This window comes from Ochotona princeps, chromosome 3 (genome assembly GCF_030435755.1).
Source record: "Ochotona princeps isolate mOchPri1 chromosome 3, mOchPri1.hap1, whole genome shotgun sequence".
Lineage (NCBI taxonomy): Eukaryota > Metazoa > Chordata > Mammalia > Lagomorpha > Ochotonidae > Ochotona > Ochotona princeps.
In genome coordinates, this window is record NC_080834.1 from 25,697,872 (window position 1) to 25,767,311 (window position 69,440).

The window sequence follows — 69,440 nt, forward strand, 5'->3', positions numbered from 1 at the left end:
GGGACTTGGGAGCTGCCTGAGGCAGGAAGACGCCCCCAGGCTGAGGCTCAGAGGGCTCTGGGCAGACTCTTGCCTAAGGCCCTGTGAGATGACGGCTGGGCCCACTGAGATGGCCCCTGGGACAGGGCCAGGCAGAGTGGCAGGACCCTGGTGTTTGGGTCCCAGCAGCACGTGCCGCAGGCAGCTCCACCGGGAGGCTGGGTCTGGGCCCCACAGCAGGGAGCAGGACACCGTCCTGTGTCCCAGCCCAGGTGTCTCTGGTCATTCCCAGGGTCGGGGAGGCAGGGCGGTTGGGGAATGGAACAGCGGTGTGCCGGACCATCAGGGTATCAGTCACCCGCAACCCTGAGGTGGGGGACGTGAGCTGGCTACCGCGTGAGCTCCTGTGCTGCTTGCAAAAATCTGGAGTGGCAGTTGTCACAAGTGGCTTGCTGGACAGGACCCCATGTCGCCTAGGGGCCACCTTGGCTCCCTACCAGGAGAGCCCGTCATGGTGGCCCTGGTACTGCTGTCATGGAGGTGCCGCCCGCAGGGCCCTGGCCTTACCATGGAGCGAGCGTCCCGTTTGGGGGTCCCTGTGACCTTTTGCTTGTCCTTGTCCCAGGGCTGTGCCATCCGTGTGTACCCACCGTGGCCCTGCCAGCTTCTGCCTCAGTCAGCCACTGCGTACATGTTGCTGTGGACAGCGCCATGGAACTACCCGGGCACAGTGCTGCCCGGCCTCCGTGGGTGCCCACTCCCCTTTCAGTTGTCCAAGGGTCGAGCAAGGCAACACAAGGACCCCTAGGGCACACAAGGCTGTGTCCTCCCCATGTCAGTGCTGGGCTGCCACGGGCTCCCATGCAGGGCAGCTGCACCCTCAGCTGGCACCAGGGGCGGCTCCATGACCTTCATGACTTTAGGGCACAGTGAAGGACAGTGGCTTGGTCTGAAGGTGAGTGACCGAGGGCTAAGGATGACAATGGGTGGACAGACACGACGCCTGTCGCTGGCAGCTGGGCGTGCACCATGGCCTGTCCCACACAGAGCCAGGCCATTGCTGGGCAGGTCCCCCATGGTGGACGCAGCTGCCTGGGTACTAGTCTGACCAGCGTGTCTTCTGGGCTCACACTTGCCTGCTCCACCTGCTCACCCACGTCCTCCTGGCAGGTGAGGCCATGTCCTGTCTGATCAGCCTCATACCTCCAGGCCGGTCACCTCCAAACCCCAGACGAGAGGGGTGGACACACACGGCCTGAGCAGTGTCACCCACAGGGCACTGCCCCTGAGCACCAGCTGTGCTCCCAGCTTTGGAGAAAGGCAATGGAATCACACTGGGGCCGGAGCTTGCCGGCGCTTGCTGGCGACCAGCCTGGGTCCACCTGGACAGCCTGGGTCCACCTGGACAGCCCGCAGCATCCCCAGCCACTCCCCCGGCCCCGCGCTGCGCAAACTGAATCTGTGCTGTCCTGGCTGCTGCCTGGCGGAGAGGAGAGATGGAGAGAGAACTAGGGAGGAGACGGCTCCGAGCCCCTCTGCATGCCCAGTGAACAACGTTGGGCAGGGCCTAGCAGGCATGGCTACCACGGTCTGCTGTGGTCCCACAGCCAAGCCTGGAAGGGGACAGGGCCTGCGATGCCCAGTCTCCACTCAGGGCTGAGGGAACCCCGATCTCCCCATAGCTCCTCTGGGCTGAGACTGAAGGGTGGGCAGGTGAGTCGGCTCCCCACTCCCCGTTCCCAGGCATTCAGCAGAGCTGGGGAGAAGCTCAGAGCAGGACAAGAAGAGAAGGGCTGGGCCAGGGTGGGGGAGGATCTGGGAGTGCCATGTGTTTGGCACGGACACGCTGGGGAGGCTGTGCTGGGTGTGCGAGCTGCTTCGTGGGGCGTGTAGTGGGCACGCAAGCTGTGTCCATGGTGCTCAAGGCTCCCCCTTGGCCATGAGGGAGCGCTCTGCTGGCACCCCTGCCCCAGGCATGGTGCCACGGGCCAGCGGCCTCCGCCCTCCCTGCACGGGACTGGGTGGGCAGACGGCATTCATGTCTGTGTCTCAGGTTTCCCACTGGACAGTGGACGTGAACTGCTTCCTGGTCCGTGGACAGCTGTGGTCATGGTGGGGTCCAGGTGCAGCTGAACCGTGTTCAAACCCACATGCCCTCAGACAGACACAGCACCCACGCAGCCTGCATTGTCACCGTGGCAATTGCATGGAGGTGGACACACCCCAAACACGCATGTCCACAGGCAGAGCCCAGGGGCACACCCTGGACACCTGTGCTCATAGGCGAAGCCCAGGACATACCCTGGACATGTGTGTTCACAGGCAGAGCCCAGAAACACACCCTGGACACACATGTCCACCAGTGTTGCCCAGGGACACACCACACCCTGGACATGCATGTACACAGGCAGAGCCCAGGACACACCCTGGACACACGTGTCCACCAGCAATACCTGGGACACACCCTGCACACACGTGTCCACCAGCGATACCTGGGACACACCCTGGACACAAGTGTCCACCAGCGATACCTGGGACACACCCTGGACATAAGTGTCCACCAGTGGTGCCCGGGGACGCACCCTGGACACACAGAGCAATACCTGGGACACACCCCGGACAGCGTGTTCACAGGCGGAGCCCAGGACACACTCCAGACATGCGTCTGTCTCGCTCTCTCTCCCTCTATCTCTGCCTCTCCCCATCTCCGTCTCTCCTCTCTGCCCAGGGAGGCCAGGACGGGGGAGGACAGGCCCATTTGCTCAGTTGGGTATTTTGGCTGCCTCATAAGTCCCTCCTTGTGCCCCCCAGGGCTGTGACCCCACAGAAGGCCTCAGTGTTGCTCTCACTGGTGCCCCTCAGGCCACAGAGTGCCCACCCTCAGGAAATCCTCCTGCGGCCAGGAGGCCAGAATCGGAAACAGGAGCTCCCAGCCCTGGTGACTCACAAGCTGGCCCAGCCACGCATTTCCAGGGACAGAGCCAGGCTCTAGTGACAAGGACCTCTGGGGCACGGGGGTGCCAGTTCCTGGCCAGTTCCTGGGGTGGCCCCACAGGGTCAGAGCAGGGCCAAGGTGTCCTCTGCCAGGACCTTCATGAGCCCTCCATGTCTGGGGACAGAGAGGCCCCAGGACCCACAAAACAAACCTGCTGGGGTCCCTTCTCCATCAGGGGCCTCTCGGGGGTGCTCAGGCCTGCTCCGGGGGCTTGCAAGGGACAAGGTTGGAACTGTAGCCCCCAGGTTACCACAGCTCCGCTCAGCTCCGTCCCCAGAGCCTCCCCACCCCGACCCTGCCCCATCACTGCAGGGCGGAAACTTCCTCCACTCTGATCCAACTTCAGAGCCCATCCCCCTGGGAGCCCGGGGCCAGCGGCCGGAGCAGAGCTCTTCCGCCCTCTTGTGGCTGGTGGCCTCTGCTGTCCGGGAGCCAGCTCCAGCTGGGCACAGGCCCTGGGGGACAGCCTGTCTGCAGACCCTCTACTCTGATGGAGACTCCCCACGTTTGCCCAGGCTGTGCCTGAAATTCCCCCTCCTTCCCCACTCTCTATACACCCCAGTGAAGGAAGGAGGGCACCCAGACTGAGAGGCCAGCGTGGACCCAGAGAAGAGCCACAGTGCTGCGAGCACCCACTGCGGGCAGGGGAAGGTCCCCTGGGGCCTGAGCCAGGCCATGTCTGCAGGGGAGCTCATGTGTCCTGAGCTGGAGCCAGAGCGTGGGTGCTGTGCTGGCACTGCCGGGTCCCCGGGCCCTCCTGGGAGTGGTGGTCAGGGGAGGGTCCAAGTGGGGCCACCGCAGCCAGAGGCAGAGACTGGGCCCGCGCTGGCCCCCGGGGTGTCCACGGTGCCTTTGCTGAGCTTAGGGTACTCCGTGGCCCCTTCTGTTCATATTTATTTGAGAGAGACACAGAGAGATTGTCCAAGCCCTGGTTCTCTCTCCAACCGGCCACAGCGGTGCCCAGTGTTACCAGAACAGCCTGGTGGGTTCTTTCCTCTGCTTAGTGTAGAAATAGGGTGGAAATCACAGACCTCAAAAACAGAAAAATCCGGGAATCTGTTGCAGTCAGAAAGGTTTATTGGCGAAGGGTCCAGGTGAGCAGGGAAGGGGAAGTACCTCCCGGGAGGAAGGGGGGAGGTGGGGAGAGACACCAAAGGTTCCAGCCAGGGTCTTGGGATTTTAAACCTGACCCCTCCTTGTTGGGCGGGAACCTACAGGTAAGATGTTCCCCATTGGTGGTCTCTTAATCAGTTAGAACGGTGGGCGATGCTGGTGCCGCCCACCTGAAGGTGTGGCCAAGACCTCAGCAGGCCTGGATGGTCTCACTCAGAGCTGAGCCACCCGCAGCCAGGAGCCAGTAGCTCTTCCGGGTCCCCCACGTGGGTGCAGGGTCCCAAGGCTTTGGGCCGACCTCCACTGCTTTCCCAGGCCACAGGCTGGATGGGAAGTGGAGCGGCCAGGACACGAACCAGTGTCCAACAGGGATGACACCGCACTGCCCCTCCACCCGGGGAGGCTGTCTTTAAAACCGGGGTGCTGAGCAGAAGGTCCTCGGATCTTCTTAGGGGAGCACCTGTCCACTGCGTGGCCATGTGGACCGTCTGTGACCGCCACGGGTGGATTTTCCCCGTAGAGAGGGACCCCATGTGCATGTCCAGCCGTGGGCTCCTGGCCGGGAGGGGGTGGCCACGGAGTTCTGGACCCCACGGCCCTGGGCCCTCAGCAGGCCGGGCCGGCTCCCGCGGAGGCTGACCACGGCCATGGTCCCCCTCCCGTGCTGCGAGCCGTGGGCACCCTGTCCTCACGCGCGGTGTCCAGGGCCGCGCGGGTGTGGGGTCCTCGCCTCAGCCCCGTCCAGCACGTCCGGGGAGCACGTGCGCCCTCCGCACCCTCTGCAGGACCCGGGCCCAGGTCACCGCCTCGGGCGCGTTGCCCTGGAGACAGCCGACGCGCGCTTCCGGGGCGGGCCGCGGCGACGGGAAGTGCGTGGCCGCCGGGGCCATGGCGGCGCTGGGTGTGTTGTGGCTGCTACTCGGGGCGGCGTGGACGCCGCGCGGCGCGGCTTCGGGCGAGGAGTTCTGGCCCGGCCAGTCGGCGGCCGATCTCCTGTCGGGGGCAGCGGCACGCAGGCGGTGAGCGCGCGGCGTCCGCCGGGGGTGGGCACGGGGAGGGACCCCAGGGAAAGCGGTTGGAGCCATGGGGCTGTGCGGGTCCGTGGGTGCGGGAGGGCTGTGTGCCGCTGTACTGGGCCAGGGAGGCACCCCTGCAGACCCCGAGGACCTGAGCACCCGCTGGGCCCGGGGAGAGCCTGCGCCCCGGAGAGCCTGTGCCCCGGGAGAGCCTGCGCCCCGGGAGAGCCTGCGCCCCTGGAGTGCCTGTGCCCCGGGAGAGCCTGCGCCCCTGGAGAGCCTGCGCCCCGGGAGAGCCTGCGCCCCTGGAGAGCCTGCGCCCCTGGAGAGCCTGCGCCCCGGGAGAGCCTGCGCCCCGGGAGAGCCTGCGCCCCTGGAGTGCCTGCGCCCCGGGAGAGCCTGCGCCCCTGGAGAGCCTGCGCCCCGGGAGAGCCTGCGCCCCGGGAGAGCCTGCGCCCCGGAGAGCCTGCGCCCCTGGAGTGCCTGTGCCCCGGGAGAGGATGTGAGTGCCCGGAGCGTCCTGCCTGGGGCTGCCCGCTGAGCACACGCCCCCCTCCCCCCAGGTACCTGCTGTATGATGTCAACCCTCCGGAGGGCTTCAACCTGCGCCGTGACGTGTACATCCGCGTGGCCTCGCTGCTCAAGACACTGCTCAAGAGCGAGGATTGGGTGCTGGTCCTGCCACCGTGGGGCCGCCTCTACCACTGGCAGAGCCCGGACATCCGCCAGGTCCGCATCCCCTGGGCCGAGTTCTTCGACGTGCCCAGCCTCAACAGGAACATCCCAGTCATCGAGTACGAGCAGTTCATCGCAGGTGGGCGAGCTGCGCCTGGAGCCCAGGGTCAGCCCTCCCGCCACGGAGCTAGTGGGGGACCCTGAGACATCGCTGTGGCTCCAGACCAGGCTTCCGGTTTCCTGCCTGGGTCTGGCCCTCCTTGGTGTGCCAGGGACTGACCAGGCCTGACCAGGCCTCTTGCCTGGGAGCACGGGAGCTTATTCTTTGAGCTGGCTGGGGGGTGTGCCCTCACCCCCTCCTGAGTCAGCAGCCGCTGGGTAGCTCTGAGCACGCCCTGCAGTGTGGCTGGCTGCCCTGGATGCTGAGAGCAGGTGGCCGTGCCAGGAGTCTCCCCAGTTAGTCATGCCATGCATCTGTCCTGTGGGCCCTGCCCAGGCCACCTCTGACCACCTGCGTGTGGGCAGAGAAGGGGGTCGGGACGGCAGACCCTGCTCTTGGCTGCTGCTCCAGTAGGGGCAGAACCTGAGCTCCCAGGCCATGGCAGTGTTGGGGAAGGGCGGGGTATTGCGGGAGCGGTCAGGAGGGAGGGACAGCAGACAGACCCTGCCCGCAGCGGGGCCAGGCCAGGAGGACTGCGGCGGGGCCTGGAGGGGTCCCCCAGCTCTGCCCACTGCTCCGCTCTGGGCACGAGGCCACCCCCTGCGCCTGTGGCCCCCGCGCCATCGCGTGTCTCCTGTGTCTTTCAGAGTCTGGCGGGCCCTTCATTGACCAGGTGTACGTGCTGCAGGGCTACGCCGAGGGCTGGAAGGAGGGCGCGTGGGAGGAGAAGGTGGACCCGCGGCCTTGCCTCGACCCGCTGCTGTACTCGCAGGACAAGCACGAGTACTACAGGTGTGCGTGTGCCGGGGGACGTGGCTCCCGTGGCCTTCCCCAGGAGCTGTCCTGCGGTGGCCGCCCAGGCCACTCCCCGTGAGGAGCGCAGCCAGGCGGCCCCGGTGGAAATGGCCATCTGAAGCCAGACTGGCCGGGGGAGCACTCCTGGAATGGCCACTCTCAGCAGTGTTGTGTGTAGAGCCCCAAGGTCCGCTGTCATCCAAATGTTCAGAGACACATGGTCATGAGTCCCCACGTGGTGCCCAGGGCCTCCTGTGCCACGGGACCCCCCATGTGGTGTCGTGGGTCATGGGACCCCACGTGGTGCTGGGTCATGGGTCCTCACATGGTGCCCTGGGCCTCCTGGGCCATGGGACCCCACGTGGTACCCTAGATCTCGGGTCCCAACGTGGTGCTCTGGGCCTCCTGAGGCTGACCCACAGAGGTGTGGAGCTCCACCCGAGCCTCCCACAGGGGTGACCCAGACGCCTCACCAGGCAGTTCTTGACAGGAACTAGATGGGATGTGCTGGGATGACGGTAGCCCAGGAGGCTGTCCAGCCTGCTGCTGCTCTGCCGGCCCCAGATGTGTGGCTGTGGCTGCGTGCTCCGTGGTGCAGCTCTCCCTGAGCTGAGCGTAGGGCCGGGACACGTGTGCGTCCTCTGTCGCCAGTGCAGATGGACCAAGGGGGCTGCTGTGGGCTTTATTTTGCAGAGGCTGGTTCTGGGGTTATGAGGAAACCAGGGGCTTGAACGTCTCGTGCCTGTCAGTCCAGGGCTCCGCCTCGATCATGGCGCCGGTGCTGCTGCGGAACACTTCTGCCCGGTGAGTGCCCAGGCCAGGTGCCCTCCCTCGGACCTCAGGCTCGGCTCCCACGTGTCTACAGTGGGAGGAGGCTGCCTGCTAGGGAAAAGCCCAGCCCAGGGCCTCTCTGAGCAGTGAGAGGGGGAGCGGGAGGGCTCTCTGACCCTGGGGCCGGGGTGGCCATGTTCAGGCGGGATTCCTGCCTGTCTGGGCCTGTGTCTGGCTGCAGCGCACAGCAGGTCCACCCCGGCCCTCTCCCAGCCCTGTACATGCTGTGTTGGGGCCTGCCAGTCTCCCTGCTGGGGGTGGGGTGGGGAGTCCAGCAGGAGGACACGTTGGAGGGCGTACTCCTGGCACGTTGGAGGGTGGGGTTCCTGGGACCTGCTGGGATTGTTGGAGTCTTTTTTTTTTTAATTAAAAAATTTTTTTTTTACATTTTATTTTTATTATTATCATTTTATGACACAGTTCCACAGGCTCCTGGCATGTCCCTTATCCCCTCCCCAACTCCCCCACCTAGTTCCTCTAGATCGTTACTAACATACAGTTCCACAGGCTCCTGGCATGTCCCTTATCCCCTCCCCAACTCCCCCCACCTAGTTCCTCTATATCGTTACTAAAATACAGTTCCACAGGCTCCTGGCATGTCCCTTATCCCCTCCCCAATTCCCCCCACCTAGTTCCTCTATATCGTTCCTAAAATACAGTTCCATAGGCTCCTGGCATGTCCCTTATCCCCTCCCCAATTCCCCCCACCTAGTTCCTCTATATCGTTACTAAAATACAGTTCTTCATACACAGTCATATGTCCATCATTGCGGGCATGGACAGTGGCAGAGAGTCCAGCATCCTATTGTCAAGATATAGTAAACAGTTTCATTGTAAGTCCATCTTTGTCTGGAAGCAGAAATGCATATTACATTGTGTCCTCACATCTGGATGCTAGTCTCCATTTCACAGCTACTGTACATCCCCTTACATGAAAAGTCATGATACAAAATCAACAGTAGAAAGAAAAATAGAAATTTACAATGCCATAAGTTAAATGACATGTTACTAGATATGACAGTCTCCATTACACAGCTACTATACATCCCCTTAAATGAAGAGCCACAAAACAAAATCAACATCCGGGAGAAAAAAGAAATTAACAAAACCAGGAAGTTAAATAACATGCTACTAAATGACTAATGTGTAGCTGAAGAAATGAAAATCAAGAACCTTCTTGAAGAAAATGATGCCACTGTATGATCTACGAGTCACTGAATGATTTAATCAGGAGACAGTGTTTTGAAGAGATGAAACCAACAGAAAACAACAAAACCCATGCGATAGAGTTTCCGCTGATCTTTGTTGAAGTGTGTCTCTTCTAGACAATAAACAGATGGGTTTTGTTTTTAATCCAGTCTACTAATCTATGACGTTTGATTGAGCTTAAACCATTTACATTCAGAGTTTAGTATGTATGGACGGTACTTTGGTCCTGTCATTTTAGGAATGGGTTGTTCATTGGTTTAGTCTTCTGTTGTCATTTTACTGGAATGTTCTTCCCATTTGCCTTTGGTTTTGGTAGGTGCTATTCCTCTTCTCTGTCAAGAGAACATCTTGAAGTATCATTTGTAGGGCAGGTTTGGAAGAGGCAAATTCTTGTAACTTTTCTTTACTGTGGAAGAATTTTATTTCCTTTTCAAAGACAAAAGAAAGCTTTGCTGGATATGTTATCCTAGGCCGACAATTTTTTTCTTTTAGAATCTGGAATATGTCACTCCATTCTCTTCTTGCCTGTAGAGTTTCCTGTGAGAGATCTCCTGTGAGCTTAATTGGCATTCCTTTATATGTCAGTTGATTTTTTTCACGTGCACATTTAAGGATCTTTTCCTTATGTTCAATTGAAGAGAGCTTGATAATCATATGTCGTGGTGAAGATCGCTTTTGGTCAAGCCTGTTGGGAGTTCTGTGCCCCTCCTGGATGTTGTTTCCCAATTCTTTCTCCAGAATAGGGAAATTTTCCTTTATTATTTCATTAAATACATTTGCAAACTAAGCTTCTCTTTCTGCACCTTCTGGGACTCCCATAACTCTTGTATTTGGCCTCTTAATAGTGTCTTTCAATTCTTGAATACTGTTTTTGGCCTGATCCAGCTCTGCTTCCAGCTTTTTGTTTGCTTCCCCCTGATGACAGGAAATACCTTCCAATTCTGAGATTCTTTCTTCTGCTTGCTTCATTCTATTTTGGAGACTCTCCACTGTACTTTTAATTTGCTCTACTGTGTTCTTAATTTCTGATATATCAGCCTTGATTTGCTTTATTGCTTCCTTAAATTCTTTGAACTCTTGCATGAGCTTCTCACTGTTGATCAGAATCTTTAAAATGAGTTTTCTGAATTCTGTGTCCCCCATTTTCTCGATGTCTTCCTCAGTTAACTCTGTGATTGGCATAGGGTTTTGCTCCTTTGCAGGGGAGTTTTCAGTAATATTCATTGTGCCTTTGTCTCTTTTGCTCTTGATCATTGTACTTCTGGTTGGCAAAGTCTTCTCCTTGGGGCAGGTTTCTAAGCTTTGTCACCCACAGGTCTACAATGCAATTTTACTTATTGCAGTTGGTACACAACTTTTCCTTGCAGCCACTTGTGCCACAACCTCCAGCGAGTTCCAGGTTTGGGTTCTTTTTTAAAAGATTTATTATTATTGGAAAGTCAGATATACAGAGAGGAGGAGAGACAGAGAGGAAGATCTTCCATCCGATGATTCACTCCCCAAGTGAGCCGCAACGGGCTGGTGCGTGCCGATCCGAAGCCGGGAACCTGGAACCTCTTCCGGGTCTCCCACGCGGGTGCAGGGTCCCAATGCATTGGGCCGTCCTCGACTGCTTTCCCAGGCCACAAGCAGAGAGCTGGATGGGAAGTGGAGCTGCGGGGATTAGAACTGGCGCCCATATGGGATCCCGGGGCTTTCAAGGCGAGGACTTTAGCCGCTAGGCCACGCTGCCGGGCCCCCAGGTTTGGGTTCTTATGTTAGATTTCCAGTGTGGTCTCCACAGCCCCAGCTCCTGGCTCACCACTCTTCACCTCCTGTGATACCGTGCTGAGGCTGCACCGTTGTCTCTGCAACCTTTCTCCCACTTCCAATTGAAGCAGGTCCCAGGATTAGGGAGACACCAGGTGTCCTATTTAGCTAGGTTGTTGGCGGCGCTAATCTTGCTGGAACCTGTTGGACATTAGGTCTGGGTGCCACACGGACCTATTTTGATCCATACGATGCCACAGTCAGTATTATTTTCCTGTGGGACCAGTGCAGTCACGGAACTCAGTGAGTTCTTGCAAGCTCAGCACATGCACAGTTCACTGTTGTCCCCTGCAGTCCCATAGCTATTGCCACAGTGTACAAAATGGCACCTGCCGTACCACCACTACAGTTCTTGATCTGCTGGCCATTGTCTCTGAGGGCTACCCAGACCTGTCTTGGGTGGAACCTGTAGAATGCCACATTGCTGCAGTTCACTGAGTCAGAAAGGAGTTCACTCCCAGCTCAGTATATGCTCAGTCCTTTCCCTTGCCTTTGCCTCCTTATGCAAAATGGCGCCCAGTTCAGCTCTAGGGGGCTGACCAGGCTGTGAAGTCCACCCTGTTCTCGCACTGCCCTTCTGGGATCTGCTGCTCTGTCTCTGCTCCTGGTCAAGTCAAACAGACCAGCAGGACGGACAGGTCTTTGTCTGGGTTCACCTCCCAAGCTCCCAGTGAAAGTCCCTTCCCGCCTGGTTGCTGGTGGAGTTCCGGCTGCTGGTGGAGTTGAGTTCGCAGTTAGCTGAATGCTGCTGGGGTATCAGTCACTGCAACACCACCCCGTTGTGCCCGCTGCTTTCCTGTGTCTGTCAGTCTCCAGGTACCCCTCTGCTGTTGTTCTGTCTTTTCCTATTTCCTGGAATGTGTCCTCTCTGCTTCATCCTGATTAAATGTTTTTCCGTCTGTTTAAACGTGTCCTTACGCTATTCCGCCATCTTGATTCTCAACTGTTGGATTCTGAGGTCATCAGCCCTTTTGGTCCCTTCCTCTGAGTCCCCCATGTCCCAGTGACAGACATGAGGGTGTCCTCCAGGTCGAGACACCCCAGGACCCAGCCTATCCCAACATGGCCTTGCTGCCACTGCTGTGACTGTGCAGTCACCCGGATTCCCTTCCTCCCGTGGGCCCATGGGAACGGCAGTGACCCCATCCCAGCATTGACCCTGCCCACCCAGGGAGACTCTCAGGCTTCAGGGAACCCCCGTCCTTGTCTAGGCGTGAGGTCTCACCTTGCTGCTAGGCCTCCACGGCGTCCATGTGTCTGTGACCATGGTGGCTGGGCCTCCACAGTGTCCGTGTGTCTGTGACCGTGGCTCTGTCTTCCACAGCGTCGGTGTGTCTGTGACCGTGGCTGGGCCTCCACGGTGTCCGTGTGTCTGTGACCATGGCTGGGCCTCCACAGTGTCCGTGTGTCTGGGACCATGGTGGCTGGGCCTCCACAGTGTCCGTGTGTCTGTGACCATGGTGGCTGGGCCTCCACGGCGTCCGTGTGTCTGTGACTGTGGCTCTGTCTTCCACAGTATCCGTGTGTCTGTGACCGTGGCTGGGCCTCCACGGCGTCCGTGTGTCTGACCGTGGCTGGGCCTCCACGGTGTTCGTGTGTCTGTGACCGTGGCTGGGCCTCCACAGTGTCCGTGTGTCTGTGACTATGGTGGCTGGGCCTCCACGGCATCCGTGTGTCTGACCATGGCTGGGCCTCCACGGCGTCTGTGTGTCTGTGACCATGGTGGCTGGGCCTCCACGGTGTCCGTGTGTCTGACCGTGGCTGGGCCTCCACGGCGTCCGTGTGTCTGTGACCATGGTGGCTGGGCCTCCACGGCGTCTGTGTGTCTGTGACCATGGTGGCTGGGCCTCCACGGTGTCCGTGTGTCTGTGACCATGGTGGCTGGGCCTCTACAGCGTCCGTGTGTCTGTGACCATTGTGGCTGTGTCTTCCACAGCGTCCGTGTGTCTGTGACCGTGGCTGGGCCTCCACGGCGTCGGCGTGTCTGTGACCATGGTGGCTGGGCCTCCACGGCGTCCGTGTGTCTGTGACCATGGCTGGGCCTCCACGGCGTCCGTGTGTCTGTGACCATGGTGGCTGGGCCTCCACGGCGTCCGTGTGTCTGTGACCGTGGCTGGGCCTCCACGGCGTCGGTGTGTCTGTGACCGTGGCTGGGCCTCCACGGCGTCCGTGTGTCTGTGACTGTGGCTGGGCCTCCACGGCGTCGGTGTGTCTGTGAGTGTAGCAGGCTCCATTTGCTAATCCTGTTCCATGTCCTGCTCTTTGCTGTTTCTCCCTGGGGTAGGGCAGATTGTGTGACTCTCGGAGCCTCCATAACTTGCCCTGGGCACCTGCTGGGTTCTGGGCGTCTCCCCAGGCCAAGGCCCCCCCCACTTTTGCTCCTAGAGAGACAGCTGTTTCTGTTTGGCTTTAAGCATCGACCGCGGCTTGCTTTCTGCTTCCTGTCCCAGGTCGGTGATGTTGGACAGAGCTGAAAACCTGCTGCATGACCACTACGGAGGGAAGGAGTACTGGGACGTGAGTGCCGTGGGGCCCGAGATGGACCGTGGGCCACCTGGGTCTCAGAGGCTGGCTGATGCCCTCACAGCACACAGCTCCTGGCTGGGGTATCAGCATGGGCATGGGCTGGTCAGCCCCGCCTCATCTACCTCCCCACTGTGTGGGAGCTTGCCCTGGGGCTCTCACTGGTGGCGCTGGGGCGCTCGCTGGTGGCCCTGGGCTCTGAGATGGTGGCCCTGGGCTCTGAGATGGTGGCCCTGGGCTCTCGCTGGTGGCCCTGGGGCTCTCACTGGTGGCGCTGGGGCGCTCGCTGGTGGCCCTGGGCTCTGAGATGGTGGCCCTGGGCTCTGAGATGGTGGCCCTGGGCTCTCGCTGGTGGCCCTGGGCTCTCGCTGGTGGCCCTGGGCTCTCGCTGGTGGCCCTGGGCTCTCGCTCGTGGCCCTGGGGCTCTCACTGGTGGCGCTGGGGCGCTCGCTGGTGGCCCTGGGCTCTGAGATGGTGGCCCTGGGCTCTGAGATGGTGGCCCTGGGCTCTCGCTGGTGGCCCTGGGCTCTCGCTGGTGGCCCTGGGCTCTCGCTGGTGGCCCTGGGCTCTCGCTCGTGGCCCTGGGCGCTCGCTGGTGGCCCTGGGCTCTCGCTGGTGGCCCTGGGCTCTGAGATGGTGTACTTGTTCCTTCTGCCCTGGGGGAAGCCTGAGTGACCAGAAGCCCCTGGTGCCAGGAATGGAGGCGGTCACAGGACCAGCGGCCCCCCACACCCGTGCAGAGGTGGGGCTTGCGTTGTGGGTCCGCAGTGAGAACGCAGGGAAGTGCCCAACTAGCGTGGTCAGGTGTGACCCGCGTGGTGCTGGCCGGGGGCACATTGTCCAGCGGCCCGCAGGGACCCAGCCTGGGCTCTGCGACCTTCCCAGGCAGCTTCACCCAGCCACCTTTCTCAGCCTGGGTCGAGGTGACCAGGTCAGCCATCAGCTGTGCTGTCCCCGCAGACCCGGCGTAGCATGGTGTTTGCCAAGCACCTGCGGGCGGTGGCTGACGAGTTCAGGAGCAGACACCTCAACTCCACTGATGACGCGGACAGGACGCCCTTCCAGGAGGACTGGACCAAGATGAAGGTAGGCGGCCTGAAGCCGGCAGGGCCGGAGCTGGACGGGCCTCTGGTCGGCACCCCCAGCCTGCTTTCCTCTGACGCGTGCCGTGTGGCCCCGTCCCTCCATGCTCATCCTCATGAGCTTCACGGAGGACAGATGTGTCCCTGCCTGTCCCCACTGGCCACCTGGGGCTGTTGGGGAAAGGCACTGCCCAGGCTGTAGTGCAGCTGCGTGCTCGGCTCCTGCCCGGAGGAAGGAGTGAGCAGTGTGCCTCCCACGCAGCCGGTGTTTCACTCACTGTGGTTCTCGGATCCCACACCTGCAGGGTCGTGCGCCCTGTGCCTGGGACGCCCCCACGCCAGGGCTCCTGTGGCGTCCTTCACCCTGGCCGCATGGCTCCCGCAGGACCGGGCGCCCTTGGCCCCAGCCTGGCCACTGACCCCGCAGGCTCCTCTTGCAGGTCACGCTGGGCTCGTCCCTCGGGGGCCCATACCTGGGCGTCCACCTCAGGAGGAAGGACTTCATCTGGGGGCACAGGGAGGACGTGCCCAGCTTGGAAGGGGCCGCAAGGAAGATCCGCAGCCTCATGAAGACGCACCGGCTGGACAGGGTGTTCGTGGCCACGGACGCCATCAGAGCTGGTGCGGAGCTCGCCCTGCCTGCGGCTCTCCTCCAGCCCCAGGCCGTTGTCGGGGCAGAGCAGTGTGGCCGGCTGCCAGCCAGCGCCTGTGGGGTGGGCAGGGGTGCCTGAACCACCCCGTCTAGCGGGCTCTCTTGCCTTGCAGAGTACGAGGAATTGAAGAGGCTGGTGCCCGAGGTGGTGCGGTTCGAGCCCACCTGGGAGGAGCTGGAGCTCTACAAGGATGGTGGGGTGGCCATCATCGACCAGTGGGTCTGCTCGCACGCCAGGTACTGCCCGCCACGGGCCCTGGGCACTGGTGCTCGGAGTGGGCGGGGTGCCCATCACTGACCAGTGGGTCTGCTCGCACGCCAGGTACTGCCCGCCACGGGCCCTGGGCACTGGTGCTCAGAGTGGGCGGGGTGCCCATCACTAACCAGTGGGTCTGCTCGCACGCCAGGTACTGCACGCCACGGGCCCTGGGCACTGGTGCTCAGAGTGGGCGGGGTGCCCATCACTGACCAGTGGGTCTGCTCGCACGCCGGAGTCGGTAGGATGTGTGCAGGGACCACTCCCTGGCCTTGGCCTCCGTCAGAGTCCCATGCCAGGAGTTGGCTTCACGCTTGGGTCTCAGGCCAGCGTCCTCTGTGGAGAGGTAGTGCCTTGCCCAGCCACTTGCTGCTGTCCCGGGCAGTCCTCCCAGGTGTGTCCCCAGAGCCGGCTTCTGGGAGAAGCCAGAATTGGGGCACGCAGTCCCCAGCCCAGCCTGGCACTGGGGCCCCTGCGGCCTCACCCCACAGCCCTGCTCCAGCCCGCACCTGCTCTGGCCCCGGCTCTTGGACTGGGCCCTGGGTGTCCTCAGGAGCGAGACCAGCACGCAGCACTGGCAGTGGGATGGCAGTAGCCCTGGTGGTCAGGGTCCTGCAGGGCACAATGGGGAGGCCCCGGGGACCTGAGGACGCTGGGCCAGTGCGGGAGAGTGCCCGCTGCCCCGGGTAACCCGCACCTCTGTGTGCCTCAGGTTTTTTATCGGCACCTCGGTCTCCACGTTTTCTTTCCGGATTCACGAAGAGAGAGAGATCCTGGGCTTGGACCCCAGGACGACCTACAACAGGTTCTGCGGCGACGAGGAGAAGGTGTGCGAGCAGCCCACCCACTGGCCGATCACGTACTGAGCCACCGGCCCTGGTCAGCGCGGGACAGGCCCTGCTGGCCCCTCGCCCGCGAGGCTCAGCCAGGGGTGTTGGGGTGTCACAGGCGCATTGCCAGCAGCCGCCATGTCCCCCCAAGTGGGTGGGCGTGGGCCTTGTGTGCCGAGGCCTCACGGGGCACGGCAGAGTGGACGGGAGAGTGTCCAGTGCCGGGCCTGGGTGAGCCTGCCTGCCCTGGAGCCGGGTGAGCCTTTGCCACCCAGCGCCCGGGAGACTCGGGAGCAGACGCTGTGGGTCTACAGGTTCACGCGTGGTTTTCCGTGTCTCGCCGTCCCCGTGGGAGCCTCGCCTCTAAGCAGCTCCTGGCGGTGCCCGCACTGGGCAGGTGCTTGGGGTCAGGGTGCCCTTCTGACCCCGCCGTGTGGCAGTGACCTGTGGCCGTGTGGGTGCTTCGGGGCTCTGCCCACCCGCCAGGGTGACCCGCCCGCTGTCACTTGGTGACAAGGGACACGTCGCTCAAAGCTGTGCTGGTAAATAACGATGTATTTATTCTGCCTCTATTTGTATATCCTAACAGTAAATTTTCTACAAAGCCAGAACGCGTGCTTTTCCTCTGCGTGGCCAGCAGGGGAGGCGAGGCAGCTGCCAGGGTGGCCTAGTTCCTGGGGCAGGTGGACCGTGGCCTCTGGGTCACGTTGCCACGAGGCCCGCGGGCCGGATGTGACCCCGAAGCCTCTCACGGGGCCCCAGGACGCGCACTGAGAAAGCAGGAGGGACACGGGCCCTACACAGGCGTGGACACTGCGAGGGACGCAGGTGAAGTGCGGGCACTGCTGGCGTGGGCAGCGCGCTGTGTGGTGACGCCGGCATCATGTGTGGGCAGGGCCTGAGTGGGGACGCTGGGTGAGGTGTGGGCAGGGCCAGAGTGGACGCCGGGTGAGGTGTGGGCAGGGCCAGAGTGGGGACGCCGGGTGAGGTGTGGGCCCACTGTGTGGTGACGCCGGCATCAGGTGTGGGCAGGGCCAGAGTGGGGACGCCGGGTGAGGTGTGGGCAGGCTCCGTGGCCTGAGGGCTGTGCCCGGCCCTGCGGAGGAAAAGGGGTGAGGGACGGTGTTTGTTGTGGGAGGTGAGTATGAGGTTCTGGAAGGGGAGGTGGTGGTGGCTGCGGGGCCGCACGTGGGGTCGCCTGCGTGTCCGTGCTGGCCGTGTGGCGTCCACAAGCTGTAGTCCAGTGGGGCGGGGAGGGCGTCTCGGGGTCCGGCGCCTTGTCCTTGGCCACGGCCCCAGGTCATGGTACGTCCCTGGTCGTGGCACGGCCCCGCCCTTGGCCACGGCCCTGGTCATGGCCACAGCCCCGGCAGAGTGAGGGCTGAGCGGCCAGCAGCCCCCAGTGGGGTTGGCAGTGGGCAGGCTGGGCCGTGGGCACCGAGTGGCCGCCAGTGATCTTTCTCCCTCTCTGTGTATCTGCCTTTCCAATAACAATAAACATCTTTTTAAAATTCATGGTTTTTTCTTTTTTTTTGGAAAGAGATTTACAGAGCGAAGGAGAAAGATCTTCCGTCTGCTGGCTCACTCCCCAAGTGACCGCAACAGCCAGAGCTGAGCCCATCCAGAGCCAGGAGCCAGGAGCCTCCTCCGGGTCTCCCACACGGGTGCAGGGTCCCAAGGCTTTGGGCCGTCCTCGACTGCTTTCCCAGGCCAAAGGCAGGGAGCTGGATGGGAAGTGGGAACAGCTGGGGTTAGAACCGGCTCCCATGTGGGATCCTGGCTCATGCAATGAGCATGCGTCCTGACCTGGATGGGAGTGTCTTGGAGTCACTTTCCACTGGTCGTCTTTCCCTAACCCTGAGGGTCGGGGGAATGTCCTCATCCCCTCGGGGGGAATTAGGGGCTTGGGGTGGCCATGGCTCACCGGAGCCTGCTTTCTGGGCGGCCCTGGCAGCGGCTAGTGCCACGGCTTTGGGCTTGTGAGGCAGCTTCCAGCGTGGGGGGGTCTCTGCCATGCCTGAGGCAAGGTCGGTGACCCCCTGAGCACGGACGACAGGGAGGCCAGTGGGAGTCTGGGAGGCAGCCTGCCCCGGCTCGCCTGTCCCTGGGTCACTCCTGCAGCATAGCTGGCTGGCTCTGTGGGCCCTGGACCGGAGGAGCTGCCGTCACTGGCAGCCCGTCTCAGGCCCGGCCTGTCCTAGGCTCCACAGAGAGCCAGAACCTTCCGGGCTGAGCCGGGCAGGCAGGCTTGCGGGAGCCCAGCTTTCATGTGCATCACAGTCAAGTGGGCTGCGGGACAGACCGGGCAAGCGTAGGAACCAGGGCCGGGACCAGGCCTCGTGGGGGCTATTAGGGGTCGCCCCCACTAGCTCATAGATCCTGTTGGTGAACGTGAGTGCCGAGTAAGAGGTGGGCAGGGTTGGGCTGGACCACAGCATCCATTGGTTAGTACAAGAGACGAAATTGGAGATAGAACTGACCCAGCAATTGCTACTACCAGTGTGTGTGTAGGCTGCTGTGGGTGACGGCTGAGCTGGAGTCTGTACTGATGAACACACGTCAAAGTCAGGTCGGGGGTCACTGCGGGTGAGGCTTCTGTGGGGATCCCCCAGCGGAACCGCTGGACTCAGAACTCCAGCCGTGGAGAGGACTGCAGGCTCCATGCTCTGACCGTGGAGTGCATGTGTCAGAGCTGGGCCTCCTCAGAGGCGCGCATGGAGCAGTGGATGGCATGGCCAGGGGCACATGGGAGACACGGCAGTGCCCTGGAGTCTGCAGAGGACACCTGGTACCACAAGAGAGGATGGAGGACAGAACAAATCATCAGCTGCCGGAGTCCAGCTCCAGCTGAGTTCGGAACTCGCAAAGGGTATGTGGATGAGGCGCAAAGAGAGAGAGAGAGACGGACCACTAGGATTCCATGATCATCGTGGACAATGCACGAAAGCTGTCCGCTTTATTTATACAGAACCAGTCAAACTCTGGCTCAGACTTTTTACGTCATGGTCAAGTGGGTGTTTCTAAGGGTAATTCTGCCGTTTGTTTCACCTTAAAGCAGGATGTTCTCCATCCTGACCCTGTGGTCAGGAAGTTCTCAATAAGCCGTGCATATCAATCAGTAACACATTCCTACTACAACCCTCATTCTGCAACTTAGTCTTGAATCAGCTAAGGGAGGAAATGCATCGCAGGAGGAGGGACCTAAAGATCAAAGAAAGGGAAAGAACAGATTCCCACCACACCTGTGGACTTAGCACCCTTGACTAGCACATGGTCAATGGGGGAGGAGGATCCTAAGCATAGGTTTCTGCTATACCCTTGATTAGCATAGGATCAAAGGGGGAGTTAACACCCTTGATCAGCATATTGTCAATGGGGGCAGCTGTGACAGCAATAATGAAAGGCCTTTTAGCTAAAAACGGTATCAGCAACATCAGCTTCTAAGCTCACATTGGTAGTAAACATTAACTTCGCAGAGGCAGACAGTGCCTAAATAGATTACAGAAATCTCGCGGGAAGTTCCTTGCGGCTCTGCCTGCAATGAAACAATACTCTTCCACCTTCCTCTCTTCCACACCCATCACACGGACCCCAGCAATCAACTACCCCAGCCAAGAGTTGGCAGTGAATACCTGGGCAAACAGAAACTTTGGGGGGACTGTCAGCAGGGAGACCTTGGAAGGATTCCTCATCCTTTTCCGTGAGATAGGCAGCATTTCAGAACTATTGAAACCAGTCAAGCAGAACCCTCGGGGAAGGCCCCACGGGAAGGGAAGTGGAGCAGCTGGGATGTGAACTCCAGGGGACTCTGGATGGTATGGGGTGGTGGGGCCGTTCCCCCTCCCTGGGTGCCCCTTTCTGGCCCTGTTCAGTGCTGTCCTTGGTGCTGACTGTAGACTCCCATATAGAGACTGGGTGGAAAGGGTTACCTCTGCACCCACCCACGGTGTCCACAACCTGCTGGTCACATCCAGCACGAGGGTGGATGGGCTCAGGCTCAGACCATCTTAGGGATGGCACATGGCCATCCCAGGAGTGGACGCTCAGCCCTCAGCTGTGGCTCAGTCAGCCCCATGGGATCCAAGATTGGGCAGCACTGAAGGTCCCCATTGTACCTACCCTTGGCTGCTTCTCTGGGCAAGAGGATGCTGGCAGCACCCATGGCTTCTCCTGTCCACAACGCAGACAGGCAGGTGGGGAGTCCTGATGAGGAGTGGGTCTCCCCCATGCCAAGGTGCCCGGGCTACAGGGGTACACTGCCGACTGGGGGCAGCCAGGAGTGTGTGTGAGGCCCTCAGGACGCACCTCACCGCTTACCGTCTTCTTCCTCCTGGGGCTTCAGGACACACAGAGCAGAACCTGCCCAGCTCCTTCCATCCCTGACCCAGCAGGGCAGCTCTGCCTAGGATTCTCACGGAGCCCCCTCCCTGCAGGGCTTCCCTGGGCCCTGTGCTGTCTGGAGGCCCCTGTGACAGGGCCAGGGTTCGCGAATCCTTAGTGAAGTGAGGGGCCACGTGTCTGGGAGGTTCACTCCACCTCCTATAAGGCGCTTCCTGCCCAGGGTTCACAAGAGCCTGGCAGAGCCCATGGGGGGTGGGGGGCTGGCACTGGGACCATGAGCCATGGCCGTCCCTACAGTGTGTGGCACTATGACAATGCCACCACACGTGCTGGGACTCCCAACCACAGCTCCCTGCTCCCTCCACTCCGCTAACTGGCATCTCCTGAACAGAACCTTTGCCCAGGGGACAGAGGACAACTGCTGTGGCAGCACTGCCAGTCCCAGCCTCCTTGCTGGGGGGTGGCAGCTGGACCCCTCCACCCCCCACCCATGCCAGCCCAGGCCCCTCCACCTGACTCTCCTCTGGGCACAGCCATGTGCTCTGGGTCACATTCTAGCCAGCACCCTGCCCGCTGCTCACTCACACCCAGAGCCCTTACCTTCTGGGCTTGGAGCTGCTGGGGTCGACATGGCCCCTCCCTGCATGGGAAGGACCCTGGGCCGCATGGGAGGGGTGGTGTGCTGGCCCACTGTGTCCCGGCTATGGTCAGTGGCCAGCTGTGTGTGGGGGGGCTGCCGCTGGACCCGCCTGCCCCAGCCTGTCCTCTGCCAACACCACAGACAACATGCACTGGCCACCTCTTCCCTGGGGCTCCCCACAGTGCTCCGAGGCCGACTTCCCAAAGCAGACTTCTCTTCCTCCTGCTTGCCCCCAGCATTCCCTGCAGGTCCCTGTGTCTGTCCTGCCCACAGTTCCCATCCTTGGCACCAAAACTGCAGGCAAGAGTTGGCATTTTTAAAAATAGTCAATTACTTGAAAACTCATCGAGGTCTTCCATCCAAAAGGCCGAAGCCTGGGTCTGCTACGCCATCAGGTGCGTTGGCTGCAGCCAGAGCGGAGCAGCGGGGCTGGAACTGGTGCTCACGTGGCCACGGGCCACAGCCCTGACCTGTCTGTGCCATGGTGCCCGCTTCGGGCCCACATGCTGCAGCTGGTCATGGTGTCTTCTGGCGTCTGTGCCAACATTTCTCGTGTTGCAGCCTCGTAGATTGATGGGGTCCGTGCAGGTGTGAATAACACGAAGGTGTGAAGAGAACAGCTCCCTGACTGGCAGGGCCCAGGGAGCTACCAGCTGCTTGGCAGGGCCTAGCGGATTCATCTCTGACCACCTTGACGCAGTTTTCACCCCCCTTTCGCATGGGCACTCAACCATCCCACTAAGAATTTTGTATTGAGGCATTGTCTGCCCCTGTGAGATGGCTTTTACAACCAATGTGAGCTTAAGAGTTAATGTTACTGAGGATGTCCTGGTGAGTGGGCCTTTAACTGCACACAGGAGTATAATTAAGTCCGTGTTGTTTACCCATTGCCATAAAATCTGGCCCAGATATTTAGCATGCTTTCTGGGAAATGGCTTGATAAGAGGGACCCTAAAAGCTATCCTGTTACTGGGACCCTAAAAGCTATCCTGTTATAGTTACTGTGACCCTAAAGGCCATCCTGCTATGACAAAGAACATAGCTACTGTGACCCTAAAGGCTATCCTGCTAAGGCAAAAAATATAGTTACTGCGATCTTAAAGGTTAGCCTGTCCTTGCAACTCTTTAGAACACAGAAAATGTAGTTGCTTTAGCTGCTTTTATAATTTTCTAACTAGCGGAAATATAGGGTGATTTTACTAACATCATAAAGAAATACTTATGATTATTGTTTGATCACTTATGAGGTTATAGGACCTGCAGTTGTAGAGGAACTTAATGTTTGAAACCTTTTGTCTTAGATCTTCATGTTTTTTCTCTCTTGATGTATTTCTCCCCTTTAGTGATACATAAGTTGTAGAATAAGAATTGTAGTAGGAGTGTATTACTGCATAAGATGTGTTGTCTACTGAGAAACTCTTGGTTGCAACGTTGGAATGGATAATGCCTTGTCTAATACTGAAACAATTTGTAGAATTGTCTTTGGAAACACTCACTCATCCATTGTAGAGTTGAAACTTAAATAGAGTAACTTAGCTCATTGCTAACTGCAATTCTTTCCACAGTTATTACCCTTGCTTTACTTGTTTGGTTAACGAACTGTGTGAGCTTACAGACCTAATAGCCAACTAATGTCAATAACCCCGATCCCCATAAACCAAGGCCCCAGACCTTTTATTCAAGGTAGGGGTCTGATTGTCACAAGCGGCGCCTAGGTTAGAGCCCAGACCTGAGGAGAGCAGATGAAGACTGGCAAGCCAAGATAAGCAAGGAATGTGGAATCCTTCCTCAATCATTTCTCAAGAAGTTGTAAATTGTGCCCCCCTGAAGCTATGTCAAAAGGCCCCTAAGAAAAAACTTTGTATTGCTTCTGTATAAATAAAGCGGACAGCTTTCTCGCTTTGTCCACTACGATCAAGGAATCCTGGTGGTCCGTCGCCTTTCTTTCTCTCTTCGCGCCTCATCCACGCACCCTTCACGAGTTCCGAACTCGGGCTGGAGCTGGACTCCGGCAGTAGATGTGGTCTGAGTCACGCTTGTCAGAAACGAGAGCAAAATTTGGTTCCCCTGCTGGTCTTGACAGGTGTTAGCCAGGGCTCGGTCTGAGTTCTGATTTTGCCACTATACATGTCGGTGGACCCTGAGTGGAGGGGACCTGGGTCAGATTCCAGTCCTTCACCGGCCGTCAGCTCTGTCAGGGTTTCACTCGTGCTGCACTGCTTGCGGCTCGAAATCACTTGGCCTGAGGCTGGAGTCTCCTAGCAGGCCGTGGCTTTCACCACCAGCTCCCTGCTGGTGCCCCAGGAAGCAGCCAGGGCTGGTCCCAGGGCTGGTCCCAGGGCTGAACCCCTGCATCCACATGGGGGACCTGGTCATGCAGCCATCTGGGGAGTGGGCCAGTGGTGGGAGATGTTACCATCTCTCTCCTGCTCTGTGTTAATGCTGTTTGTAAAGTTGAGAAGTGTGCATGCCTGTGTGGACCACTAACTAGGGTGGGGAGGCAGCGGCACGGAGGAAGGAGGGTGTGACAGATGTTCCTAATTTCTCCTCTTATATCCAGGGGATGGAGGGAAGGTGAATTTGGCTCCTTGTTGCCAAATTTCATGAGCACCCAGGAGAAGGGATGGCCACTTGCTGTCATCTTAGGGACCCTGGTGTGGGGAAGAGTGTTGTGAGGGTGTTACTTGAGTGGTTTTGATTTCATTGCTCCAGGATACAGAGAATCTTTCTAGAAACCTCACCTGGGGTGACCTGAGACCTGGCTTTGGCGTGGGTCGGCACACACCCCGGTGAATGCAGCTGCCTGCTCAGTCCCACCCGCAGCCCTGGCTCTTCCACACAGACTAATGGGTGCTGCATACTGACCTAACACGGCCTGCCGTGGACCTGGCTCTTGGGTACACCAGGGGCACTGTAGCCTGGTCGGGGTCACCCCAGTCCCAGTTCCTGCACATGCCTGTATGCCCCTGCTATACCCCAGCTGGCTCTTGTGCATACCCAGGGTGCCTGGCCCACCCCCAGCCCTGGCTCTCACACTCACCAGTGGAAGCTGTAGCTGAGCAGAAGAGTGACCACAGTCTCCCTTCCAGGCTCATTCCCACACTTACAGGGGATACCACGGTCTAGTCTGACCTGACTTACACCCGGTCCTAGAGGGGTCAGCCCACAAATCTACTACAGAATCTGCCTAGACCTGGTTCTCTTGTTGCTGGTTGGTGTCATGGCTCAGCCCCACATGGTCCACTCCCTGTCCCAACACTCACTGGTGGGTACAGAGGCCCCCGGCCCCACATGGTCCACTCCCTGTCCCAACACTCACTGGTGGGTACAGAGGCCCCAGCCCTCACTTTTGTGTGTGCTAGTGGGGGGCAGGTGGCCCTATTTAGCCCAGTCCAGATCTCCCACATGGTTGGGTGTCCGGGTCTGACCCAGATGTGCCCTCTGGTTCCCTCCTCCAAGCCACCCAGTCTCAGCCCCCTTGTCTACCTGTGGGTGCAGTGGCCTGATCTGTGGAACCCCCCAGAAGCCCTTCCACACCTGTGAAGCACGCTCTTTGCAGCTCCCACTCCACACATGCCCAAGCCCCCTTCCCTGGGGTGATGCACAGCCCCCATGCGTGTTTAAATAATGATGAAGAAAGAGACCCCTGGCTCTGAGGGCCAGTTCTGTGCTCTGCAGCCCCGTCCCCCCGACGGTCATCGTCCCTAGCTCACCTGAGAGCAGCCTTCGGAACGGGATCTTTGTATTTTTGCCAGCTCAGCACTCTGTGAAAGGCTGTCACCAGCCCTTTGCCCAGATGCGTCTCCCTCGAAGCCTGGTCCACTGCAGTCCCCGGGGCACCCTGCTGGCTGCTGTCCCGTGGCTCCCTGCTCCTCGGAAAGCCGGTGACCCAGGCTGGGCCTGCTTCCTCAGGGAAGGTCAAAGCATCTGTGTGGTTCACAGCGACATTAAGAATCACTGAGAAATGTTACAGAACACGTTGATGTGTGACGAGGCACTGAGGGCTCCAGCACTAATCCTGGAGCATGCAGGAGGCGTGCCCCACTGTGCATGTGCGTGAGGGGCCCGTGGGCATGGACCGCAGGAGGGCCCCTGAGCTGCATTCATGGCTCCTGCCCCAGCCTGGCCCCAGTCTGGCCAGTGCAGGCTCCGGGGAGTGAACCAGGGCGTGGAAGATCTGTCTCTGAAATTGAGAGTTGACATCTCAGGATTCCTTCCCATGACCGTGAGTGGAGTCCCAGGCAGCGGTGGCAGCTCGGAACGGCCCTTGCTTAAGGCTGTTCTGACTGGGGCCTCGCCCTGGAAGCCTCCTAGGAGCCCAAAGAGGCAGGACATCTGGCAGGCGAGGATGGGCAGCCCGCTGTGGTCCCCCTCCTCCTGGTGCCCCTCCAGCCCACGTGCCGTGTGCATCTGGTGTCTTACCTCTTGTTTGGGTTGCTTCGTCTGAGGTGTTGGCATCCTTCCTGGCAATGTCCCACAAGGCCCCTGCCCCAGGCCCCTCAGCGAGTGCCCGGTGGACTTGGGGTGACAGGGTCAGCGAACATGCACTCTGCCCACAGGGAGACCCCACACCTGTGCACGCACAGCCCTTCAGCGGACCCTGAGTACACGTCACTCAGCGTCCCGCTGTGTCCCAGCTCTGGCCATTGGGTCCCTCCAGCCCCTCCCCTGCACGGCCTTTCCCGACAGGCAGCTGCACTGCTGTCCCCACCCCACCTCATCCCACAGGGTTGGGGGAACACATTCCGTGACAGGAGGGCAGGCTTCAAAGGGTCTCTGTGCTACAGTAAATTTCTTTGGATTTTATCTTCCACGGGTGCTGGAACGGGAGGTGGTGAAGCAAGAACAGAGGGGTATGGGTGCCATGGGCACCGGGCATGTCATGGGGTGGCGCCTGGGTGGGGCACGGTGTGAGTAGAAAGTAAGACGCAAGCCGTGCCATGGTCGTGAAACGTTTATTGGTGCCGAGAGCACTCGGCCCTTTGTCTACAGCGACAGCGTCTCATGCGCGGCCTGCGTGAGGTCATGCGGGAGCGGGCAGCATGTACAGACGGGGCGCGGCACCCACCCCGTCCTCACGCTCAGGGAGATGGGACATGGCAGGGGACAAGGACACACGGACACACTGCCCCTGCACGGACACAGTCGGGGCTGCCAGGAGGACGCTGTCTCCATGGGGACGTCGGCTCCTCGCTGACCGAGGCTGTGGCTGGGGCGGCCCTGAGTTCTCTGGGGGAACCGTCTGGAAGCAACGGAGGCGGGGGTGTCCGGGTGCCCCCACAAACAGGACGGACTCTGGGGCGTCTGCAGGTGCCCCACAAATAAGAGGGACTCGGGGGCATCCATGGGTGCCCCCACATACACAGATGGATTCTGGGGTGTCCACAGGTGCCCTCACAAACAAGACGGACCCAGCCCGATGAGGAACAGAGAGAGGGAAGGACTGGAGGGAGGAGGCGACGCTGGCTCGGTCCGGTGTTGGCCGGCACGTGTCCACGGACGAGGGGGCCGAACCTTGAGGACCATCTCCTGGGGGTACAAGCCGGCCCCGGGGGGCAGAGGGCTCCCACTGTGGCTGCCCCATGGATGGCCATTGAGCACTGGGGTCCCGGGCAGTCCAAAACAATCCCTGTGTGTTCAGCTTGCAGCAGCGGCTTGCCTGCCCACCTGCCCGCCTGCCTGCTTGCCCGCCTGTCCACATGCCCCCAACTGGCTGCTTAACTCAGAAGACCTGCTCCTGGTGGTGGAGGCTTTCCTGTGAGGTGGGCTCAGCGCCAGCACCCTGCCCAGCTCAAGCTGCCCGGGCACTGCCCGCTTGGCCTTGGGGCTCCGGGCCAGGCCCTTTGGGAGCCTGCCTGTCCTCTGTTCTCAGGAACCGCCCAGACCCCATGTATACAGGGCTGTCTAACCAAAGTCCATATATTTTTCAAAAACTAGGTCCATCTCCCAATCCCCATTAGAAAAAAATATGATTTCTAGAAATGAGGACACCACCTCGCAGGTGCACAGCCACTGCCCTGTGGATGGCCTACACGTGGGCCTGCAGGATGTGCCCATGGGGCTTCCCCAGTGGGACAGCCCATCCTGGCGGGGGCCCCCATGCCCACTGGGCTGATGGAAGCTGAAGGTCCCTGCTCTGCCAATCTTGAGCCTGCCATGCCCAAGTGTGGGGTCAGCGACATGTGCCCTGGCTCTGCTGTGTGGGAGTATGCTGAGGCAGGGCCACTCCCCGAGGCTCCCCTCAGGACACCCTGCGCCACGGGGGCATCCTGGGGGCGGAGGGCACTTGCTGCTGGCTGCTCTGTCCTGAGTCGGAGCAAGGCACCAGGGGACCCCCCAGCAGAGGCTGCAGGGAGGGGCCCGGCCACCTGGCTGGCCCAGGGTGGGGGAGCTGAGCAGCCTTCCTGGCCCCCACCCAGGTCTGTCCCCAGGGCGCCAACAGCACGCGCACTGGCCCCGTCTGGCTGGGCTGCTGTTGTCTCTCCACCCCACTGGCTCCTGGCAGCCGCCACCCATGTCTTCCTGACTTGGACAGGGGCAGTGGCCTCTCACTGCTTCCGCCCTGTGCCACCAGCTCCCCTGAGGACGTGAGGAACACCTGGACAGGACCCAGGATCTTGAGCCAGGCTGTGCGCAAGTGGCCCCGTCCTGCCCTGTCCCTCGCTCTCCTGGCAGGAACACAGTCCATGGGACATAGAAGGGGCCTGACAGAATTGCTTCTTATTTTATAGACCACATTCCTAGCTCTGAATAAATTATTTATTCAAGAATTTTACACAAAGGAATTTCTATTTGCCTAAATTGATGGAAGCCCTACTCAGTAGAACTCAATTTTTAAACGTAAATCAAGTTTAGAAGCAGGTGCCAGGGTGGTGCTCAGGGAGGTGTGCTGAACTCAAGAGCCCGGCGCAGGGGATGGCGGCCCCGGACCCAGCACCCCACAGGCCCGGCCTCAGCCCTGCTGGATGCCTGTGCCTGCCTTGGTCCAGGGTGTGGGATGCGGGGGACGAGGCAGGAGGCGCCGAGGGTCCCCATGGTGCCCACACCCTCCCCGAGGTGAGCACAGGTCCCAGGTCCCACCACAATACTCGGGACGATGCTGGGCGACAAATGACCCTGGTCAGGGTGTGAGCGAGAACTGGTCCTGCTCCGTGGGCTTCTCCACCCAGGCGCCCAGCCCCGCCTTGACGAAGGCCGCGAAGAGCCGTGCCTTGGCGGCCTGGTATTCCTTGGCTGCCAACTTGGACTCGTGGTACATGCTGGGCTTCGTGATCTTGGCGCGCAGCAAGTGGGGGGGCGCCTGCAGAGGGAGGGACAGAGCTGGGAGGGTGCTGGAGGCAGAGGACTCCCAGGAGAAGTGCCTGAACCACCCAGGGGTGCCTGGGGTGGCCAGCATGGGCCAGGGCATGTCTGCCTGCACCTCCCACTCTAGTGTGAAGGCTGGTCCCAGAGCAGAGGCCTCAAACACGGCTGCCAAGCCAAGGAAACCTCCACTGACCAGCCAGCAGGCCACATGGCGGCCACCACAGCAGGTGCACAAGTGGACCCCAAAGCTGCACAGCTGCCCAGAGGGGAGGGACGTGGGGGGGGTCCTCCTTCTGAATGTGCGTGTGGCCAGAGGTGGCTCTGCAGCCACCTGGACAGGCTGGGCCACCCGGGGACCGAGGACACCTGTGGAGCGTCCAGCTCCCAGTGTGGCGGCAGGAGCAGAGAGGCATGGGAGGAGAGGCTCTGTGGGGAGGTGGAGGCAGTGGCCGCGAGCCCTCAGTACCTTGCCGTGCACGCGCGTCCAGCGACAGAACAGTGCGCGCTTACACAGGCGCGACGCTCGGCCCAGCTCGTCCTTCCCTGTCGTAGCATTGATGACCTCGATGGCCGAGTCACCCACTGTCCAGTTGACGCTGAAGTTGGGCGCCTTTCCTGGCTGTCGTGCCTCTGCGTTGCTGATGCCTGCAAGGTGAGAGCAGGGTGAGCAGGCCCCGTGCACACTGTCAGCAGACAGACGGGCGCGTGTCACGCTGGGGCGGGGTCAGCGAGCCTCAGTGCACACGGGATGTTCCCGTAACGCGCATTTCCCACACAGACCCTCAGAGGGCAGGAGCCCCTGGTCACCCAGCTGAGGGGACCAGTGCTCCCAGTCATTACGGGGCACCCCGGGACATGAGCTCTGCATACACTCCTGGCACCAAGGCCAGGGGTTCGGGCCTCACAGTGCCACATGCACAGCCCTGGAAGGGACAAGACACCTAATTTTCCTCTGCCACCCACCCCCACCCTGGGAGCCTGCTGGGTCCTGGGGAGCTGTAGGCAGGTGCTGGGCTGGAGTGCAGGCCCTGGGGTGACAGACCAACAGAGCCACATGGGTCAGCAGGGACTGAGGATGAGCCAGGGCCAGAGCACATGCGCACACAACACCCTGGGCTCCCAGCACTGCGAAGTACACACTTGGTCAGCATGCCCTCACTGGACTGCCCCACTTCTTCCTGGAGGGCCATCGGAACCACCGGGCCTGTGTTCAGAGCGAGGACCCCGGGCAGGGCAGACACAGGGAAGCAAGGTGGCCTGGGTCACCAGACCAGGGCATGAGGAGGGCGCCTGGGGGCGGTCAGGGCGGCCTCCAGCTGGAGGAACCTCCCGGGAGGTCACAGCCCTGAGCCAGAGACAGAGCCTGCCACGTGTAAGCTCAGATACGAGCGACGGCTGAGGTGCCCACTGCAGGCAGCTGCGAGAGGAGCCCAAGTTTTACAGTCTTGGCCAGGCGCTCCCTGCCCGCAGGGCATCTGCTCAGACCTGTGTGGGCAGCCCAGTGTGACCCAGTGGCAGTGCCCTTCCCTGAGCACGTGTAAATCAGTGCCAGCCTCAGGATGAGACCACCCCTCACCTGCCATCTTTGGATCCTGCCACTTTTTTTCTTTTATTTTGTTGATAATCTTTACACAGTTGATTAGGGCGCAAAGGGTCAAGGGCTACAGGAAAGTGGGTAAGACCACTGTCACATTCTCCTTTTTCCTTCCTGTATCTGGGGTAAGGAGGGACATAAAGGCAGAAGCCCCACGCAGCCTCCCACCCAGCCCAGGTCCCCAGCGTGGGGCACGCTCCGAGGCTCCTGCTCAGGTGGTTTGGATAGTCCAACAGTTCTGAATTGCTGCCAATCTCGCCACTCCAAGTGTGAATCCACTGGCTGACACAGTCCACCTTATAATCTCCGTTTGCCCAGATTTTCACTGCCAACACATGGCTAGGGTAGATTACTGATTTGTTCTGTCCTCCGTCCTCTCTTGTGGTACCAGGTGTCCTCTGCAGGTTCCGATGGACAGCCATACCCTCCCTGTGCACCTGGGTATGCTGCCCACTGCTCTGAGCCCCTGAGGAGGCCCGGCTCTGACATGCACTCCATGGTCAGACCGTGGAACCTGCACTTCTCTCCATGGTTGGAGTTCTGAGTCTAGCATTCAGTTGGGTGATCCCAGACCTGTTCTTGTGTGTATTCACCAGTACAGGGTCCACCACAGACCGTCATCCCAAACGGCTTACATGCACACTACACTGGTGATTGTGATTGCTGGGTCAGTTCTGTCTCCAGCTCTGTCCTCTACACAAACCAATGGGTGCTGCAGCCCAGCCCGGTCCCACCCACCACACACTTGGTCACGTAAATAAGTGGGAGCTACAGCCTAGTCAGAGCGACCCTCAAGAACTCCCACCGGGCCTGCCCTCTGCCCTGGTTTCTGTGCTTGCCAGTATGTGCAGCAGACTGGTCCGACTGGGGTCCCACATCCCATTCAGCTCTTGTACATGCTAATGGGCATTGAAGACTAGTTCAACCCAACCAGCCCCACTGTCCAGCCCACACATGTGTTGGTGGGTGCCACTCTCTGTCTAGCCATGCCTGCCCCAGTCCTGGTTCTCATGTTCACCAGTGGCATGGCAACCCAAGAGGGAGGTGCCCACTGTTTCCCTACTGGGCCCACTCCTACTCCTGGATCTGGCACTCTCCAGGTGGTTCTGCACTTTAACTTGGCAGAACTGTCCCATGTGCCAGCATGTGCCAGCTGATGCTGTGGCAAAGCCCAACCAACCCTCACCCACTCTGATTTATGCTTGCACCAGTAGGAACAGTCAGCCCAGTCTGGCTTTCCCCTGATCAAGTTCACATGAAGCCAGCAGGTGTTGTAGCCCTGCCCGACCTGGTCTGCCCCCAGTCCCAGCTCTCATGCTCACCAGTAAGAGTAGTGGCCCAGCAGGGGAGCCCCACGCAGCCCCCCTACTGTGTTCATTCCCTACCCCACGGTCTCGCGTGTGCTGGTTGGGTGCTGCAGGTCAGTCTGGCATGGCCTGTCTCACCTCAGCATTTGCCAGTGGGTGCTGTAGCCTGGCCGGGCCAGGCACTGCCCCCAGCTCCAGGGTCCTGCCACCTTTAAGTGGGCACCCCACTTCCCATCATGCACCTGGTACCATGATGGTTTTAATCTACCAGGAGCCTGGAAGTGGGCAGAGTGTGACCTGCCCCAACAGCACCTGCTTTGGGATATTCAGGTGGGTTCCGAGTTGATGCCCGTGCCGTGCAGGCGGGTCTGTGCCTAACAAGCCAGGGAGGGGGAGCGGGGGTAGGGCTTTCCTTCATAGGGGCTGTTGTTTATTCACAGAAGGGTTTCTGGGGGTCTTTCTGCTTGGCCTGTTGGTCTGTGTCTCCCTGCCTGGTTTACTTCCGGAGTTGGCACTCTGACTGCTCTGGATGAATCCCGCCCCACCTTTGGGTTCTGTCCTGCTGAGCCCAGAGTGAGCAGGCGAACAGGCAGCAGGAGCCCCCGCAGCAGAGGGACAGAGAGTGCGTCTGAAGAACTGGGGTCGGGGGTTGTCTAAGGGCGGCAACACCAACAAATACCTGGGAAAGCCGGGCTGCACCTGTAGCTCCCGGCAGGTCAGCAGGCTGGACGACGGGTGACTGCGACAGCCGTCCCTGCCCCAGGGCTGGCCCTGCCTCCCCAGGGGATCACATGGCTCGGGCTGCAGCTGCAGAACCCGTGGGAGGAGCTAGCCCACAAGCTGCCATGCCCTGGCCATGCTGGCTGAATAGAGAACGTCCTACCCACCCACGCGTTCTCCAGCTGCAGCATCCACGGACCCACGTGGCCACACACAGCACGCAGCTTTGGGGGGCGGGGCATCGCCTCAGTGAGGCCTGCACTCCAGCAGCGGGGCGCTGCAGCGTGGGGCGTGATATGGCTCCCAGGGGGCCTCCCAGGATCAACCCAAGCCGGGACTGGCAGAGCAGACAGCGGCAGGTGGGTTCGGATCTAGGCAGGACGAGCCCTGCCTTTCTCAAGTTGTCCTTGAGCCTTGTAGGTGGCCTCCCTGGGCGGATGGACTCCTCTGATGAGTCTTGAGGTCAGGTGCTTGTAGGACGTCCTCCACGCCTGCAGCTGGTGTCTTGGCACACGGTGTGGCTCACATCTTGATGGAGGCTTATCAGTTTTCTCTCATGTTCCAGGGTGTGTTTCTGAGTCTCTCCTGGTTGCACTGTTGCGAGTCTATGGCAGGGATGGGTTCGAGCCGGGCAGGGAGGGTGCGAGGTGTGAGCTGAGATTCTGGGACCAACGCATGTCCTGTGGACCTGCCGCCACTGGGCGAGGTTTGTCCCCTCCTGCTGTGTCACCTGGGACCTCTGCTGGAGCGTCGTGTCCCGCACACGCTGTGCTCCGCACCGAGAGCAGTGTCCAGCTCTGCCTGCTGCTCCAAGAACTACTGCAGGGTTTAACTCGAGTGCCTGGAGCGTCGCTGTTTTAATTGAACCTACAGCTGACAGTGCAGTGAGGGAAAGCCGCTGCCACTGCTCAGCAGCCCCGGGGGCATCTCCTGCTCCGGCCGCCCGTCGCGTGGGAAGCCCTGTGAGTGTGAATTCCGTCTCCGATCATGGCCGTGAGTGTGCCGCAGAGCTGGGCTCCGGGACAGACTAGGAGGGATCAGCCAGAGCTGGCTGACTGACGCCCAGGCGCCCCCAGACAGGTGAGGTGTGGTGGCCTCACAGCAGCCAGTCCAGGGTCTGCATTGCCGCCCTCCTCACGGGTGCCAGGGCCCCTCGGGCTGCTGGCTGATAGGGACACTGCCAAGCGGCTTCCATTTCCGCTCTGTTGCTAGCGAGCCCCCGCGGTATTCCTGTGTTCCGGAGCCTTCCTTCTCGGACCCTCGTCTCTGTCCCTTAGGTGTCTTTGTCACTGTGGTGCATATTCTGCAGTTAGCTGTCTATGAAGTGACCTATTGGATCCTTGACGATCTAAAAAGAATGGTTTTTTGGTCCGGCACCCTAGCCTGGTGGCTAAAGTCCTCGCCTTGCATGCTGCAGGATCCCATAAGGGCACCAGTTCGTATCCCAGCTGACCCACTTCCCATCCTGCTCCCTGTTTTGTGGCCTGGGAAAGCAGTCGAAGACAGTCCAAAGCCTGGAGACCCTGCACCCGCGTGGGAGACCTGGAAGAGGCACCTGGCTTCGATGGGCTCAGCTCCAGCCATTGTGGCCACTTGGGGAGTGACCCAGCAGATGGAAGATCTGTCTCCTCTGTAAATTTCATCTGCCTTTCAACTAGAAAAAAAGGGGGCGGCGAGATTTGAGGTGCCTTGCCCATCCCTCCTCTCCTCCTCTCTGTAAATCTGCCTTCCCAACACAAATAATACATCTTTTAAAAAACGGCTTTGTCCCAGTGTTTGGTGGAACACCTCTTCAGGTCGTGGAGAGCTCTGCCACTTAGTTCCAGTTCCAGGGAGCGTGTCCACACGGACCCAGGCTCAGCACTCAGGTCTCCCGAGGGTGAAGGAGATGGGGTGACTGCCATCGCTGTTTGGCTCAGCCACGCAGCCTTCCCTGGTGACCCTGGCCCCACTGGGCCTTGGTGACTCCCGCTTGGATACAACCCGGAAGGAAGAGTCAGTGTTGCAGACCCTCCTTTCTGCTGCCGCTGTCCTGGCAGCCCCCAGCCCCCACTGCTCCTCACCTGAGGGCAGGTCCCTGGAGGAGGGCTGCTCCCGGGCCCGCAGTGACCCGACCCTGGGCTCACGCACAGGCAGGAGGGGCAAGGCTTCCGCTCGCTCAGGATTTCTGTCCTGGCTGACTTGTTTCCCAAAGACGCTTCTCTGGCTGCTGTGAGCTGCGTGCCGAGGCAGCACGGCCCCGGCCAGCGTGCTGCTGCTCCCTCAGGAACGGACGGCCCATCCCCACGCTGCCCTCGGCGGCCCCACGGCTGCACACGAGACCGAATTCTGGCTGAGGAATGCTTAACCGCAGACAGCGCCCATCGGACCTGGCCGACGAGCTGGGACAGCGCCCATCGGACCTGGCCGCTCGAGCTGGGACAGCGCCCATCGGACCTGGCCGCACGAGCTGAGAAAGATGCCGGCATTAACAAGGGTGGAGTACACAAGGCATACAGAAAACAGCTGCCCAGGAACCCAGTGCTAACGCTGTGACCAGGGGGTCAGTGCAGTGGACTGGGGGCCACACCTCAGCGAGGAGGCGTGAGTCGACACAGCATGCCACGCACAGTGTGGACATGGAGGCGTGACACGGGACACCCACCCCCATGCATCCCAGCTGTTCTTGCGTGCGGGTCTCCTGCTGAGGAGGGATCAGTCTCAACCTTTCCAAACCCTTGGCCAAGGATGCGTCCGAGTGCTCCTCCCGCTACTCCACGTCCCTGGACGCGTCCGAGTGCTCCTCCCGCTACTCCACGTCCCTGGACGCGTCCGAGTGCTCCTCCCGCTACTCCACGTCCCTGGACGCGTCCGAGTGCTCCTCCCGCTACTCCACGTCCCTGGACGCGTCCGAGTGCTCCTCCCGCTACTCCACGTCCCTGGACGCGTCCGAGTGCTCCTCCCGCTACTCCACGTCCCTGGACGCGTCCGAGTGCTCCTCCCGCTACTCCACGTCCCTGGACGCGTCCGAGTGCTCCTCCCAGCACCACTCCACATTGCTCGTTTGACTCCCTTCCACTTCAGTGACATCCACGCTTGTGGGTCCAGCTTCACTAAGGGCCCATGGCCACCTGCTGACCTCCCTGACAGGGTCAGAGCTGCCTGTCCGGCTGACCTGAGCACTCAGCACACAGCCAGGCCCTGTGGTCACAGCCGGGCCCTGCGGACAGAGCCAGGCCCTGTGGATACAGCCAGGCCCAACAGCATGAGCTCACTCACCCCAAGAGCATTAGCCAGCTTTGATCTTAACCAGAGGTTACAGCACACTGAGTAACGTCCCCAGTGATACTGCCTCACATTAAAGGCATGCTAGTAGCCAGGCCACAGAGGCAGACGCACACCAAGGAATATGGTTTAGTTTTGAGTTATGGTTTTAGTTTTGAGCTTAAAACAAGTAAGTTGATAAGTTTTAGAAGGATCAAAATACCTTTGCTGTTTCCTTTTAAACAAAGGTGGACTTAGAAGTTAGGACCGTGAGTTGAAAAGCTCCTGTCCACTTTACTGCCAGCCACTGAATTCTAAACAGAAGAGAGAGCTGTAGTAAGGGTGGACAGGGCTGAGAGTTCACTGCCTGGGGCTGCAGGTGCATGTCAGGCTGCTGTGATGGTGCTCCCTGGTGCTCGGGAGAGGACGACCAGTGACCAGCCTGTGACCAGGGAAGCAGCCGCTCAGGAATCTCCCAAGTCAGCCCCGTGGCAAACATGGCTGCTGGGGGACAGAGGAGTCTGCAGGGGCCAAGCCCGCTGGGATTTCTTCCGTGTGAGTAAGAGGGCTGAACCCAGGAAGCCCCAGGGACACGGCTCCTTTCACGTCAGCCTACAGCAGGCTCTGCTGTGGCCCTGAGAGCCAAGGGGTGGTGCAGGGTGCTGCAAAACTCGGGAACAGGTGGAAAGAGGCTGGCGAGGGACTGGCCACCGGGGAGGGGCAGGCAGGCCAGGAGATATTGGTCCTTGATGGGGTGGGCAGCTGGGAGGCACTGGTCCTGATGGGGCGGGAAGCTGGGAGGCACTGGTCCCCGATGGGGTGGGCAGCCGGGAGGCACTGGTTCTGATGGGGTGGGCAGCGGGGAGGCACTGGTCCCCGATGGGGTGGGCAGCTGGGAGGCACTGGTCCTGACGGGGTGGGCAGCCGGGAGGTACTGGTTTTGATGAGGTGGGCAGCGGGAGGTACTGGTCCTGACGGGGGTGCAGCCGGGAGGCACTGGTCCTGATGGGGTGGGCAGCAGGGAAGCACTGATCCTGATGGGGTGGGCAGCCAGGACCTACTGGTCCCCAATAGGGTGGGCAGCTGGGAGGTACTGGTTCTGACGGGGGGCAGCCGGGAGGTACTGGTCCTGACGGGGGGGGCAGCCGGGAGGTACTGGTTCTGACAGGGGGGCAGCTGGGAGGCACTGGTCCTGACGGGGTGGGCAGCCGGGAGGTACTTGCCGCTGAGCAGGGGCTTGTTGAGGGTGTAGAGCGGGGGCAGGTCCTCGATATTGGACAGCCGCTGGTACATGGCCCTGGAGAGATGGTCCCCGTGGTAGAGGCTGCCCAGGATGATGCTGGACAAGTAGATGGGTTCCACGAAGATGCTGAGCAGTGCCCCCTGGATCCCCACCACATTCCACCTGTGGGGAAGGAGACAGTGTCGGGGTATGGCAGCCCAGCCCGCCCTGCCCCCTGCCCCCACACGGCAGCCCAGGGTCCAGTCCCAGGGGAAGCGACCAGCTGTGCAGCAGTCCACAGTCTGAGAAAATTCGGGAAAGTCACTGTAAGTTATGAGGCAGTCTCTCCCTTTGCTCTCCCAGGAGGACACTGAGGACTTGTAGAACGTGTCAGCAGGTAGCACGCTTCGTGTGCGAGGAAGGGGGGATGGACCACACGCCTGGCCAGACATGACAGGCATGGCAGTTCACATGGACCTTGCAGTCCCAGACAGGATGGGAAACCCAGATTTGTGCCCAGGACAGGTGCCACCATGGCTGGTTTAGCCCTGTCTGTACTAGGGTTAAGTGCTGGGGGTTAGGGCCAGGGTTCAGCCCTGACTGGGCTGGGTTAGGGCCAGGGTTCAGTCCTGTCTGCGCCAGGGTACAGTCAGTTCTGTTTTGGGCACACCTGACAGTGATCCTGTAGGAATGCCTCGTGCATTGTGCTGCTCGCGGGAGGACCCTGGCGCTGGCAGGCTCCGCAGCTCTGGCAAGCAGCAGCTGTCATTGGGTGAGGGTCTCAGACGCACACTGACGCCCCTCAGGGGCAGCTGCACCTCTCCAGCTAGAGCCTGGCCAGGTGTGGCCTCATGCTGGGGCCATGTGCCTAGCACCTGCGCAAGCTCCCAGCACTGCTGACTCGTCCCCTGGACCCAGGACCCAGCCTGGCCCTGCGGACTGAGGGCAGTCCCCGCCCAGAACGGCAGCTGCCTGCTCACTCCCACCCACACCGGCCCTGCATCCAGCCCGCAGTAGAGCCCCATGCCCTCAGATGGCCTCACAGGATGGCCCTCTGTGAGCTGGCTTCACCTGCCCGCCTCCACCAGAGAGCACTGGGCCCCCAGAACACTGCAGCCTCACCGTCTGGTCCCTGGCCCAGCCGCCCCGCAGAGCCCGTGCGAGCAGAGCCGTGGCTGCCTGGTGCAGATCTGGGTGCCAGTGCTCTGGGTCAGAGGGCCACCCTGTGCCTACAGCCTCCTCCCTGTGTCGGGACACAGAGTTGACAATGGAGACTTCGGAGATGGAACTCATCCCCACCCGTGCCAGGCAGTGCAGGAGAAATGGAGCCAGCATTGCATCTCCAGGCCACTCTGTGTGTGCGTGTGTGTGTGTGTGTGTGTGCAACTTCTTATGCCTGCACCTGAGGCATTCATTTAAAGAATATATGTTTTCCTATGAAACATTCCCACCCACACCCGTTTTAAAACATGTCACTGTGGTGGGTGTTTGGCACGGTGACCGCAGAGCCACTTGGGATACCATGTCACATCCCGAATGCCTGGGGTCAGGCCCTGGCTCTGTCCCTGCTTCCCACTGCTGCGTGCCCTGGGGGACAGCACAGAACGCCTGAGTCCTTGGGCCCCACCGCCTCTGCACAGGCCAGGTTCCTGGCCTCTACCTGTTCCAGCTCTGCATTGTGTGTGTAAACTGGAAACAGAAACACGCCAGGAGCAAGGCTGTCAGAGTGCTGTAGCTGTTGACGGCACCGCCGGGGTCCTGGGGACCCTAAAGGACACTGGGGCACCGTGAGGCGTTGGCTGCTTCCTGGGAACTCCCTCCTGGTGCCGTTCACCTGTGGCAGCTGAGGGGCATTCTGCCCCTGCCAGGGTTTCTGACTGCGAGGTGTGACTGACACGCAAAGGACGGGCTTGCCTAAGCCAGGTTCTGGCTCCCTGACTGTCCTTCCTTGACCCAGAACCTATTCCCAGGCATTCATGCCTGCGCTCTGCCCTGCCCTTGGCATTTCTAGAAATGTAAAAACCAAATCTGGCACAGCAAGTCTTCTACGTGGCAGTGCCCAGAACTGGGACACACCCCACCACCGGTTTATCCGTTTACCTATGAATGGCTGCCAATTTCTGATCCTACCTAGAATGTTACACGAGCACATCTGTGAGGGTCTGAGTGGACACTGTTTCACCTGCTCAGTGTTGGGTCCATGATTAAGTGTCCGCAGAGAGATGTGGAATTAACGACACGTGGATCGGAGGGTCCTACAACACCTGAGGCTACAGTGGCACAAGGAGGGGTCCAGCAAATGCAGCAGGGACACCCGCATCACCCACTTGGAAAATACAGGCAACTGGGGAGAGGCCTCCCATCCCAGAGCTGCTCCCCTGGGAGACAGGATGGCATTCCAGGGCTCCGGCACCTGGTGTCTGCACAAGGCACCGGCCTGCCACCTCAGAGGCGCCCTGGGACAGGAGCCCCTAAGAGCAGATGGCGCAAGCAGAAGCAGCTCTTGGGGTCAAAGAAGCAAAAAAAAAAAAAAAAAAAACCACTCCCAAACCTGGCAGCAGCCTCCAGCGGATCTGTCAGGAGCTTCTCCCGTGCAGAGCCAGCACATAAATTTGGTTCTTCTAATCCCAGCAAGCACAAAACCCAAGGCGTACAAAGGAACAGGGACAATGACCCACTCAAAGGACAAAAATCAATGTACAGAAACTGAGCCTAAGGAAATGCAGATCTCTGAACTGCCCCACAAGGCGCTGAGGGTCAGAAGATGCTCCATGAGTTAAGACTCACGTGCACAAGCAGAACGAGTGTTGGAAAGAGATGGGCTGAAGGAGGACCCAAACAGGACCCAAAGCCAAAAACCCTACCAGGGCTGACCTGAAATGCGTCAGAGGCGCTTCAGGAAGAATTACGAAAGTGACTGAAGATTCAGCATCTGGAATCACCAAGCCAAAGGACACTGCAGGGAATGGGACCACCCTCCACGCGGACAAATGGGAATCTTCTAGGAGGTAAAGCAAGAGGAGGGGGAAGGGCCTACGAGCTAGTCATGGAGGAAAGTGACCATGTCAGTCGCCGAGACGTGCAGAGGGCGCCCTGCCCAGACAGGCAGCCCTGAATACACACAGGACTCCCGGGGCCACACCAGGAAGCCACAGTCACATACAAGTTCTCTCCAACACCATCAGTGTGCTTCAGAGAAACTGTGATGGCCAGTACAGGGGCCAGTGGGGAAGAAAACTCACCAGTCATGGACACTTTTGAGAAGTAAGGACTTTGGGAGAGAAATAAAAACAGAAAATTCACTGACCCCAGTCCCGCCACCCAGGAGATGCTGCCGGCATGCTACAGGTGCAGACAGAGGACAGGATGGCAGTGCAAAGCCATGCGGGCATCAAGGTGACCTGGTGTACCTGGCATGCAGAGGACTGCAGAGCAGGAATGTCTGTACAGCCATACTCCACACTACCACAGGCAACATGTGAACACGGGATCTGGGAACTCCACACTACCACAGGCAACATGTGAACATGGGATCTGGGAACTCCACACTGACCACAGGTGACATGTGACATGTGATCTGAGAACGCCATACTACCACAGGTGACATGTGACATGTGATCTGAGAACGCCATACTACCACAGGTGACATGTGAACACGGGATCTGGGAACTCCACACTAACCACAGGCGACATGTGAACACGGGATCTCCACACTGACCACAGATGACATGTGAATACAGGATCTGGGAACTCCACACTGACCACAGGTGACATGTGACACGGATCTGGGAACTCCACACTAACCACAGGCGACATGTGACACGGGATCTGGGAACTCCACACTGACCACAGGCGACATGTGACACGGGATCTGGGAACTCCACACTGACCACAGGTGACATGTGACATGTGATCTGAGAATGCCATACTACCACAGGTGACATGTGAACACAGGATCTGGGAACTCCACACTGACCACAGATAACATGTGAACACGGGATCTGGGAACTCCACACTAACCACAGGCGACATGTGACACGGGATCTCCACACTGACCACAGATGACATGTGAATACGGGATCTGGGAACTCCACACAGACCACAGGTGACATGTGAACACGGGATCTGGGAACTCCACACTGACCACAGGTGACATGTGACACGGATCTGGGAACTCCACACTAATGGTTAGCCAACATGTGAGCATGTGATCTGTGATACTGGGATCCAGTAAGGCAGGTGAGGAAATGTGAGCCCTCAGCATGCAGGTGCAGAGGGGACCCCAGAGCTGTGTCTGCTTGGAGGCCTGCAGAAACAAAGGTGCAGAGAACACGAGGCTCACGTTGGCTCTGGAGCTGGAGTCCAGAGTAAGCACACATGTCACAGTGACTCACACCAAGACCTAAGAGCCAGAGCTGGGCTGGAAGGACCAAGTACACAGGCAGTAAGTACTTGCTGGTGGGCAACCTGGAGGTTCCAGACTAGATCTACCAAAGACAACTGGCAGAGAAGGCTGGCAGACAGTACCTGCCACCTTGACGATGCTGACCAACACCACCAAGAACCCTTCAGCAGTGGTGCCACCGCAGGGCACTTACAGGGGAGGTATTTTTATGTGCCTTTTAGCACTTAACACAGTTTATTGTCTTATTTTCAAATGAACATGAGTTTAGTACTAAAGGCAATTGCAGAATGACATTAGCACATGAAGAACAGGATGCCCCAGGTTGCTGGGGTCCTGTGCCCACGTGCAAGGCTGGCAAGAGGCTCCTGGTTTCCTGGCTGACTTGGTGGCACTCGCCAGTGCAGCCATCTAGGGAGTGAATCAGTGAGTGGAAAATCTTTTGGTTTCTCTTCTCTGTAAATCTGTCTTTCCAATAAAAATAAATTGAACTTTAAAAAAAGAACAAACGCCTGGCAGAGCCTGGCACTTGGGAGAGCCATCCTGTTGCTTGGAATCCCGCTCGGAATCGCAGACCAGGCCAGGCAGTGTGGGAACACGGGGCGCCTGGCAGCTGGGGCGGGCAGGGCCTGGCTCACCGTGCTATCTTGTCGCTGCAGGACATGGTCAGCAGCCGCTCGCCCTGCAGCACGCCGTCCCACGTCTGGATGCTGGCGTTGGAGCGCACGGGGATGGTGCCCTCCCCAGACTCTATCTTGGTCCGCAGCTGTCCTCTTGCTTTGCGGTTCGGATGCCTGTCTGCCGGCTCTAGGAGAGAAGCACACGGCTCAGACCCACCGCGAAGGCCAGGGCTGCTCTGCGGAGCAGACGCACGTACATACATGTGCATGTATGTCATGTGTACAACACACGTGTACACACAGCACAGGTGCATCCAGCCAGGTGGGAAGGCAGGACCCCATCACACTCCTGGGCGTGCTCGCCACGCAGCGGGGTGGGGCTGAGGGAAGATGGGGGCTTGCTGTTTTAACAAGACGTATTTCCGGGATTGGGTGTGTGACACAGAGCCCTGGACCAGGTGAACGGGGGATGTGAGCTTTCCTGGAACTCCTCGGCAGCCCTGCACGGCGAACGTGTGTGTTGCCTTTCTAGTGGCTGAATGTTGGATTTGGTATAAATAATGCTGACGTGTGGAGAGGGGATGTGGACACACATCACCAGAAAGTAAAGGTTTGTGTGCAAAGAAGGCTGGGGAAAGGCTGCTGCAGCTGTGTGACCGTAGCTGGCGGTGTGTGGTGTGACCGGCAGGCGTGGCTGTGGCAGGCTGATCAGCAGGGGTGACGAACGGCGTGATTGTGGCGCTGTGACCGTAACAGCAGCCTTGCTTTGTGTGAATTCCTTCTTGCTACAGTTGCTTCCTGCTCTCCAGTGTGGCCACTGGGACCCTTACCTGACATAAGCTACTTGGTTAGTTAGAACCAGCACTTGCTTTAGATTCAGCATTTTCATTCATTAGAATTTTCTCCATATTCCAAAGACAAGAATCCATGCTGTACAGCCGCTCCATGGTTCACATGGAGACCAGCGCTGTGAAAGCAGCCTCCCCGGGGGTCCGCAGTGCCGCCCACCCGACACCCCAGGTGCCTGGGCTGCAGGCGGCCTACCCTCCCCGGGGGTCCGCAGTGCCGCCCACCCGACACCCCAGGTGCCTGGGCTGCAGGCGGCCTACCCTCCCCGGGGGTCCGCAGTGCCGCCCACCCGACACCCCAGTGCCTGGGCTGCAGGCGGCCTACCCTCCCGGGGGGTCCGCAGTGCCGCCCACCCGACACCCCAGTGCCTGGGCTGCAGGCGGCCTACCCTCCCCGGGGGTCCGCAGTGCCGCCCACCCGACACCCCAGCACCTGGGGCTGCAGGCGGCCTACCCTCCAGGATGGGCTCGTGGGGTGAAAAGATCCGGGCGTCGCCGCACGGGGAGGTGCTGATGTACAGATGGAACTGCACGTTCTCCTTGAGCCTCAGCCCGCCCCGCTCCGAGCGCTGGAAGATGGATTTCTTCTGATCATCTTTGCTGCTGGGAACGGAGACATGTCTGAGTGACCTGGGCCGCACACAGCCTGAGCTCAGCCGCTTCCCACAGGGATGGACCAGTCACGTGTCCGTCTCAGTGACGGCAATGGAGACCCTGTCCCCTGTCACATGGGCCCCCACACAGATGGCCTCCGCATGGAGACCACGCGGCAAGGACCAACCCCACCGACGGTGTGGGGAGCTACTGATGTCCTCACAGCTGTGACCACAGTCACATGATCTGGAAGGCAGGCTTGAAGTTTATGGTCATGCCAAGCACACACATGTACACGTGTGTACACACCTTGTGGCACTTTAGTCAGCTCTGCCTTAACCTGGGAGCAGACTGGTCACTGTTGGAGAACTTTCCGGGGACGCAGAGCAGGGAAGGCCGAGGCTGCACTTACTTTAGGTAGAGCTCCAGCTGCGTGTAGAGGAATCTGAGCAGGGACCTGCGCGAGATGATCTCGGCGTGGCAGTCGTTGAGGGCCAGGCCGCGGTCGCTCATGTACTCGCCGTTGATGCACTTGGTCCCCGTGGAGACGCTGATCACCTTGGCGTCCTTAACGTCAGAGCCTGAGCAGCAGGAGAAACTACTGCCTGTGACCCACAGGGTGCGCACTGACGGTGCACGGGTGGACGTGACTCTGTGGGGTCCCCAGACTAGGCCAGCTTCTCACACGTGCCCTGCCCAGTCCTGCCTGCACATACACGTCACCGCCCAGTGTCAGGTGCGCAGACAGGAGCCCGCAGGTGACCTGAAACAGGCCTTGCCTGCAGCGCCCCTGAGAGTGAACACAACGGGCCCCCCACATAAGGACAGGCCACCTGCCAGGTGGGTTCTGGAATAAACAGCAACGGACAGAGTGACCAGGAAGGTCTTACAGGCACAGGTGACCTTCCAGGGAGGGTCCTGCATGGCCTCATCTTGTGACACTGACCACGGCCACGGGCCGAGCCTGCCTGGGCCCCACCAGCTGCCCGGCGGCCCTGTGTGAGTGGCAGGTGTGCAGTATCGTCTGCTCTCACCGCGCTCTCCCAACTTGTGGGCAGTGCTGCCACCCCTTGCCTTCACAGCTGAGGCCTCTCAAACCTAACAGCCTGACAGGAGCCCTGCAGCCTGCACACTGCAGCAGCACCTGTGCCTGCGGGCCTAGGCTGCACCCATGCCGGGGGGCTGCACCCCACCAGCGGGAGTCAACGCCTAGGGAAGGTGAGCTCGCCCACGTGTGCTGCCATGGCAGAGTGAGCTGGCCTCTGAGTGCCATGGGCAGCGGCACTGGGAGTCACCCAGAACTCACATCCACAGGACAGTCCGAGGACTCTGCCTCCCTCCCCGCTACTCTGAGCGGTAGATCCCAGAATGCAGCCCCTCCCTAACTGGTTGGGGGGACAGCTTCCAGAGCGGAGGACTTCTCCTCGGCCATGCCCTGGCCAGCAGGGGGGAGTGCCCCTCCCCAGCCCCTCTGCTCTGGCCAGCAGGGGGAGGTGCCCCCTCTAGGCCACCCTGCATGGTATCTTCCCAGCTGTTCTGTTCCTGTTATAGCACCCTTCCACCCCCAACACTCAGTGTCAAATCAGTCAGGCCCAGGTCCATGGGGAGCTTGTCAGTGGGTTACTGGCATTCCCAGAGCAAACGTGTCAGCCACTCTGTCCAGGTGAGGGGCTCAGATGCCCAAGACCAGCACCTTAGGAAAGAAGTGGCCTCCTGCGTCCTCCCATCATCAGGACAAGGGGTATCCCGGCAGGTGGCAGTAGCCTGCCCAGAGCAAGGGGCTGTCCACAGGCCAGGCACAGGAGCAGCAGCCCACACCCCGGGCAGTTACCTGTGGTCATGACCCCACGCCCCGGGGAGGTTACCTGTGGTCATGACCCCACACCCCAGGCAGTTACCTGTGGTCATGACCCCACACCCCGGGGAGGTTACCTGTGGTCATGACCTACAACCCCAGAGCGGTTACCTGTGGTCATGACCCCACACCCCGGGGAGGTTACCTGTGGTCATGACCCCACACCCCGGGGAGGTTACCTGTGGTCATGACCCCACACCCCGGGGAGGTTACCTGTGGTCATGACCCTACAACCCCAGAGCAGTTACCTGTGGTCATGACCCCACGCCCTGGGGAGGTTACCTGTGGTCATGACCCCACACCCCGGGGAGGTTACCTGTGGTCATGACCCGACACCCCAGAGCGGTTACCTGTGGTCATGACCCCACACCCCGGGGAGGTTACCTGTGGTCATGACCTACAACCCCGGGCAGTTACCTGTGGTCATGACCCCACACCCCAGGGAGGTTACCTGTGGTCATGACCCCACACCCCGGGGAGGTTACCTGTGGTCATGACCCTACAACCCCAGAGCAGTTACCTGTGGTCATAACCCCACACCCCGGGGAGGTTACCTGTGGTCATGACCCCATACCCCGGGGAGGTTACCTGTGGTCATGACCCCACACCCCAGGCAGTTACCTGTGGTCATGACCCTACACCCCAGAGCGGTTACCTGTGGTCATGACCCCACACCCCGGGGAGGTTACTTGTGGTCATGACCCCACACCCCAGGCAGTTACCTGTGGTCATGACCCTACACCCCGGGGAGGTTACCTGTGGTCATGACCCCACACCCCGGGGAGGTTACCTGTGGTCATGACCCCACACCCCGGGGAGGTTACCTGTGGTCATGACCCTACAACCCCGGGGAGGTTACCTGTGGTCATGACCCCACACCCCAGGCAGTTACCTGTGGTCATGACGACCCCGGCCAGCACCTTCCTGCGGGCGTGAGGGGAGGAGAAGCTGTCGGTCAGGTCTCCAAACTTACCCAGGACCAGGCGGGAGACGGCGTCTGCCAGCACCTGGGAGGGGGCACAGACATAGGTCAGGCACAGCATGGGCAATGGCAAACATGGGATCAGGTGCCCAAGGGTCCAGTCGGGTTCTGGCTGAGTCAGCAGTGGGCCGATGGGAGCAGCCCATGGGGACCCACCCTCCCAGGCTGTGACCCTACCCACTGAGCTGCCCTCTGCAACAACCACACATGGCATATCTGTTGGGAGCATGTGCCAAGGACTGATGTGAACAGTCCCAGGCGGGAGAAGGGACAACCAGAAAAAGTGCTCTAAGCATCATGGAGCCTGGCACGGCTCCCCGCTGTTGGCACCACACTTGAGTCTCAGCGTTGGCGTGTGCTGGGCCCAGCCCGCTCACAGCCCTGCCAACCTGGAGCCTATGGGAGGCACACAGTTTCTGGGGGTGTGCTGTGGCATCCTGGGCCAATGCCCACATGGTTCCCAGGAGGGTGCTGTGGCGTCCTACACCAGTGCCCACATGGTTCCCAGGAGGGTGCCGTGGCGTCCTACACCAGTGCCCACGTGGTTCCCAGGAGGGTGCCGTGGTGTCCTACACCAGTGCCCATGCAGCTCCTGGGGGTGTGCTGTGGGCATCCTTGGCCACTGTTCACATGGTTCCCAGGGGGCATGCTGTGGTGTCCCACACCAGTGCCCATGCAGCTCCCAGGGGAGCACTTTGGCATCCCACACCAGTGCCCATGTGGCTTTCGGGGGTGTGCTGTGGGGCATCCTAGGCCAGGGCCCATGCGACTTCCAGGGATGTGCCATAGCGTCCTAGGCCAGGGCCCCTGGGGGGACATTCCCTGTGGTATCCAGACAGCTCAGACCATGCCTGGCAGAGCAGGTGGCACCTAGGCTGAGGTTTACCAAGGACCCAGGACACAACGGCCCACAGTGCTCTGGGAACTGCCGGGGGTGCAACAGGCCAAGTTCGGCCCCCACCCTCACCCTGTGTGCTCCAGCAGCCACCAGGTAAACCTCAGGTGCTCAGCAGAGCAGCCAGTGCCCTGAAGGCAGCTATTCAAGCAGAAGTTAGTGGTCAGATGTTTCCTGTGGCCATTGCCCGGCCAGCACCAGGGTGTTGCAGGGGCAAATATGAAATGCGTGGATGACAACCCCATTCCCGCACAGGGCCTCCTCAGAGAGGCCAGCAGAAGCACGCATGCAACCACTCGCGGCCCCATGGGTCAGGATGCGTTTGAACATATGGAGGGAAGGACAACACCAGGCTACAGAAGGCCAGGAGAAAAGCGAGTGTCCATCCCAGAGGGGTCTGGCCCTCGGGATGAGTGCCACCTGCCTGGGCAGATCCACAGGGGCGCGCAGCCCTTCCCACGGTGCCTGACTGGCTTTGTGGGTATTCATAAACTCGCGGAGTGACTGTGACGCCTGTGGGACGCCATGAGGCAAGAAGCCCACAGCCCGCGTGCAGCACCTCGGCAGAGCCCTGGAGAAACGCCTTTCATATTCACAACCGCATCAGAGGCCAGCCCAGTCCAGCAGCTCGCAGCAGGACCGCGCCAGGAGTGGTGACACCCTGGAGCTTCCCAGGCACTTGGGCAGAGCCTGTGCGGGCACACAGCACCACCCACCACCACACTCCTGCCCTGGACCACACAGGCCCAGGGGCCCAGATGCAGGCAGGAGGAAGGGGGCACCCACACAGCCTGCCCAGCCCAGGCCACTGCACATGACGGGCTTCTCACGTGGGCCCAAGGGCCCGGATGCAGGCAGCAGAAAGGGGCACCCACGCCAGCTGCCCCCTACACCCACACAGCCTGCCCGGCCCAGGCCACTGCACATGATGGGTTTCTCAATGCCCTGTGCCAACCCTGCCTATGTCCATGTGTGAGAATGTGGGACCCTTGCCGCGGACGGGAGCCATCAACGGGCTCCATGTCTCAGGAGTGAGGCGAGCGGGGACACACAGACTCCAGGGTGCCTGCTGCACACGGATGCCCTCCACACCACCGGCCAGCTCGGACCCCAGCTCCAGCAGCCGAGCGAGGCTGGAGCTGCGATGCACGTTGTACTCTGTCTGCAGAGGGAGGGTGCATTAGACAGACCCACCTGCAGGAGCCAGGCCCCCACCAGGAGCCTTCCTGTCTCTACCCTGTCCTGGACCCGGCTGGAGCAGTGCCCTCCCCACGCTCACACCTGCCTGGATCTGGGCTTCCCACCGAGGACACCACGGGCACAGCCCGAGCCCCCACAAGCACTTGCTGGAGGTGGAAAGGCCAGCCCTAGCTGGCCGCCCAGGACCGCCCCTCTGCGCAGGAGGGAACAGGCGCTTGGGGCGGCCAGGCCCGGAGGCGAGCGGTGCTCACCTGAGGCAGGTGCAACTGCAGCCCTTCGCTGGGGATGGGCTGGCGAGATGGCGTCTGGTCCAGGTGCAGATTGAAGACAGTGGCCAGGGCCGACTGCGCCGCCCGGGCCTTGGCCAACTTCTTGTTCCTGCCGGAGCCCTCGAAGAACTGGCCGTCCACCACCACAGACATGACGAAGCTCTTGGCGTGGCTCTCCCCGCTCTCGGACAGGAAGTCGTACTTGAGGCCCGGGCGCAGCTCGTTGAGGATCATCACCGGGTTCTTGCCGCTGGGTGGCGGGAAGGGCGGCAGGACGGGCAGCGGGGGCTGGACCAAGCTGGCGGGCACGGGGGAGGCGGACAGGCTGAGGTCCCCGCTCGAGCTGAACGAGTCATCCCCGTTGGCGCCCACGGAGAAGGGCGGCTCCATCTGCTCGGCCGTCTCGAAGCCGTTGAAGAGCACGTCGGGGAAGTCGGCCCGGTCGGACGTGAAGTCGGCGTTCACAGACAGGGTCCTGCCCATGGCCAGGTGGGCCTCGGAGGCGTTGGGGAACTGGACGAAGGACCGCAGAGCCTTCTCGGCCGCGTGCAGCTTGGCCTTCTTCTTGGTGGGGCCCGAGCCCTCGAACACCTGCCCGTTGACCTCCACGGACATGACGAAGAGCGGCGCGTGCACGGGCCCCGTCTGCGAGAGCAGCGTGTACTGCAGGCCCGGCTTGACCTCGTTGAGCTGCATCAGCGCGTTCTTGGGCAGCACGGGCCCCGGCATTTTCCTCCGCTTCTTGAGGCGGTACTTGGTGTGGCCATTGCTGCCCTCCTCCAGGGGCCGCTTCCTGCCGGCGCCCCCGTTGGAGAGCTGGGTCCCCTCGCTGGGCCCAGGTGCACCACCATCCTTGGGGGACACGTTGTCCAGGTTGCGGTTTTCCTTAATGTCCGCACTGCTGGAACCTGCGGTGCCCAGAAAGAGTAGCTTACAACGCCTTCGGTGCAGGATCTTGTAAATGCAAAATTTATAAGTTCCGTCATCTGCCTTTGTCCCTGGGCGAGCGGTGTGTGCTTAGGCCTCTGCTCAGGCCTGCCTGGGCCCGACGGCCGCAGCCACCACAGCCCGGCCCGCTGAGGCTGCTGGGCCGGGGCCGAGCCCTCGCTGTCACTCCTGCGGCCACCCTTGCCCCCTCCTTGTTCTTTCTAGTGAGAACGCTCTGGGGTGTCCAGGGACGCTCTAGACAGTGTCCAGACACCGGGGGAGCCAGGCGCCGAGGCCTGTCGGCGAGTTGGCAGGAGCGGCCGCAGCGCCGCTGGCAGGCTACACCTCTCGCCCTCGCCCTTCCTACCGGTGCCAGGCCATCTCAGAGGCAGCGCCCTAAAAACACGCACCCCCAGTCATCCAATCGACAGACTGCACTCACAGATCTTGGAAAAGTGCTGAACTTTTTAAAAGTAATTTTTGGAGCCTATGTGGTATCAATTTAAACTTATTCTCTGGGGTCTGAGTTCTCTCTGACCCACCAGATTCATGTAATGGTACAGCAACAGGAAGAGCTGCTGGGGCGTGGAGGCTGCACGCAGCCACGGCCTCCTGCTTCATAAATACACCTGCCGACTTTCTCGGTGGATATAGATTTTTTTTTCTTTTGGGATATTTGGTAGATTTTCTGAAGGAGTTGATTTTCCTATTTTTAAGGCATTTTGTATTTAAAATGAATAAAGGGACACAATCTGAAAATGTTCAAAGTGTACAAAAACAAGGCTGATTTTTAAAAACGGGAATAAGAGTGTGCGCACACCTCCTCAGTCCACAGACCGGCTTCTGCGCGGGAAAGAGGCATCCGCCACGGGAGCCTGGCACGGCCTCGCTGCCTGCAGGTGCAGGCCTCCTGCACTAGCTTTCAAAATGTCTCCTAAAAAACAGCTGTAAACCACAGCGCTTTCTAAAAAGTAAAGCGGCTCACAGGATGGTAGCCTCAGTACCTCAAGTGAACTCTGCAGGCCAAGCAACACCGAAGACACCATGGCGTGCTTCTGGGCTCAGCCCGTGGGAGGCTGCCGGCTCAGGGCTTCTGGGCTCAGCCCGTGGGAGGCTGCCGGCTCAGGGCTTCTGGGCTCAGCCCGTGGGAGGCTGCCGGCTCTGGGCTTCTGGGCTCAGCCCGTGGGAGGCTGCCGGCTCTGGGCTTCTGGGCTCAGCCTGTGGAAAGCTGCCGACTCCTGAGCTCTGGGCTCTGGGCTCACCCCTTGGGAGGCTGCCGGCTCCTGGGCTCTGGGCTCCTGGGCTCACCCCATGGGAGGGAGGCTGCCGGCTCCTGGGCTCTGGGCTCTGGGCTCAGCCCATGGGAGGCTGCCGGCTCAGATGGCCTTGCAAGCAGTGCCCTCTGAAGTGGAGCGTCACCAATTCCCAGGATCTCACACCGGTCAGTGCGGGCAACTCCATGGGACAGGGATGTGTCCCATGGTAGAGGAGGGCCCTGGGGCTTGTCCCTGCAGACACCCCTCTTAGAGTCCTGAAGCACACACCACTTCTCCCAGGCGGCAAAGCCGATGGACTGGACAGTAAATTTTCATTTATAACATCCTCCAGCAAAAGCTCAATAGGTTACTCCTTTCGGTGCTCAAAGGAAACAAAAGGTTAGAGAGAGCGGGATGGGAGGGGGGTCGGGAGGAAGAGAGCAGAGCGAGGCGGTGAGGGTGGGGAGGGAAGGTGGGACCCCGCTCCTGTGCGGGTGAGGACACGACACCCTGGGCTGCCGCATGCAGGCTGGCTCGCGGCCACACGGCAGGGCAAAGAGAAGCACACCATTACACACGCATGCCACACACTCGTGCCACGTATCCACGCTCTTCAGAGACACACGGTGGCCAGCACCATGTTGACAGCTCTGTGATCCTGAGAAAAACACATGCTGGGTCACACTGTTCCTGCAAAGCACAACTCCTCTAGGACCAGGGAGCTCCGCGGTCCTGCTCGCATTCTGTCTGCTAGCAAGGCGTCTGTGGGAAGGAAGACCAGACGTTAGCTGCAGGTTACCGTCGCGAGCCTGGTGGGGCGGGCGCTGCCTCCACAGGGGCCGATGTGCTGCAAAAATGTCAACATTTGGGACTAAACTGGACACTCCAACACTGTGGCACTAGAACTGGCAGCTCATCTTTCCAGAAAAATCCATGCACAAGGTCCCCGGGTCTCCACACGCGGCCCAGGGGCATGCACAGTCTCCTTCCAGGGCGTTCCTGCAGATGCCAAGTGTGATAATCTTTCAAAACGGGAGCTCCTCGAGCAGAGGGGTGACACTGGACACAGCAGCAAGCCACCCAGGGGAAACACAGGGCTGCGCTCCGGGAGTGGGACTGGGGGGAGGCCAGCAGCCCCAGGAGAGGAACATGCTGGCTGCACGGGCCCTGCTGGCCCAGGTCACACCCACAGCTCAGGGCCCATGAACCTGACAGGGCCCAGGCAGACACCGCCCAGGGGAGAGCCAGTTCTAGTGCCAGGCGTCGCTGTGGGGAGATGTGCTGCTGCTTGGGCACCCCGTGTCCTTCCCTGAGAGCAGCGGGCACCCACCAGTGACCAGAAGGCGGATGCCTCGTCCTCACCCCCCTCTGTGCCCTGGCAGCTTTGGTGGGAGACCCTCACCCAGATACACTGCTGCCTGGGACAACAGTTCACCCAACTTCCAAGGGAGTGCGAGTGGAGTGGAGCCTGAGGGGTTCCTGGAGCGGCAGGTGCAGCTGGGCCCCTCTCAGAGGCCAGGCTGTGGCAGCTCCCTCTGAGGTGAGCCCTGCCACGCGCGGGCACAGGCCCCGGCCAGCTTGCCTCCCGAGAGATGCACACCCAGGCTGTCCTGCCCCACGTCGACCCCAAGGAGTAATGGGACCTGGACAGCTGAAGGGACAGAGTCCAGGTGGCACTGGTGCCTGCTGTGGAAAAGTGTGAGAGTTAAGGCCGTGGTCAGTGCCCATGTCGGAGGAAACGGCGGCCTGCCCACACTGAGCTCGACGGGCAAACTGGAATGCCAGCGGGAACAGGCCATGACACAGAGGGAGGCCGGGCTCTTACTCATGCTCTCCTCGTCTTCTGCATCCATGGCAGACACGGCCGAGGGCTCTTGACAGGCGGTGACCGGTTCTGTCTGAAAGACAGCAAGGAAGCAGTGTTGAGTGTGCCCTCCGGGTGCCCCGCGCCATGCCTGCCAGCGAGAGCAGGAGTGTGGTCTGTCGCCTGGTGGGGCCAGCATCCCCCGAGGTGCGCCAGTCACCGGGAGCCGGAGTCAGGGACACAGCAATGCCGGCTATGGCACTGGCCACCCAGGAAGGCCTGATTCCCGGCACTCGGTCTCACACACGGGCCTGCAGCCTAAGCTGGCCTGCACGCTCAGGTGCCCTGCTCAGCTGGCCAGGGGCACTGAGGGCAGCCCCAGAGTGCGACATGGTTACCTGGCTCCCAGGCTGGCCACGCTGCTGTCTAGCTGCTGCTGCCCACCCAACAAGGTCTGCCTTCCTGCACGTCCTGGCTGCACCCTGCAAAGCCATGCTGGCACAGAGCACGTCACAGGGTCCCAGAGGGACAGGCAGGCACTTCTGGTGACCAGATCGCTTCTACACAAATAAGGCGCACATTCTACGTCACTGACAGGCAGATCACCGCTTTGGAAACGGCGGCTTCAGGCGTGAAGCGCAGCACGCATCGTACACCTGGCACATGGCTCTCAGGACAACCACTGGCCCTTGTTGCTGAAAACCACACGGAGGTCTACGTACAGTCCTTGACTCCAGAAAGCCCTGCAGACAGCGGGCAGCACACGGCTCCGCTGTCCACCAGTGTGACACACTGGTTCCCCGAGGATCACCTCGAAGCCCGCTGCTGGCCGGGAGCCTCGGGCGGGCCTCACATGGGCGTGTGGCTGCCCGACACACCACAGGCACAGGTGTTGCTTGCCCCGCACAGGACTACTTACTGATGACAAGACAGCATGCGGAGTGACTGCACAGTCACACCACACAGCGGGGGGCACAGACAGAGCTGATGGGGACCCCCGGGGGGCAGCCGGAGGTGACACAGGTGGACACTCGAGGCTCATGCCATGCTCCTGTCCCCAGAGTGAGGTGCAGGCACAAGACAGGAGACGGTCCCCACACGGAGGGGAGATGCCTCAGCTGGGATGGGCGTTCTCAGGGCCCCACAGGTCAGCAGATTGGAAGATGCTGTGGCTGGGCCCAAGGCACTGTGGGTTCTGGGACCCTGCGCTCAACCGGTGCAAGCCGGTCTACTCCTGTACTGGGCACTTCCTTGGAGATGAGATCTGTGCCCAGGACCCCCACACGTCACACACAGCACGCATACAAGGCCACACTGAGGTGGCAAGAGGAAGGCGTAGGCATATGTCAGATCAGGCCAGGACGGTGCTGGGCCAGCAGGCGTGTGCCCACTGTGGCCATCCCGACCCCAGGGAGGCCGCTCCTGGCTAATGTCACCTTCACCCTACAATCCCGAAGCCCCGTGGCCACGACTGCTGGCCACGCACACCCTGAGCTCCTTTTAGGAGCAGACAATGGCCCACGGGTGTGGAGGCCCATATGGGGTGGCAGGCGCCTGGCCGCAGCCCAGCCAGCCCCAGCTGCCACGGAGGGAACCAATGGATGAAAGGTCTTTGTCTATCTCTGCTCCGTCACCCTGCCTTTCAAATCCTTAGACCTGAAATACTTCAATGATGTTCTCTTGCTTTGGCCTTGAGTCTCTGCTAAGGGCCAAACAGGCAGGCCGATGCCACCTGCCAGCCTTGGTGAGGCTGGCTCACCCTGGAACCCGGGGGCACAGCAGGGGGCAGCCAACATCTCACCTGCTGGAAGCTCAGAACTACCACACTGCGCTCCAGCGAGCGACACACGCACGGCCACGGCTTCCAGTCCACAGCTCTGTGCAGCTGCACTGAGACACCACTGGGGCTGCGTGTGGAGATGTGAGGGCTGGCTGAGCACGGCGCAGAGGAGCCCCCGCCCTGAGGGAGCCGCAGTAGGATCTGCACCCTGCCAGGAGGCTGTGGCAGAGAGCCAGGGTGCTGCCACAGGGACACGAAGCCGACCAGGCCTTGGTGAAACCATCTCTGGGCAGGTGACAAGGGACCCTGGAGGAAACGGGGTGTCCCTTGCCCCCACACCAGGCCCTGCCCTACCTCCTTGGCACCATCTGCTGGCTGTACAGACTCCCACCATCACCCAGATGCCCCAGACTGGGGCCTTCACCCCTTGGGGTCAGATGCACACCCCTCCCACTGGCCACAGCCCTCGTCCCCACACGGCCCTTGAGCTCTACAGACCCTTGAGCCAGAAGACAAGAGCCAGCCAGCAGCCACAGGGGTCAGCAGCAACCTGGGCCTGGCCACTTTGGGGGGCAAGGTCCTCCTGTACTTTCTCCTACATAGGAAGCCAGGCCAGGAAGGAGTGTGATGAACAGTCTGTCTACATGAGGGCGCCACTGCACGCCTGGCACTGCCAGGTCCACCCAGGGAGGGAGGCCGTGGAGCCACTGTCCCAGCAGATCACCCACAGCACATACTGACACCACCAGCTGGGGGATCCCCACACACCCTGGACAGCAGTGTTCTAGGGGCGTGGCAGCTCATCCCACACTCAGGTAGACAGGAAACCACCCCAAATGTAGACTGCGAACTCCACCATGCTACAGAACATTTCAGACATGATGCCAAGTTCCACTCAGAATGTCTTTAATTCCGTGAAACAGGAAGCAGCCCCAAATCAAACACTCGTGGCCAGCTCCAGCATGACGTGGTCTGCCTCCCGCCGGGGTCACACTGACCCCAGGTGCAGCCCGGCCAGCAGCACCCTGGGCGCACCACCTTCTCCAAGGTGTGCAGGCAACACCCCACAGCACAGGATGCCTCAGCGACTCCCCAGGGTTAGGCAAAGTCAGCCGGCCCCTGTGACTGCGCAAGGCCTAGACGCGGGAGAAACTTCACACGGAAGTAGTGGAGTCCTGTGCTCCACCAACCTGTGCTGGGAATTGCACACACTGCTGAGACGAGGTGCGACTGTGTTAGGGCCCCCTCACTGGCTGTGACTGTGTTAGGGCCCCCCTCACTGGCTGTGACTGTGTTAGGGCCCCCCTCACTGGCTGTGACTGTGTTAGGGCCCCGACCCCCCTCACTGGCTGTGACTGTGTTAGGGCCCCCTCACTGGCTGTGACTGTGTTAGGGCCCCGACCCCCCTCACTGGCTGTGACTGTGTTAGGGCCCCCCTCACTGGCTGTGACTGTGTTAGGGCCCCGACCCCCCTCACTGGCTGTGACTGTGTTAGGGCCCCCTCACTGGCTGTGACTGTGTTAGGGCCCCGACCCCCCTCACTGGCTGTGACTGTGTTAGGGCCCCCTCACTGGCTGTGACTCTGTTAGGGCCCCCCTCACTGGCTGTGACTGTGTTAGGGCCCCCTCACTGGCTGTGACTGTGTTAGGGCCCCCCTCACTGGCTGTGACTGTGTTAGGGCCCCCTCACTGGCTGTGACTGTGTTAGGGCCCCCCTCACTGGCTGTGACTGTGTTAGGGCCCCCTCACTGGCTGTGACTGTGTTAGGGCCCCACTCACTGGCTGTGACTGTGTTAGGGCCCCCCTCACTGGCTGTGACTGTGTTAGGGCCCCCCTCACTGGCTGTGACTGTGTTAGGGCCCCCCTCACTGGCTGTGACTGTGTTAGGGCCCCCCTCACTGGCTGTGACTGTGTTAGGGCCCCCTCACTGGCTGTGACTGTGTTAGGGCCCCGACCCCCCTCACTGGCTGTGACTGTGTTAGGGCCCCCTCACTGGCTGTGACTGTGTTAGGGCCCCCCTCACTGGCTGTGACTGTGTTAGGGCCCCCTCACTGGCTGTGACTGTGTTAGGGCCCCCCTCACTGGCTGTGACTGTGTTAGGGCCCCCTCACTGGCTGTGACTGTGTTAGGGCCCCGACCCCCCTCACTGGCTGTGACTGTGTTAGGGCCCCCCTCACTGGCTGTGACTGTGTTAGGGTCCCCTCACTGGCTGTGACTGTGTTAGGGCCCCGACCCCCCCTCACTGGCTGTGACTGTGTTAGGGCCCCCCTCACTGGCTGTGACTGTGTTAGGGCCCCACTCACTGGCTGTGACTGTGTTAGGGCCCCCCTCACTGGCTGTGACTGTGTTAGGGCCCCGACCCCCCTCACTGGCTGTGACTGTGTTAGGGCCCCCCTCACTGGCTGTGACTGTGTTAGGGCCCCGACCCCCCTCACTGGCTGTGACTGTGTTAGGGCCCCCCTCACTGGCTGTGACTGTGTTAGGGAGCCCCTCACTGGCTGTGACTGTGTTAGGGCCCCCTCACTGGCTGTGACTGTGTTAGGGCCCCCCTCACTGGCTGTGACTGTGTTAGGGCCCCGACCCCCCTCACTGGCTGTGACTGTGTTAGGGCCCCCCTCACTGGCTGTGACTGTGTTAGGGCCCCCCTCACTGGCTGTGACTGTGTTAGGGCCCCACTCACTGGCTGTGACTGTGTTAGGGCCCCCTCACTGGCTGTGACTGTGTTAGGGCCCCGACCCCCCTCACTGGCTGTGACTGTGTTAGGGCCCCCCTCACTGGCTGTGACTGTGTTAGGGCCCCCCTCACTGGCTGTGACTGTGTTAGGGCCCCCCTCACTGGCTGTGACTGTGTTAGGGCCCCCTCACTGGCTGTGACTGTGTTAGGGCTCCTCTCACTGGCTGTGACTGTGTTAGGGCCCCCCTCACTGGCTGTGACTGTGTTAGGGCCCCCCTCACTGGCTGTGACTGTGTTAGGGCCCCGACCCCCCTCACTGGCTGTGACTGTGTTAGGGCCCCGACCCCCCTCACTGGCTGTGACTGTGTTAGGGCCCCACTCACTGGCTGTGACTGTGTTAGGGCCCCGACCCCCCTCACTGGCTGTGACTGTGTTAGGGCCCCCCTCACTGGCTGTGACTGTGTTAGGGCCCCACTCACTGGCTGTGACTGTGTTAGGGCCCCCTCACTGGCTGTGACTGTGTTAGGGCCCCCCTCACTGGCTGTGACTGTGTTAGGGCCCCCCTCACTGGCTGTGACTGTGTTAGGGCCCCCTCACTGGCTGTGACTGTGTTAGGGCCCCGACCCCCCTCACTGGCTGTGACTGTGTTAGGGGCCCCCTCACTGTCTGTGACTGTGTTAGGGCCCCGACCCCCCTCACTGGCTGTGACTGTGTTAGGGCCCCCTCACTGGCTGAGACTGCCCTGGTGTTGAGTGACCCCACATGTCTTCTAGGTTCAGAGGCCCTGGTGTGTCAGGATGAGGAGCAGGAGTGGCACATGGTGACTGCCAGAAGTGAGAGCCATGTCCTGCCCTCAGGCGCCCCGGGGGAGCCACTGCCTACCGCCGAGTGGGGACAAGCAGGGGCCTCCAAGGAGGAATGTGCTTTACTCACAGCTTCCAGCCTCACTCGTGCTGTATTCCACAGCAGCCGGAAACGCAGAGATAACGTTTCAGGCTCTTGACCGCCAACAGCCGTCCTCACTGAACCCGAGGCTCGGCACGGCGGCCTCTCACGGGGAGACGGCGTGCGGGTCTGGCTTACACCCCGAGCTTCCTCAGCACTCCGACAGCTCCCGCCTCCCGCCCAACCTCTGTTGTGTGCCTTTAAGAACAGGCTATTTGTGCAAAGGATTATAAATAATTCATTCCTCCAGTGCTTACAGTATATAAAAATACTTGCCTTTCACTACACGGCATAATTAATGCTTCAGTGCTACGGCACGTTAAAAATAGGCAGCCATAAATTACACCTCACTTAGCAACAAGGGACTGGAGTCACTCAGGCTCGCGCAGGCCGGCATGAACACTGTCTTCCAAGAAACCCAGGTTACAGAGCACCGACGTCAAGTCACTGCCAAACTTAGAGACGGCTGTGGTGGAAAGGCAAGGTACATCATGGGGTACAACTGAGGGACACTAACCCTGACCACAGCACACAGCCATGGACACTAACCTTGACCACAGCACACAGCCATGGACACTAACCTTGACCACAGCACACAGCCATGGACACTAACCTTGACCACAGCACACAGCCATGGACACTAACCCTGACCACAGCACACAGCCATGGACACTAACCTTGACCACAGCACACAGCCAAGGACACTAACCCTGACCACAGCACACAGCCAAGGACACTAACCTTGGCCATAGCACACAGCCATGGACACTAACCCTGACCACAGCACACAGCCATGGACACTAACCTTGGCCATAGCACACAGCCATGGAGAATAATCTAGGCCCATAGGACACCCCATAGAGGGTAGCCTTGCCCTTGCTTTGCCCACTCTGCCAATGAACCAAGAGAAGAGCATAGCTGAAGAGAAAACAAAACCTCTTCCAGCCTCTCTGGAACCTTCCATCCCTGACATCAGAAAGAAATGGAGAGCCCAGTGGTCAGATGCTGCGTGTTTCCACGCCGTAACACAGTGATCCCAGCCGCTCTCCCGCCCTCTCACGTCTCTGTGACACCTGTGTCCCCAACGGCTCCACGCAGCACCGAGGGACTTCAAGTGGACAGAGCAGCACCCCTTGTACCCAGCACCTTGCAGCCACCTTGCCTGGACCCAGGAAGCAAGCTTCACCATGAGCGTCCTCATGAGAACCTCCCACGCCACACTGAGCTCTGTGGGGCGTCAGCATCCGTCCTGGTGTGAGCGTGGGGCACAGCGTTGCCCGGGCCGCTTGTGACGCCCACCTCCTGCAGCTGGCCTGCTCGGTGTGCCGACTGCCCTCCCAACGCCAGCTGCCTACGGACGTCCCCTGGGTGGCTCCTGGCTTTGCCCTGGTCTAGCTCCAGCAGCTGTGGGCACGAGTGGGCTGAAGCAGATGGGGGTCTGCCTCTCCCCCTTCAGATAAGTGGATAAATGCTTAACAAACATGTGTTTGTTTCAGCTCTCCTCTGAGTCCCGTCACACCAGCAGCCCCACGTGCTGGGAGCCTTGTTCTCATCACCCAGAACAAGCCAACAGCTGCCGCTAAAGGCTTTGGGCAGGTCTGGCCTGGCACCAGCCACATACAGCGCCGATGGCGCTGCACCCGGCGCCAGGCCACCCGGCGGACGCCCCGTGAGGTGAGCGGAGGCTGCGCTGCGTCCCCGTGAAGCTTCAGCCGTGCAGGTCTCCACTCACCTGGCAGTTCTGGTCCCTAGCAGGGCTTCCTTCAGCACGAGCAGGCCGGGCCGAGATCCCAGCAGGACCAGGCCGGACGAGGTGGGCGCCCAGGCGCTGCTTCTCCAAGCCCGGGGAGGATCCCTGCTCCCGCTCCACAGATGGCGCTCTGAGTAAGAAAAGGCCCAGTTACTCTGTGAAGTCTCTCCATTGTGTCAGAGGTGAACTCTAATGATAAACTCTTCCCAGTAAAAATACCCTTCCAGGGGATGCATTGTGGCACTGTACAGTAGGCCCACACCCCACATGAGCGTGGGTTCAAGTCCCGGCTGCTGCACTTCCGATCTGGCTGCCTGCTGATGCGCCTGGGAACGCAGTGGAGGACGGCCCAAGCGCTCAGGCCCTGAACTCATGTGGGAGACCCAGGTGACACTCCTGGCCCCTGGCTTCAGGCTGGCCCAGTCCCAGCTGTTGTAACCATTTGGAGAGTAAACCAGCAAATGGAAGATCTCTCTTTGTAGCTCTGTTGTTCAAATAAACGAATAACTAAATCTTTTTAAACATTCTCTTGCTGATTGCAAGTCTAAGTAATTTTCAGTAACTTTTACATGCACTGGGTGACAGCCACATGCAGTTCTCCTCCACGAGCACCAGGGGGCCACACTAAGCAGAGCTGCAGGCCGACGGCTCTGGACCTACCCCGCTCCGGACCCTGCTCTGCCAAGGCCCTGACCGCTCCACCTCCACCCGCCCCGGCCCCTGCTTCAACTGGGAAACCGCATATGCCAACCTCTGCCAACATCACACACTTCAAACGGTTCATGGAAATGGAATTAAAAGACGTCTTGATTTTGGTGGAAAACACTTGGAATCTGCGAGAAAGGTTTCCCAAACTTTCTGTGGCAAAACAAATCTCCCTTCACTTGCACCTCTAGTGGACTTGGTACAGCGCCCTAAGTATGCCAGAGCATTCCTCTGGAGAAGCAAACGGACGCCCAGACGGAGGGCAGGCCTGGGGAAAGGTGGGGGGCTCCCCTCACAGAATCACGGAAATGTGGATGAGGCCACGCAGCCATGAGGCTCCCTGCCACACTGGTGACCGAGCAGGGCCTCCAAGCACTGAGCATGCTGGGCACGTGCCTGGTCTGGAGCCTGTGTAGGCATCTGCTGGACAGGGCATGGATGAGGCTGGCGCTGGCTCATCCTATCCTGGCACGGCTGGCCCAAAGGCCACACCACAGCGGACTCTCTGGCCGTGGTCATCTGTCCAGCACAGTGCACTTCCAAGGGAATTGCCTCATTGCCACACGCGGCCTTGGTCTCCCACAGGCCAATGCTGCCCCCATCAGTGCCCCCACCCCGTCCGCAACGCAACTCTGAGACTGCCCTATGACCCATGGGCCAAGGTGAGGTCCACCTAATGGGGTGACCCTCAGCCGCCACAGGACCTGGCTGGCCCCTACTGCAGTTCCAGTGGCCACCAGGAAACACCAGAATGCTCTAGAAGCTGGAAACACTCAGAGCTCCACCTGCCCAAGGGAGGGAGCCCAGCTTGAGAGAATGGCCCTGGTACCCATGGTGACAGAAGCCAGGGGTCCCCACCCTGTCACCCTTGAGGCAGCACCCTTGGGGTGAGGGAATGCACATGAGGACAGGTGTTTGCTGTCTAACAGGAATTTTGGGGCGCACAGAGTGGCAGGCGGAGACGCAACAAGCCTTGCTCGTGTAGGGAGCGAGGAGAGCAGGTGTGGGAACAGGCCAGGCGGTGCAGACAGGCGGGCTGAGTGGTGTGGTTGACAGCATGAGGCTGGCCCGCGGGTGCACGTGCAACTCTGAGCCGGGCACGTGAGCTGCGGCAGCCCTGGGCACACAGCAAAGCTCGGCGCACCGGGGCCGGCCGGCATGACGTGCCGGACATGGGAATTAGTAACCTGAGCAGGACATGGTTAACCAACGCGCTGCTAAAAAATCCGCACGACCAGGCACTTGGCCTCTTGGCTAAGATGTTGGCTACGTAGCCCTGCCACATGGCAGCAGCCCTTCCCCGGCTTCTGGCTCACACAGACCCCGGGGGCCAAGGAGCTGTGACCGGCTCCCAGCTTCAGCCTCGGCTCGTCCTGGACCACCACGGGCATTGAGGAAATAAACCAACAGAGGGGAGCTCTGTGTGTGTGTGTGTGTGTGTGTGTGTCTTTAGCTCTCAATGTAAACACATTTAAATGATACATTGAAGTAAATTAATGGTAAAAAATAGGAAATGTTCAGGGTTGAAGGCCAAAAGCAGTTCAGCTTCAACCTGGGTGGGATGTGGAAGTGGTCAGAGGGAGATGGACAGCCCCGATGCTGAGCCTGAGCATGCGTGATAACACGGACACGCATGCCCAGGACAAGACAGCCTCGTAACAAGAAGGAAGGCAGAGCGTGAGCAAGACCAGTGTGAGGTCCCTCTGCAGGGAGGCACCGGGCACGGGCCGCATGCTGGCAGCAGTGGGGTCACTCTGCAGGGAGGCACCGGGCACGGGCCCCATGCTGGCAGCAGTGGGGTCACTGTGCAGGGAGGCACTGGGCACGGGCCACATGCTGGCAGCAGTGGGGTCACTCTGCAGGGAGGCACCGGGCACCGGTCGCATGGCACTGGGCGTGGGCCGCATGCTGGCAGCAGTGGGGACATGGAGGGAGGTTGAGGCCGGGCTGGGCGTGGGCAGGACCGTTGTTCCTGCTGCACCTGACAGGACACTGACCGCGTCTGAGTCCCCCAGGCATGGACCACGCTGGTCTCTCCGACATGGCGCCTGTGCCCGAAGACGCTGGCGCACCACCCTCCCTCTCCCTCGGACTGTGCCCTCTGGGGAAAGCACCCAACCACCAGGCCTGAGCAGGTGCCAGCCATGCCCCCATCGGCTGGCAGAAGGCTTTGCAGACAGGCCCCAGGAAAACAAGGACTCCATTGGCCGGGACGAGTGGCGCTCAGCTGAGCTGCTGGAGACACTGAGCATGGGCCCAAGCCCACCAGCCTCCAGGGTGGCAGAGTGGGTGTGGCTGTGGCTGTGGCCAGTAAATTTCTAGAAGGTTCTCCAGGTTGAATCCTCCCTGTGAAGAGACAGCACTGGGACACCAGTGGGAGACACCGCAAACCTCATTCCAACGCGTTTCCAACCTAATGCAAAAAAAAAAATTTAAAAATACAGCCACCCAAAGTGAGTCAACCTGAGGAAGCCCCAGACATGGCAGAACGGAGGAAGAAAGCAGAAACCAGCCCCCAGGGCGCACGCACACCGGAACGTCCCGGAAGCTCTGCCCAGCACCCAAGGTGACGCGGGTTCCAGCACACAGGCCGGTCTCTCTCATGTTCTCTCGCCCTCTCTGCACACACACACATACACACACACACACACACACACCAAACACCACACAGTGAAACAAGCATGCACACACAGACTCCACAAGGACGTGTGCCCCCAGGGCACACCACCATGGGGACCTGCCAACGCCCACGGCGGGTGAGCCAGGGTCCCCGCACCCAAGATCGCAGCCAGCATGAAGCCTCCACAGATGCTGAGTCTGCACCAGGAAGGAAAGCAAACCCAGGAAGCCATGGTCTGAGATCATCAGAGGCACGAGGGGGAGCTGGGGCCAAGGTCGTCTGTGTGCCCCAAGCCACCCTCTCAGCGGAGGATGACAGCTCCACGTTGACCTAGCCTGCCAGGCACCTGAGGCTCAGCTGCGACCCACTGCCACCACGTCCTGGAGCCGACTCAGCAATGCCAGCTGGCTCGAGACCTTTTCTTCTGAAAACAGCATCTGCACCAGGGAGCCAGGGCGCTCCCGCTCGGGGTCAGATGTGAGTGCCACGCGGGGCAGAGGCCAGGGCGCTCCCGCTCGGGGTCAGATGTGAGTGCCACGCGGGGCAGAGGCCAGGGCGCTCCCGCTCGGGGTCAGACGTGGCTGCCACGCGGGGCAGAGGCCAGGGCGCTCCCGCTCGGGGTCAGATGTGAGTGCCACGCGGGGCAGAGGCCAGGGCGCTCCCGCTCGGGGTCAGATGTGAGTGCCACGCGGGGCAGAGGCCAGGGTGCTCCCGCTCGGGGTCAGACGTGGCTGCCACGCGGGGCAGAGGCCAGGGGCCACTCCAGACTCCACACGCCTGCTCCAGGCAGCAGGCATTGCACAAGCTGTGCTGCACAGCTTTGCCGGGCCAGTAATAATAACCACATTGATTCATTGAGGCAACTGTGTCTCCTTTCACAACGGTATTTATCACAGTGATTTAATTAGACTGTGGGAAGGAGGGCTCGGCTCTGCCAAGGCCCGGGCACGCTCACTCCCTACCTTGTAGGGGCACGAGAGCACTCCACCCTGAGCGCAGGCAGCTCCTGGGCAGACAGGAACACAAAGGCCTGTGCACCAGAGCTGCCGACAGGAGCCTGCGGCTGCAAGGCACAGCTCCAGGGGTCCCCACTGCCTGGCCACGGGTCTAGGAACCACAGCCCCAAGTACGTGCAGGAGCTGGGCACAGCGAGGGATGCAGTGGGGGGTCCCAGCCCCTGCACCCAGAGGGGCCACTCGGCAGAGACAGAAACGCCAGGTGGGATCTGTGTGCCAGGGAGGGTACAGGCACTGGGAGGAAGTCCATGTGAACAGACGGGGCTACAAGTGTGACAGGCAGCATTCCGCAAGGGCAGCTGAGTGGCAAAGGGGCCCAAGGACCCCAGCCCAGCCAGGAGGATGAGGCCAGAAATGACCTCAGGATTCCAGCCCCTCCCAAGAGCAGGTGGGCTGTTCCACGAGCAACGTGTAGAGACCCACAGCAGGGAGGGCACCAGCTTTTCCATGGCTGTCACCCACTGGTTTCCACTCCTAAAACCCCCAACAGCTGAGGCTGGGCAGGGTGGACCCTGGGAGCAGGGTATTTGGATCAGGAGTCCCCTGTAGGGGGCAGGGACCAAAGAACTTGGGCCATCCACAGCTGCTCCCCACATCTGGTGTTGGCAAGAAGCTAGAACCAGACCCCACATGCTGTGTCTAGGTGGAGGGCCAGGCAGTGATTTGGCCAGCACTCCACACGCCCACCTTGGTGCCAGCACAGTAGCTGTGCCAGTCACAGTCGGCCTGCACCAGGGCCTCCGGCATGGCTGGTGTCGGCGCTCCGGTGAATGCACAGCCTCCCCAGGGAGGGAGTAGCACCATAGTAAAACGGCCTCGGGGTCCTAAGGAGGACAGGAGGACAGGAACGAGTCTCCTCCCACGGGAACGGCGGGCCAGGCTCAGGGATGTGAGAGACCTATGCGAAAGGAAGATCACGCAGCAGGCAGTGTGGTGTGACCAAGACCCACAGTGGGGCACAGCACGTCCTGTCTGCCGAGACCACAGCCACAGGCCAAGCACACTCGCAGAGCTCGGCAGCCAGGGCGCCAGAGGGGGTGCAGCACGGGCTGCCCACGCGGGGGGGGAGCACGCACCTGGACAGGTGCCTTCCCAGAGGACCCTGGAACAGCCGCACACACCTCACAGGGTAGCAGGCAGTGACCCTCCCTACGTTAGGTGTCAATGACACATGTCTTGTCACTGTAATGCTTTCTAAATTAAACTCTCAGCCAAAAAAAAATGACAATGAACAGAGATTTTACAGGTGACAGGATGTGCAAAGACCACCACAGACCTAATCAACCCAGACCACACAGAGCCACAACCTGTCACAGCCTGAGTCACAGCCCGTCACAGCCTGTCACACCCTGTCACAGCCTGAGTCACAGCCTGTCACAGCCTGTCACAGCCCGTCAGCCCGTCACAACCTGAGTCACAGCCTGTCACAGCCTGAGTCACACCCTGTCACAGCCTGTCACAGCCTGTCACAGCCCGTCACAGCCCGTCACAACCTGAGTCACAGCCTGTCACAGCCCAAGTCACACCCTGTCATAGCCTGAGTCATAGCCTGTCACAGCCTGTCACAGCCCGTCACAGCCCGAGTCACACCCTGTCATAGCCCGAGTCACAGCCTGTCACAGCCTGAATCACACCCTGTCACGGCCTGTCATAGCCCGAGTCACAGCCTGTCACAGCCTGAGTCACACCTTGTCACACCCTGTCACAGCCCGTCACAGCCTGAGTCACAACCTGTCACAACCTATCATAGCCTGAGTCACACCTTGTCACATCCTGTCACAGCCTGAGTCACACCCTGTCACAGCCCGTCACAGCCTGAGTCACAACCTGTCACAACCTATCATAGCCTGAGTCACAGCCTGTCACAGCCTGTCACAGCCCGTCACAGCCTGTCACAGCCTGAGTCACACCTTGTCACATCCTGTCACAGCCTGAGTCACACCTTGTCACATCCTGTCACAGCCTGAGTCACACCCTGTCACAGCCTGTCATAGCCCGAGTCACAGTCTGTCACAGCCCATCACAGCCTGAGTCACAACCTGTCACAACCTATCATAGCCTGAGTTACACCTTGTCACAGCCTGTCACAGCCTGAGTCACACCCTGTCACAGCCTGTCACAGCCTCTCACAGCCTGTCACAGCCAGTCACAGCCCATCACACCCTGTCATAGCCCGAGTCACATCCTGTCACAGCCTGTCACAGCCCCTCACAGCCTGTCACACCCTGTCACAGTCCATCATAGCCCGAGTCACAGCCTGTCACAGCCTGAGTCACACCCTGTCACAGCCTGTCACAGCCCAAGTCACACCCTGTCATAGCCTGTCATAGACTGGCACAGCCTGTCACAGCCCGAGTCACACCCTGTCACAGCCTGTCACAGCTCAAGTCACACCCTGTCATAGCCTGTCATAGACTGGCACAGCCTGTCACAGCCCGAGTCACACCCTGTCACAGCCTGAGCCTCAGCCCTGATGCTCTCACTTCCCCAGGTGTGGCTCACACTCTGAGCGTGCTGACAAAGAACTCGGAGATGACAGCCAGTATGCCCCAGTTGGGGCCGGGAGCAAAGCAGCAGCAGGTGTGGGGTCCGGGCAGCTGTCTGTCTGTGCCCCCCCCACCAAGGTGGCCTCTCTTGGGGGTCTCACATGGCCCTCACGGGGCCCCCTAAGCTGCATAATTCATCCAATTATGCCCCAACCAGACTTCTTTTTTTAAAGACAACTCTGGCTTCCATTGAAATGTCCTGGGTTAATTTTTGGAAGTGCATTAGTGGACATTATTGGAAATGCTTTTATAACAGAGAGGAGATATCCCCTCCCCACACACTCTCAGCAGCCACAGGCTTTGTGGGAAATCAAAGCTTTTGGCAAACACTAAAACAGCTCATTACACAGGATGGGTCTCTGCCTGGCTAGACTTCGTGGTTTATCAACACTGAACAGGAACTGACAGTGGAGACTGAGAGCAGCCAGGGAGCGCGGGCGCACGCACTGGCCCCGCCATGTGGACAGGCCCATGCACCTGTGAGCCTGAGAGCAGGCCCTGGGGTGGCCACACGTGGTGAGGGATCAGGCCCCGTCCACAGACACTCCCTCAGGCCCCACCCTTTCCACACTTGTCTACCCTTTGCCAGACAACAGCGTACCTCAAAAAAGTCACAGAGACAATGGAATTAAATGAGAAGTTTGCATGAATTAAAACAAAATGTGAGGCAAAATAGAAAATCCACGAAGAAGGGTCACTGTGAAAATACCTCAGATTTCAAAGAAAAACGGTTGTGGCAAAATAGACATCTCTTGAGCTGCACCTTCTGTGACGTGTCTGGCGGTGCCACACGGCCTGCGGCCTTCAGGGTCTCCCCCCGTCACGCCGTCTGCAGAGGACGTGGCTGGGGTACCTGCTCTCCCATTCATCACACAGCACGTGGTCTGCTGGCACCAGGGGTGTGACACGACGCATCGGTCGACCCTGGCACCTGCTGGGTCCTGTGACAGCCAAGGTTCCATTATTCCCACCAGGAGTGTCTCACTGCTCTCTGGGAGTGCATCTCTGCCATTAAAGCTTCAGTCACCCAGTGACAGCCAGGGGACACGGCCAGGGGGCACGGCCAGTGACAGCCAGGGGACACGGCCAGGGGGCACGGCCAGTGACAGCCAGGGGGCACGGCCAGGGGGCACGGCCAGTGACAGTCAGGGGACAAGGCCAGTGACAGCCAGGGGACAAGGCCAGTGACAGCCAGGGGACACGGCCAGGGGGCACGGCCAGTCACAGCCAGAGGACACAGCCAGGGGACAAGGCCAGTGACAGCCAGGGGACAAGGCCAGTGACAGCCAGGGGACACGGCCAGTAACAACCAGGGGACAAGGCCAGTAACAACCAGGGGACACGGCCAGTGACAGCCAGGGGACACGGCCAATCATAGCCAGGGGACACAGCCAGGGGACAAGGCCAGTGACAGCCAGAGGACACAGCCAGTCACAGCCAGGGGACAAGACCAGTGACAGCCAGGGGACAAGGCCAGTAACAACCAGGGGACACGGCCAGTGACAGCCAGGGGACACGGCCAATCACAGCCAGGGGACAAGGCCAGTGACAGCCAGCAGGTATGCCCAATCATAGCCAGTGGGCATGGCCAGTCACAGGCATGAAGACACACGCAGACCCACACACAGACACGCAGGCTCACACAGACATGCAGTCACACAAGCAAACACGCAGACCTCAACACACACCAAGGCTTGAAGTCACTTCAGCACGTTCATGGATAAACGGAACAAAAGGCGAGTTCATTCTGAAGGCAAACTTTCTGGAATCCGTAGGTTTCTGCTAAAAAGGCCTCGCATACATGCTTTCAAAGCTTTCCCGTTACAAAGGTTCCGTTTCAGGTTCTTCGTGCAGACACCGGCGCCCCGTCCCCTGGAGAGCCTGCCTGGTACGCCAGCGGACGTGCGGCTCTCAGCACACTCTCTCCTAAACCGACTCAGAGCCATCTGTAAAAGCAACAAATGCAGAGAACCAGAAGTTTCCATGCAGAATAGAACAAGTACTTTCAAGAGTGGAAGGAAGAATTAAAAATCAAATGGACCCAAATTCCAGGGACACTTCTGCAGCTTGAAGGGTAGAAACAGAGCATGGAGTCCACGAAGTCCCCTGGGTGCAGACCCGACTCGGCAGCCCTCCCGCCTCTGACGCCGCCGGAGGGCCTGGGCCACTCGGCCTGTGCCGCTCTGGGGCCTGGGCCTCGGCAGCGGTCCTCGGACACACATGGGACCCCCGTGTGTCCCCCTGCAGCACAGCAGCTTGAAAGCATTCAGTCAGGTTACTTATTAAGTAGTCCAAGTGTTATCCAGTCATGCGCCACCGGGCACTACAGCCACCAAAAGCCACCTACTGGACAGCAGTCCCAGGAGACAACCTCAACTTGGAAAAAGTGACATGGCCACCGTGGCTGGGCAAGGCCACACCTCAGCCACCCTGCTGGCCATTGGCAGCAGGTGGCAGCACTGCCCCGCCCCCATGCAGAAAGGGAATGTTTAGGAAAACTTTGTAACCATTTTTGACAGAAATGTCTCCCGCTGCCCCCACTGCCCTCTGCCAGTGACCCAAGAGAAGCACAGCTGCTCACTGCACGTCCCCCTGAGGCCCACCACACAGCTGCACCCGGGCAGCGTGGGGAGGGGCGGTGGCCAGGGCCTGGGCCCTACACACTGCACGTCTCCCTGCGGCCCACCACACAGCTGCACCCGGGCAGCGTGGGGAGGGGCGGTGGCCAGGGCCTGGGCCCTACACACTGCACGTCCCCCTGAGGCCCACCACACAGCTGCACCCGGGCAGCGTGGGGAGGGGCGGTGGCCAGGGCCTGGGCCCTACACACTGCACGTCTCCCTGCGGCCCACCACACAGCTGCACCCGGGCAGCGTGGGGAGGGGTGGTGGCCAGGGCCTGGGCCCTACACACTGCACGTCCCCCTGAGGCCCACCACACAGCTGCACCCGGGCAGCGTGGGGAGGGGTGGTGGCCAGGGCCTGGGCCCTACACACTGCACGTCTCCCTGTGGCCCACCACACAGCTGCACCCGGGCAGCGTAGGGAGGGGTGGTGGCCAGGGCCTGGGCCCTACACACTGCACGTCTCCCTGCGGCCCAACACACAGCTGCACCCGGGCAGTGTGGGGAGGGGTGGTGGCCAGGGCCTGGGCCCTACACACTGCCCACTGCCCTTCTCCCCTCCACCTGGGGCAGCCATGAGGACATGACAGGAAGGGGTCGGCTGGGTGCTGAGACTGCATCCACTCCACAAGGGACAGAGACCAAGGGCCAAGGCCAAGGCCCTGCCCAGGCACCTCCCCAGCACTGGGCCCAAGGCCTCCGGGGACAGGAGCCCTGTCAGTGAGCAAAGCAGAGGAAACCTGCGGCCGGGGTCCACCATGGGCAGGTGGCACCCAATGGCACCCGCAGCATTGGGTCAGCCTGGGCTGGCAGTGCAGGGACACCTGGTAGACA

The 69,440-nt window shown here is 60.4% G+C and overlaps 2 protein-coding genes across 2 annotated transcripts; one reads left to right on the top strand and one right to left on the bottom strand.

Annotated features, from left to right (window-relative positions):
* The first annotated feature begins 4,944 nt into the window (after window positions 1-4,944).
* Window positions 4,945-16,015, top strand: POFUT2 (protein O-fucosyltransferase 2). Its single transcript, XM_058661213.1, has 9 exons — window positions 4,945-5,106; window positions 5,667-5,917; window positions 6,586-6,730; window positions 7,427-7,537; window positions 13,033-13,099; window positions 14,066-14,191; window positions 14,628-14,808; window positions 14,953-15,076; window positions 15,808-16,015. Exons 1-9 carry the CDS (start codon window positions 4,976-4,978, stop codon window positions 15,959-15,961), a joined length of 1,290 nt encoding a protein of 429 aa, XP_058517196.1. The 5' UTR covers window positions 4,945-4,975; the 3' UTR covers window positions 15,962-16,015.
* An 11,500-nt stretch (window positions 16,016-27,515) lies between these two features.
* On the bottom strand, window positions 27,516-59,187 carry ADARB1 (adenosine deaminase RNA specific B1). Its single transcript, XM_058661560.1, has 10 exons — window positions 59,079-59,187; window positions 51,971-52,043; window positions 47,945-48,870; window positions 45,509-45,623; window positions 43,174-43,342; window positions 42,622-42,770; window positions 41,338-41,506; window positions 36,299-36,480; window positions 28,678-28,856; window positions 27,516-28,206 (listed from the first exon to the last, which is right to left on the bottom strand). Exons 2-10 carry the CDS (start codon window positions 51,996-51,998, stop codon window positions 28,027-28,029), a joined length of 2,097 nt encoding a protein of 698 aa, XP_058517543.1. The 5' UTR covers window positions 51,999-52,043; window positions 59,079-59,187; the 3' UTR covers window positions 27,516-28,026.
* Between the last annotated feature and the right edge of the window lie 10,253 nt (window positions 59,188-69,440).

Coding starts and splice junctions, on each gene's coding strand:
- POFUT2 (XM_058661213.1), top strand. CDS start 4,976: ATGGCGGCGCTGGGTGTGTTGTGGCTGCTACTCGGGGCGGCGTGGACG. Junction 6,731..7,426: donor GACAAGCACGAGTACTACAG/GTGTGCGTGTGC, acceptor TTTATTTTGCAG/AGGCTGGTTCTGGGGTTATG. Junction 14,192..14,627: donor AGGACTGGACCAAGATGAAG/GTAGGCGGCCTG, acceptor CTCCTCTTGCAG/GTCACGCTGGGCTCGTCCCT.
- ADARB1 (XM_058661560.1), bottom strand. CDS start 51,998: ATGGATGCAGAAGACGAGGAGAGCATGA. Junction 43,343..45,508: donor CGGGGTCGTCATGACCACAG/GTAACTGCCTGG, acceptor CCTGCTGCTCAG/GCTCTGACGTTAAGGACGCC. Junction 41,507..42,621: donor CCACGAGCCCATCCTGGAGG/GTAGGCCGCCTG, acceptor CTTCTCTCCTAG/AGCCGGCAGACAGGCATCCG.